The sequence below is a fragment of the Lolium perenne genome, chromosome 5 (genome assembly GCF_019359855.2).
Source record: "Lolium perenne isolate Kyuss_39 chromosome 5, Kyuss_2.0, whole genome shotgun sequence".
Classification (NCBI taxonomy): Eukaryota; Viridiplantae; Streptophyta; class Magnoliopsida; order Poales; family Poaceae; genus Lolium; species Lolium perenne.
In genome coordinates this window covers 71,008,000-71,080,088 of record NC_067248.2, presented here as the reverse complement: position 1 = coordinate 71,080,088, position 72,089 = coordinate 71,008,000, and the positions used below count along the sequence as shown (strand labels likewise).

General features: G+C 43.0%; 2 protein-coding genes across 4 annotated transcripts; both read right to left on the bottom strand.

Annotated features, from left to right (window-relative positions):
* Positions 1 to 32,313: 32,313 nt before the first annotated feature.
* On the bottom strand, positions 32,314 to 35,419 carry LOC127321458 (probable inactive poly [ADP-ribose] polymerase SRO1). The gene is made up of 4 exons (XM_051350497.2): positions 34,783 to 35,419; positions 33,715 to 33,965; positions 33,495 to 33,613; positions 32,314 to 32,722 (listed from the first exon to the last, which is right to left on the bottom strand). The coding sequence occupies exons 1-4, from the start codon at positions 35,388 to 35,390 to the stop codon at positions 32,633 to 32,635; spliced, it is 1,068 nt and encodes a 355-aa protein (XP_051206457.2). The 5' UTR covers positions 35,391 to 35,419; the 3' UTR covers positions 32,314 to 32,632.
* Positions 35,420 to 47,560: 12,141 nt separating this feature from the next.
* Positions 47,561 to 50,537, bottom strand: LOC127321464 (F-box/LRR-repeat protein 14). 3 transcript variants are annotated; one of them, XM_051350503.2, is made up of 2 exons: positions 50,358 to 50,537; positions 47,561 to 49,242 (listed from the first exon to the last, which is right to left on the bottom strand). In XM_051350503.2, the coding sequence occupies exon 2, from the start codon at positions 49,173 to 49,175 to the stop codon at positions 47,709 to 47,711; it is 1,467 nt and encodes a 488-aa protein (XP_051206463.1). In that variant the 5' UTR covers positions 49,176 to 49,242; positions 50,358 to 50,537; the 3' UTR covers positions 47,561 to 47,708. The 3 variants fall into 3 exon arrangements, with proteins under 3 accessions (XP_051206463.1, XP_051206464.1, XP_051206462.1); XM_051350504.2 differs by having other exon boundaries at positions 47,561 to 49,231; XM_051350502.2 differs by having other exon boundaries at positions 47,561 to 49,236; positions 50,358 to 50,536.
* Positions 50,538 to 72,089: the final 21,552 nt, after the last annotated feature.

Here is a 72,089-nt window from a genome sequence, read left to right as displayed (position 1 = left end):
ATAAAATCTAATATGAAAGCTTTGCTTAGAAGTACAATCCGTTAGTAGTTCTCTGACCAAGAACGAAGTTTGCCATCACCAACTATGATTTCTTATGCACCTTTACTTGTGATTTCTCTTTACCTATTTCGAGATGAGTTGTATGAGGAAGTTGTTTACTAGAATGTCTTGTGTGAATGAATATGATGCTTCTTGTCCGTATTTTATTTATCGACTCTTCACTCCATCAACATGTGGTCTTGTTTATCGAGCTCAGTTTCGCTTGGGGACAAGCGAGGTCTAAGCTTGGGGGGAGTTGATACGTCCAATTTGCATCACTATTTTGTATCATAATTTGCTGTTATTCATTGATATATTTCATATTGGGACACAATACTTATGTTATTTCATCTATTTTGCATGTTTCATCATCATTGGAGGATCAAGCACCGGAGCCAGGATTCTGCTGGAAAAAGCACCGTCAGAACGCAATATTTCGGAAGATCAACTGTGGAAGGGAATTTCACGTAAATTCCTATTTTTCCAGATGACGGAGGGAGCCAGAAGGGGAAGAAGAGAGGAGCCACTGTGGGCCCAGACCACAGGGCGGCGCGGCCCAAGGCCTGGCCGCGCCACCCTGTGCTCTGGGGGCCCCACAGCCCTTTTCGCCTCCTTTTCTTCGCGTACTCCTTCGTCCCGAAAACCTAAGCCACAGAGAGGACCTCACAAAGGGTTACAGCCGCCTCTGCGGGGCGGAGAACACCAGAGAGAAAAGAGCTCTCCGGCGGGCAGGAATCCGCCGGGGAAATTCCCTCCCGGAGGGGGAAATCGGCGCCATCGCCATCGTCATCGAGCGGGACATCATCTCCATCATCATCATCATCATCTCCACCATCTACACCGCCATCACCACCGCTGCACCTCGTCATCGCTGTAGCAATTCGGGTTAAATCTTGATTGTTTGATAGGGGAAACTCTCCCGGTGTTATTCTATACTTGTTGTAGATGCTATTGAGTGAAACCATTGAACCAAGGTTATGTTCAGATTGTTATTCATCATCATATCACCTCTGATTGTATTCCATATGATGTCTCGTGAGTAGTTCGTTTAGTTCTTGAGGACATGGGTGAAGTCTAAATGCTAGTAGTGAATTATGGTTGAGTAATATTCAATGTTATGATATTTAAGTTGTGGTGTCATTCTTCTAGTGGTGTCGTGTGAACGTCGACTACACGACACTTCACCATTTATGGGCCTAGGGGAGTGCATCTTGTATTCGGTTGCTAATTGCGGGGTTGCCGGAGTGACGTAAACCGAGCCCCGTTAGTATATCGATGCAGGAGGGATCGCAGGATCTCAGAGTTTAAGGCTGTGGTTAGATTTATCTTAATTACTTTCTTGTAGTTGCGGATGCTTGCAAGGGGTATAATCACAAGTATGTATTAGTCCTAGGAAGGGCGGTGCATTAGCATAGGTTCACCCACACAACACTTATCAAAACAATGAAGATTATTAAACCACATGAAGCGAAAGTACTAGACTAAAATCCCCGTGTGTCCTCAGGAACGTTTGGTCATTATAAGTAATCAAACCGGCTTGTCCTTTGTGCTAAAAAGGATTGGGCCACTCGCTGCAATTATTTCTCTCGCATTTTATTTACTTGTACTTCATTTATCTGCAATATCAAAACCCCCTGAATACTTGTCTGTGAGCATTTACAGTGAATCCTTCATCGAAACTGCTGCCAACACCTTCTGCTCCTCGTTGGGATCGACATTCTTACTTATCGAAGATACTACGATACACCCCCTATACTTGTGGGTCATCACTCATACACATAGTTCGATATATATTGAAGATGATTTATAAAAAGACACATAGTTATCTAAATGTTGAGATGATCAACATGGCTATGGCTATTGTAGCCAACTAGCTCCCAATAACTCCTGGCCATCTCGAAGCCCAGACGAGCGTCCAGAGCGTAATAGCGCACTTGCTCGTAGCTCAATGGAACATTGGCCCACCCAAATATCAGTTCATCTTCTTTTTCTTCCGCGGTGTCCTTCTTCTTGTACTTCTTCCTCTTGTTCTTCTCAAGATTTGTCCCAATGATAGAATTCGCCAGATCATATAGACTCGGAATGGGATTATTGGTGGGATTCGGGAGTATCTTCTGGAGGTCGAACGCAGAAGTAATATGAATACCATAGGGACTCCGCATTTCCACATCCTTGCCGATAGCTGATATGTCTCAAACGTATCTATAATTTCTTATGTTCCATGGTAGTCTTATGACAATACTCACATGTTTTATATACACTTTACATCATTTTGATGCATTTTCCGGCACTAACCTATTAACAAGATGCCGAAGCGCCAGTACCTGTTTTCTGATGTTTTTGGTTTAAGAAATCCTACACAGGAAATATTCTCGGAATTGGATGAAACAAAAGCCCATGGTCTTATTTTCCACGGAGCCTTCCAGAAGTCCGAAGAGGAGACGAAGAGGGGCGACGAGGCGGCCACACAATAGGGGGGCGCGGCCCCACCCCTGGCCGCGCCGCCCTATGGGGTGGGCCCCTCGGGTGCCCCCCTGCGCTGCCCCTTCGCCTACTTAATCCCTCCGTCGCGAAAACCCTAGTACCGAGAGCCACGATACGGAAAAAGTTCTAGAGACGCCGGCGCCGTCAATCCCATCTCGGGGGATTCAGGAGATCGCCTCCGGCACCCTGCCGGAGAGGGGAATCATCACCGGAGGGCTCTACATCACCATGCCCGCCTCCGAACTGATGCGTGAGTAGTTCATTCTTGGACTATGGGTCCATAGCAGTAGCTAGATGGTTGTCTTCTCCTCTTGTGCTATGATGTTTAGATCTTGTGAGCTGCCTATCATGATCAGGATCATCTATTTGTAATGCTACATGTTGTGTTTGGTGGGATCCGATGAATATTGAATACTATGTCAAGTTGATTAATTGATCAATCATATATGTGTTGTTTATGTTCTTGCATGCTCTCCGTTGCTAGTAGAGGCTCTGGCCAAGTTGATACTTGTGACTCCAAGAGGGAGTATTTATGCTCGATAGTGGGTTCATGCCTCCATTGAATGCAGGATGGATGAAAAGTTCTAAGGTTGTGGATGTGCTGTTGCCACTAGGGATAAAACATCAATGCTTTGTCTAAGGATATTTGTGTTGATTACATTACGCACCATACTTAGTGCAATTGTCTGTTGTTTGCAACTTAATACTGGAAGGGGTGCGGATGCTAACCTGAAGGTGGACTTTTTAGGCATAGATGCATGTTGGATGGCGGTCTATGTTCTTTGTCGTAATGCCCTAATTAAATCTCATAATAGTCATCATGATATGTATGTGCATCTCTATTCTGTCAATTGCCCAACTGTAATTTATTCACCCAACATGCTATTTATCTTATTGGAGAGACACCACTAGTGAACTGTGGATCCCGGTCCATTCTTTTACATCTGAAATACAATCTACTGCAATCTCTGTTCTCTGTTGTTCTTCGCAAACAAACATCATTCTCCACACCATACGTTTAATCCTTTGTTTTGAGCAAGCCGGTGAGATTGACAACCTCACTGTTAAGTTGGGGCAAAGTATTTTGATTGTGTTGTGCAGGTTCCACGTTAGCGCCGGAATCCCTGGTGTTGCGTCGCACTACACTCCTCCACCAACAACCTTCACGTGGCCTTCATCTCCTACTGGTTCGATAACCTTGATTTCTTTCTGAGGGAAAACTTACTGCTGTGCGCATCACACCTTCCTCTTGGGGTTCCCAACGGACGTGTGCATCACGCGCCATCAAGACTGTTTTCTGGCGCCGTTGCCGGGGAGATCAAGACATGCTGCAAGGGGAGTCTCTCACATCCAATCTCTTTACTTTGTTTATTGTTTTTCTTTACTTTATTTTATTTTCTGTCTTGTTTGCTTTCTTATATCAAAAACACAAAAAAAATTAGTTACTTGTTTTTACTTTATTTAATTCGGTTTGCTTAGTTTATTTTTATTATTGCTAAAATGAGTAATCCTGAAGTTGAAGTTCGTTCGTTTAAGCAACAAGGGGGAGAAAGTTTTAAAGATGCTTGGTACAGAATTAGTGATGCTCATCATAGGTGCATTAAGAACCATTCCACTATTATCCTCCTTAGGAACTTTTATGTTGGTATCTCTAGCTGGAATAGGTATCTTCTTGATACTCTTGCAGGGGGTAATTTCCTAGGTACTCCTGCTTTAGAAGCTAGTTGCATCATTGAGAGTCTAGTTGGAATACCACCTGTTAATGAAGTTAAAATTGAAATCTCTCTTGAGGATGTCATGAAAAAGTTGGAAGCCATAGAGAAAAATCTTCCAAGTATTGAGACTAAATTGGGAATATTACTTGATAATACTGATAAACTTGATAAATCCCTAGGAGGAATTAACGAAAGAATTGCTGTCTTAGAAACTTGTGCTATCCATGATAATCAAACTCATAGGATTGGTGAACTTGAAGAAGCTATGGGAACCTTGGGTTCAACTTTTTCTTCTCTTAAGTTTAAGGAGAAAGCTTATGTGGGTAAATAGCAAAAATTCATGTATGTCTCTAAGGTGCCTAAACCCAAGAATTATTATAAGCCTAAAATTGATAAAACCATTAGTACCACCATGGGAAATTTAGATAATGGAGCATCTAAGGTACCCTCTGCGACAAGTTGTGTTTGTAAGGAAAATTATGATGTTGATGCTTGTTCTCTTGATAATACTTGATTTGCACTTTCTGCGCCTAGCTGAAAGAAGTTAAAGAAAAGCACTTCTTGGGAGATAACCCATGTTGTTTTTATTTTTACTACTGTTTTGTTGAGTCTTGGAAGTTGTTACTACTGTAGCAACCTCTCCTTATCATGTTATTGTGCCAAGTAAAGTCTCTAATAGAAGGTTGATACTAGATTTGGATTTCTGCGCAGAAACAGATTTCTTGTCTGTCACGAATTTGCGTTTTTCTCTCTGTAGAAGAATCAAAAAAATCAGCGAATATTCATGCATGATCCTCAGATATGCACGCAACTTTCATTAGTTTTGAGTTTTTCCATCTGAGCAAGTTAAGTGCCTCAGAAAAATTCGTCTTTACAGACTGTTCTGTTTTGAAAGATTCTGCCTTTTTATTTCGCATTGCCTCTTTTACTGTGTTGAGTGGATTTCTTTGTTCCATTAACTTTCAGTAGCCTTGGGTAATGTCCAGAAGTGTTAATAATGATTTTGTCCTCTCTGAACATGTGAATTTTTATTATGCACTAACCCTCTAATGAGTTTGCTTTAAGTTTGGTGTGGAAGAAGTTTTCAAGGGTCAAGAGAGGAGGATGATATAATATGATCAAGAAGAGTGAAATGTCTAAGCTTGGGGATGCCCCCGTGGTTCATCCATGCATATTTGAATAAGACTCAAGCATCTAAGCTTGGGGATGCCCAAGGCATCCCCTTCTTCATCGACAACTTATCAGGTCACTTCTAGTGAAACTATATTTTTATTCCGTCACATCTTATGTTCTTTATTTGGAGCATCTGTTTGTTTTTATTTTTGTTTATGTTTGAATAAATTAGGATCCCAACAATCCTTGTATTGGAGAGAGACACGCTCCGCTTTTTCATATTGAACACTTGTGTTCTTCGTTTTGCTTTAATGTTCATGGCGAAGTTGAAAACTGCTTCGTTGATTGCTATTTAGTTGGAAACAGAAAATGCTTCATGTGGTAAATGGTATATTGTCTTGAATAATTTGATACTTGGCAATTGTTTTGAGCTCTCATAGATCGTGTTTAGCGGAGAACTACCGTAGAGCTTGTTGAAATTTGGTTTGCATGATTGATCTCTCTAAGGTCTAGATATTTTCTGGTAAAAGTGTTTGAGCAATAAGGAGACAGTGTAGAGTCTTATAATGTTTGCAATATGTTTTTATGTAAGTTTTGCTGTACCGGTTCATACTTGTGTTTGCTTCAAACAACCTTGCTAGCCAAAGCCTTGTACTGAGAGGGAATGCTTCTCGTGCATCCAAAAACCTTGAGCCAAAACCCATGCCATTTGTGTCCACCATAACTACCTATATGTGGTATTTTTCTGCCATTCCAAAGTAAATTGCTTGCGTGCTACCTTTAAAAATTTCATTCCTTGTCTTTACAATACATAGCTCATCGGAAAATAGCTTAAAAACTATTGTGGTGATGAATATGTTGCTATGTATCTTGATTCTTATAAGTTGCTTGTTGAGCGGTAACCATGTTTCTAGGGACGCCATCAACTGTTACACCTTTGTTGAATATCATGTGAGTTGCTATGCATGTTTGTCTTGTCTGAAGTAAGGGTGATTTATCATGATTAAATGGTTTGAGTATGCACATTGTTAGAGAAGAACATTGGGCAGCCAACCAAAGCCATGTATCATGGTGGAAGTTTCAGCTTGGACATTAATCCTCAAAATCTCTTATGAGAATATTATCTGTTGTTGAATGCTTAAGCATTAAAGAGGAGTCCATTATCTGTTTTCTATGTTTCCCGGTATGGATGTCCTCAAGTTGAGATCTATCAAAACTGAGAAATCAAATGCGATCTATCTCCTTGGACCTTTGTACAGGTGGCATAGAGGTACCCCTTTGTGACACTTGGTTGAAACATATGTAATGCAATGATAATCCATGAAAATCCGAGCTAATTAGGACAAGGTGCGAACACTATTGGTATTCGATGCATGAGGCTTGCAACTTATAAGAGGTTTTATGCATAACACATATGAATTATTACTACCGTTGACAAAATTGTTTCCATGTTTTCAAAATAAAAAGCTCTAGCACATGAGTAATCCCTGCTTCCCTCTGCGAAGGGCCTTCCTTTTACTTTATGTTGAGTCAGTTTACCTACTTCTTTCTATCTTAGAAGCAAACACTTGTGTCAACTGTGTGCATTGATTCTTACATACTTGCTTATTTGTATTCATCATATTACTTTATGTTGACAAATATCCATGAGATATACATGTTACAAGTTGAAAGCAATTGCTGAAACTTAATCATCCTTTGTGTTGCTTCAAAACCTTCTATTAATAATCTATTGCTTTATGAGTTAGCTCTTATGCAAGTCTTTTTGATGCTTGTCTTGAAAGTACTATTCATGAAAAGTTTTTGCTATATGATTCAGTTGTTTAGTCATTATCTTTTTGTTAGCAAACTATTGGTTCAAATCACTTCATTCATCTCATATGCTTTACTATAGTATTGATCAAGATTATGATAGTAGCATGTCACTTCAGAAATTATCCTTGTTATCGTTTACCTACTCGAGGGCGAGTAGGAACTAAGCTTGGGGATGCTTGATACGTCTCAAACGTATCTATAATTTCTTATGTTCCATGCTAGTTTTATGACAATACTCACATGTTTTATATACACTTTACATCATTTTGATGCATTTTCCGGCACTAACCTATTAACAAGATGCCGAAGCGCCAGTTCCTGTTTTCTGCTATTTTTGGTTTCAGAAATCCTACACAAGAAATATTCTCGGAATTGGACAAAACAAAAGCCCACGGTCTTATTTTCCACGGAGCCTTCCAGAAGTCCGAAGAGGAGACGAAGAGGGGCGACGAGGCGGCCACACCCTAGGGGGCGCGGCCCCACCCCTGGCCGCGCCGCCCTATGGGGTGGGCCCCTCGGGTGCCCCCCTGCGCTGCCCCTTCGCCTACTTAATCCCTCCGTCGCGAAAACCCTAGTACCGAGAGCCACGATACGAAAGAAGTTCCAGAGACACCGTCGTCGTCAATCCCATCTCGGGGGATTCAGGAGATCGCCTCCGGCACCCTGCCGGACAGGGGAATCATCACCGGAGGGCTCTACATCACCATGCCCGCCTCCGGACTGATGCGTGAGTAGTTCATCCTTGGACTATGGGTCCATAGCAGTAGCTAGATGGTTGTCTTCTCCTCTTGTGCTATCATGTTTAGATCTTGTGAGATGCCTATCATGATCAGGATCATCTATTTGTAATGCTACATGTTGTGTTTGGTGGGATCCGATGAATATTGAATACTATGTCAAGTTGATTAATTGATCTATCATATATGTGTTGTTTATGTTCTTGCATGCACTCCGTTGCTAGTAGAGGTTCTGGCCAAGTTGATACTTGTGACTCCAAGAGGGAGTATTTATGCTCGATAGTGGGTTCATGTCTCCATTGAATGCAGGACGATGACAAAGTTCTAAGGTTGTGGATGTGCTGTTGCCACTAGGGATAAAACATCAATGCTTTGTCTAAGGATATTTGTGTTGATTACATTACGCACCATACTTAATGCAATTGTCTGTTGTTTGCAACTTAATACTGGAAGGGGTGCGGATGCTAACCTGAAGGTGGACTTTTTAGGCATAGATGCATGCTGGATGGCGGTCTATGTTCTTTGTCGTAATGCCCTAATTAAATCTCATAATAGTCATCATGATATGTATGTGCATCTCTATTCTGTCAATTGCCCAACTGTAATTTGTTCACCCAACATGCTATTTATCTTATTGGAGAGACACCACTAGTGAACTGTGGACCCCGGTCCATTCTTTTACATCTGAAATACAATCTATTGCAATCTCTGTTCTCTGTTGTTCTTCGCAAACAAATATCATTCTCCACAACATACGTTTAATCCTTTGTTTTCAGCAAGCCGGTGAGATTGACAACCTCACTGTTAAGTTGGGGCAAAGTATTTTGATTGTGTTGTGCAGGTTCCACGTTGGCGCCGGAATCCCTGGTGTTGCGCCGCATGATACGTCTCCAACGTATCGATAATTTCTTATGTTCCATGCCACTTTATTGATGATACCTACATGTTTTATGCACATTATATGTCATATTTATGCATTTTCTGGAACTAACCTATTAACAAGATGCCGAAGAGCCGATTCTTTGTCATTGTTTTTGGTTTCAGAAATCCTAGTAAGGAAATATTCTCGGAATTGGACGAAATCTTCGCCCAGGGTCCTATTTTTGCACGGAGCTTCCAGAAGACCGAAGAGGGATGGAAGTGGGGCCACGAGGCGCCGACACCATAGGGCGGCGCGGCCCAGGCCCTGGCCGCGTCGACCTAGGGTGTGGGGCCCTCGTGTGGCCCCCCGCGTTGCCCTTCCGCCTACTTAAAGCCTCCGTCGCGAAAACCCCAGTACCGAGAGCCTCGATACGGAAAACCTTCCAGAGACGCCGCCGCCGCGAATCCCATCTCGGGGGATTCAGGAGATCGCCTCCGGCACCCTGCCGGAGAGGGGATTCATCTCCCGGAGGACTCTTCACCGCCATGATCGCCTCCGGAGTGATGAGTGAGTAGTTCACCCCTGGACCATGGGTCCATAGCAGTAGCTAGATGGTCGTCTTCTCCTTGTTGTGCTTCATTGTTGGATCTTGTGAGCTGCCTAACATGATCAAGATCATCTATATGTAATTCTATATGTTGTGTTTGTCGGGATCCGATGGATAGAGAATACTATGTTATGGTGATTATCAATCTATTGTTTATGTGTTGTTTATGATCTTGCATGCTCTCCGTTATTAGTAGAGGCTCTGGCCAAGTTTTTGCTCTTAACTCCAAGAGGGAGTATTTATGCTCGATAGTGGGTTCATGCCTTCATTGACACCTGGGACAAAGTGATGTAAAGTTCTAAGGTTGTGATGTGCTGTTGCCACTAGGGATAAAACATTGATTCTATGTCTAAGGATGTAGTTGTCGATTACATTACGCACCATACTTAATGCAATTGTCTGTTGCTTTGCAACTTAATACTGAATGGGGTTCGGATGATAACCTGAAGGTGGACTTTTTAGGCATAGATGCAGTTGGATGGCGGTCTATGTACTTTGTCGTAATGCCCAATTAAATCTCACTATATTTATCATATCATGTATATGCATTGTTATGCCTTTCTCTATTTGTCAATTGCCCGACTGTAATTTGTTCACCCAACATGCTTTTATCTTATGGGAGAGACACCTCTAGTGAACTGTGGACCCCGGTCCTATTCTTTACATAGCATACAATCTACTGCAATACTTGTTTTTACTGTTTTCTTGCAAACAATCATCTTCCACTCGATACGTTTAATCCTTTGTTACAGCAAGCCGGTGAGATTGACAACCTCACTGTTTCGTTGGGGCAAAGTACTTTGGTTTTGTTGTGCAGATTCCACGTTGGCGCCGGAATCCCTGTTGTTGCGCCGCATCACATTTCGCCACCATCAACCTTCAACGTGCTTCTTGGCTCCTCCTGGTTCGATTAAACCTTGGTTTCTTTCTGAGGGAAAACTTGCTACTGTGCGCATCATACCTTCCTCTTGGGGTTCCCAACGAACGTGTGAGTTACACGCCATCAAGCTCTTTTTCTGGCGCCGTTGCCGGGGAGATCAAGACACACTGCAAGGGGAGTCTCCACTTCTCAATCTCTTTACTTTGTTTTTGTCTTGCTTTATTTTATTTACTACTTTGTTTGCTGCACTAAATCAAAATACAAAAAAATTAGTTGCTAGTTTTACTTTATTTATTGTCTTGCTCTCTATATCAAAAACACAAAAAAATTAGTTACTTGTCTTTACTTTATTCGCCTAGTTTACTTTTTGCTTATTGCATCATGTTTCCTTTTAATTTTACCACAAAAGACATACCGGTAGGACGTGGGTCCATAGTTGGGAGAAATAATATAGAAGAATTTTTCAATCATGTTAGTATTACTGAAGATTTTGAAGATAGACACCTGGTAGAACTTGCACCTACCTATTAAATTGCTGTTGCTTCTTTAGTACACATGCTGGAAATTAAATTTGTTAATCTCAATCCTATAATCCAACACATGTTTCTTACACTTGGTGATATGGAAGAGGGGGAAAAGAAAGATTTTGTTTTAGAAACCCTTCCTAGAGAATTTGGTGGTCTAGCAAGAGAGGCTAGAAAGGTTTTTGCTAAATTTAATATGCTAGGCTCTCATACCAATTTTATTGGTCTCCTTGAAAAAATGGACATGGATAGAATAAGGTACACTAATAATATTAATGATGGTGGGGAGATCAAAGCACCAATACCATGTAAACTCCTAGCTATGAATGATGCACTAGAAAATAACTATGCTTGGCTTGTTTCTGAAAATTTGTTCGATGAGAGTAGCAAGCCTAAGACTAATGAAAAGGGAGACGCTAAAACTTATATATCAAATATACTATGCTTGGTTGAGAAAACTCCCAACACCCCTGGTAATGATGTTGATGCTTCTACTCTCGATGTTACTTGATTTGCACTTTCTGCGCCTAGCTGAAAGGCGTTAAAGAAAAGCGCTTATGGGAGACAACCCATGTTTTTACTAAAGCAATTTTTTTGTTTTGTTGAGTCTTGGAAGTTTTTTACTACTGTAGCAACCTCTCCTTATCATGTTTTTGTGCCAAGTAAAGTTTCTATGTCAAAATTGATGTTATATTTGGGATCGCTGCGCAGAAACAGCATTGCTGTCTGTCACGAATCTGGGCACAGTTCTCTGTAGAAAATTCTAAAAAATCTGCCAATTTACGAGCGTGATCCTCAGATATGTACGCAACTTTCATTAGTTTTGAGTTTTTCCATTTGAGCAAGTCTAGTGCCAGCTTTAAATTCGTCTTTACGGACTGTTCTGTTTTTGACAGATTCTGCCTTTTATTTCGCATTGCCTCTTTTGCTATGTTGGATTCATTTCTTTGATCCATTAATGTCCAGTAGCTTTATGCAATGTCCAGAAGTGTAAAGAATGTTTGTGTCACCTCTGAATGTGTGAATTATTAATTGTGCACTAACCCTCTAATGAGTTTGCTTGAAGTTTGGTGTGAAGGAAGTTTTCAAGGGTCAAGAGAGGAGAATGATATACTATGATCAAGAGGAGTGAAAGCTCTAAGCTTGGGGATGCCCCCGTGGTTCACCCCTGCATATTTTAAGAAGACTCAAGCGTCTAAGCTTGGGGATGCCCAAGGCATCCCCTTCTTCATCGACAACATCATCAGGTTCCTCTCCTGAAACTATATTTTTATTCAATCACATCTTGTGTTCTTTACTTGGAGCGTCGGTTTGTTTTTGTTTTTGTCTTTGTTTGAATAAAATGGATCCTAGCATTCACTTTGTGGGAGAGAGACACGCTCCGCTGTTGCATATGGACAAATATGTCCTTAGGCTTTACTCATAATGTTCAAGGCGAAGTTTCTTCTTCGTTAAATTGTTATATGGTTGGAATTGGAAAATGCTACATGTAGTAATTCTAAAATGTCTTGGATAATGTGATACTTGGCAATTGTTGTGCTCATGTTTAAGCTCTTGCATCATATGCTTTGCACCCATTAATGAAGAAATACATAGAGCTTGCTAAAATTTGATTTGCATATTTGGTCTCTCTAAGGTCTAGATAATATCTAGTATTGAGTTTTGAACAACAAGGAAGACGGTGTAGAGTCTTATAATGTTTACAATATGTCTTTTATGTGAGTTTTGCTGCACCGGTTCATCCTTGAGTTTGCTTCAAATAACCTTGCTAGCCTAAACCTTGTATCGAGAGGGAATACTTCTCATGCATCCAAAATCCTTGAGCCAACTACTATGCCATTTGTGTCCACCATACCTACCTACTACATGGTATTTCTCCGTCATTCCAAAGTAAATTGCTTGAGTGCTACCTTTAAAATTCCATCATTCACCTTTGCAATATATAGCTCATGGGACAAAATAGCCTTAAAAACTATCGTAGTATTGAATATGTACTTATGCACTTTATATTTTATTAAGTTGCTTGTTGTGCGATAACCATGCTTCTGGGGAACGCCATCAACTATTGTTGAATATCATGTGAGTTGCTATGCATGTCCGTCTTGTCTGAAGGATCTATCATTTTAGTGGTTGGAGCATGCAAAATTGTTAGAGAAGAACATTGGGCCGCTAACTAAAGCCATGAATCATGGTTGAAGTTTCAGTTTTGGACATATATCCTCAATCTCATATGAGAATAATAATTGTTGCTACATGCTTATGCATTTAAGAGGAGTCCATTATCTGTTGTCCATGTTGTCCCGGTATGGATGTCTAAGTTGAGAATAATGAAAAGCGAGAAATCCAAAATGCGAGCTTTCTCCTTAGACCTTTGTACAGGCGGCATGGAGGTACCCCTTGGTGACACTTGGTTGAAACATGGCATGCAAAGATCCGGTAGTCCAAGCTAAGTAGGACGAGGTGCGGACACTATTAGTATACTATGCATGAGGCTTGCAACTTGTAAGATATAATTTACATAACTCATATGCTTTATTACTACCGTTGACAAAATTGTTTCATGTTTTCAAAATAAAAAGCTCTAGCACAAATACAGCAATCGATGCTTTCCTCTTTGAAGGACCATTCTTTTACTTTTATTGTTGAGTCAGTTTACCTATCTCCTTCCACCTAAGAAGCAAACACTTGTGTGAACTGTGCATTGATTCCTACATACTTGCATATTGCACTTGTTATATTACTTTATGTTGACAATATCCATGAGATATACATGTTATAAGTTGAAAACAACCGCTGAAACTTAATCTTCCTTTGTGTTGCTTCAATACCTTTACTTTGATTTATTGCTTTATGAGTTAACTCTTATGCAAGACTTATTGATGCTTGTCTTGAAGTACTATTCATGAAAAGTCTTTGTCATATGATTCACTTGTTTACTCATGTCATTACCTTTGTTTTGATCGCTGCATTCATTACATATGTTTACAAATAGTATGATCAAGATTATGATGGCATGTCACTTCAGAAATTATCTTTGTTATCGTTTTACCTGCTCGGGACGAGCAGAACTAAGCTTGGGGATGCTGATACGTCTCCAACGTATCGATAATTTCTTATGTTCCATGCCACTTTATTGATGATACCTACATGTTTTATGCACATTATATGTCATATTTATGCATTTTCTAGAACTAACCTATTAACAAGATGCCGAAGAGCCGATTCTTTGTTTCTGCTGTTTTTGGTTTCAGAAATCCTAGTAAGGAAATATTCTCGGAATTGGACGAAATCTTCGCCCAGGGTCCTATTTTTGCACGGAGCTTCCAGAAGACCGAAGAGGGAAGGAAGTGGGGCCACGAGGCGCCGACACCATAGGGCGGCGCGGCCCAGGCCCTGGCCGCGCCGACCTAGGGTGTGGGGCCCTCGTGGGGCCCTCATGTGTTGTTTATGATCTTGCATGCTCTCCGTTATTAGTAGAGGCTCTGGCCAAGTTTTTGCTCTTAACTCCAAGAGGGAGTATTTATGCTCGATAGTGGGTTCATGCCTTCATTGACACCTGGGACAAAGGATGAGAAAGTTCTAAGGTTGTGATGTGCTGTTGCCACTAGGGATAAAACATTGATTCTATGTCTAAGGATGTAGTTGTCGATTACATTACGCACCATACTTAATGCAATTGTCTGTTGCTTTGCAACTTAATACTGAATGGGGTTCGGATGATAACCTGAAGGTGGACTTTTTAGGCATAGATGCAGTTGGATGGCGGTCTATGTACTTTGTCGTAATGCCCAATTAAATCTCACTATATTTATCATATCATGTATATGCATTGTTATGCCTTTCTCTATTTGTCAATTGCCCGACTGTAATTTGTTCACCCAACATGCTTTTATCTTATGGGAGAGACACCTCTAGTGAACTGTGGACCCCGGTCCTATTCTTTACATAGCATACAATCTACTGCAATACTTGTTTTTACTGTTTTCTTGCAAACAATCATCTTCCACTCGATACGTTTAATCCTTTGTTACAGCAAGCCGGTGAGATTGACAACCTCACTGTTTCGTTGGGGCAAAGTACTTTGGTTTTGTTGTGCAGATTCCACGTTGGCGCTGGAATCTCTGTTGTTGCGCCGCATCACATTTCGCCACCATCAACCTTCAACGTGCTTCTTGGCTCCTCCTGGTTCGATTAAACCTTGGTTTCTTTCTGAGGGAAAACTTGCTACTGTGCGCATCATACCTTCCTCTTGGGGTTCCCAACGAACGTGTGAGTTACACGCCATCACCACACTACACTCCTCCACCAACAACCTTCACGTGGCCTTCATCTCCTACTGGTTCGATAACCTTGGTTTCTTTCAGAGGGAAAACTTACTGCTGTGCGCATCACACCTTCCTCTTGGGGTTCCCAACGTACGTGTGCATCACGCGCCATCAATAGCCGCGCCGCAGAATCTGATGGTCTCGTCCTGCAAGAATTCCTTGAGAACTTGTGGCACTTCATGAGCCTGAAAAATCTGGAATACCAAATTATCGGATGCCACCAAGAGTTGAAGGATGGCGGCGCGCTGATCACCCTCGCGAGGGTTGGTGAACTCGCAGTCAAAGCTGACGCACTTGATTGGTGCGTTGTCGAGATAGTCTCTCTCCACGGCGGAGATCCACTTATCCACCCTTCTTGCACGGAGAGCGATGATACGTCTCAAACGTATCTATAATTTCTTATGATCCATGCTACTTTTATAACAATACTTGCATGTTTTATACACACTTTACATCATTATTATACATTTTCCGGCACTAATCTATTAACAAGATGCCGAAGTGCCAGTTGCTGTTTTCTGCTGTTTTTGGTTTCAGAAATCCTACAAAGGAAATATTCTCGGGATTTGACGAAATCAACGCCCAGGGTCTTATTGTTCCACGAAGCTTCCAGAAGACCGAGGGAGAAACGAAGTGGGGCCACGGGGCGCCGCCACACTAGGGCGGCGTGGCCTAGGGGGGCCCGCGCGGCCCTAGCGTGTGGGGCCCCCGTGACTCCTCCGACTCCGCCCTTCCGCCTACTTAAAGCCTTCGTCGCGAAACCCTCTGTATCGAGAGCCACGATACGGAAAACCTTCTAGAGACGCCGCCGCCGCCAATCCCATCTCGGAGGATTCAGGAGATCGCCTCCGGCACCCTGCCGGAGAGGGGAATCATCACCGGAGGGCTCTACATCATCATGCCCGCCTCCGGATTGATGCGTGAGTAGTTCATCCTTGGACTATGGGTCCATAGCAGTAGCTAGATGGTTGTCTTCTCCGCTTGTGCTATCATTGTTTAGATCTTGTGAGCTGCCTAACATGATCAAGATCATCTATTTGTAATGCCACATGTTGTGTTTGGTGGGATCCGATGAATCTAAAATATTATGTCAAGTTGATTATCAATCTATCATATATGTGTTGTTTATGTTCTTGCATGCTCTCCGTTGCTAGTAGAGGCTCTGGCCAAGTTGATACTTGTAACTCCAAGAGGGAGTATTTATGCTCGATAGTGGGTTCATGCCTCCATTTAATGCAGGACATGTGACAGAAAGTTCTAAGGTTGTGGATGTGCTGTTGCTACTAGGGATAAAACATCAATGCTTTGTCTAAGGATATTTGTGTTGATTACATTACGCACCATACTTAATGCAATTATCTGTTGTTTACAACTTAAGTAGAATGCATTGAAGCAACACAAAGGATGATTAAGTTTCAGCAATTGCTTTCAACTTGTAACATGTATATCTCATGGATATTTGTCAACATAGAGTAGTATAACAGGTGCAATAAGTAAACATGTAAGAATAAATGCACACAGTTAACACAAGTGTTTGCTTCTAAGATAGAAAGAAGTAGGTAAACTGACTCAACATAAAGTAAAAGAAAGGCCCTTCGCAGAGGGAAGCATGGATTACTATTTTTGTGCTAGAGCTTTTATTTTGAAAGCATAGAAACAATTTTGTCAACGGTAGTAATAATTCATATGTGCTATGCATAATACTTCCTACAAGTTGCAAGCCTCATGCACAGAGTACTAATAGTGCTCGCACCTTGTCCTAATCAGCTCGGATAACACGGATTATCATTGCATGACATATGTTTCAACCAAGTGTCACAAAGGGGTACCTCTATGCCGTCTGTACAAAGGTCTAAGGAGAAAGCACGCATTGGATTTCTCGCTTTTGATTATTCTCAACTTAGACATCCATACCGGGACAACATAGACAACAGATAATGGACTCCTCTTTTAACGCTTAAGCATTCAACAACAGATAATATTCTCATAAGAGATTGAGGTTGTATGTCCAAACTGAAACTTCCACCATGATACATGGCTTTAGTTAGTGGCCCAATGTTCTTCTCTAACAATATGCATACTCAAACCATTTGATCATGAAATCGCACTTACTTCAGACAATACGAACATGCATATCATCTCACATAATATCCAACAAAGGTAAAAAGTTGATGGCGTTCCCAGAAACATGGTTACCGCTCAACAAGCAACTTATAAGAACTAAGACACATAACTACATATTCATCACCACAATAGTTTTTAAGCTATTTGTCCCATGAGCTATATATTGCAAAGATAAAGGAATGAAATTTTAAAGGTAGCACTCAAGTAATTTACTTTGGAATGGCAGAAAAATACCACATAGTAGGTAGATATGGTGGACACAAATGGCATGGGTTTTGGCTCAAGGTGTTTGGATGCACGAGAAGCATTTTCTCTCAGTACAAGGTTTGGGCTAGCAAGGTTGTTTGAATCAAACACAAGTATGAACAGGTACAGCAAAACTTACACAAGAGCATATTGCAAGCATTATAAGACTCTACACTATCTTCCTTGTTGTTCAAACACTTTACCAGAAAATATCTATACTTAGAGAGACCAATCATACAAACCAAATTTTAACAAGCTCTACGGTAGTTCTTCATTAATAGATTAAACTACATGATGCAAGAGCTTAAACATGATCTATGAGAGCTCAAAACAATTGTCAAATTTCAAGTTATTCCAAACCATATGAAGCATTTTTTGATTCCAACCAAATAGCAATTTAACGAAGCAATTTCAGCCTTCGCCATGAACATTAAAGCACAATTAAGAACACAAGTGTTCCATATGAAAAAGCGGAGTGTAATATCTCCAATATAAGGATGGTGGGATCCAACTTTATTCAAACCAAAACAAAAATAAAAGCAAAAAGACGCTCCAAGTAAAGAACATAAGATGTGATGGAATAAAAATATAGTTTCACTAGAAGTGACCTGATAAGTTGTCGATGAAGAAGGGGATGCCTTAGGCATCCCCAAGCTTAGATGCTTGAGTCTTCTTAAAATATGCAGGGATTAACCACCGGGGCATCCCCAAGCTTAGACCTTTTACTCTTCTTGATCATAGTATATCATCCTCTTCTCTTGACCCTTGGAAACTTCCTCCACACCAAACTTCAAGCAAACTCATTAGAGGGTTAGTGCATAATCAAAAATTCATATATTCAGGGGTGACATAATCATTCTTAACACTTCTGGAAATTGTACAAAACTTCTGAAAGTTAATGGAACAAAGAAACTCATTCAACATAGCAAAAGCGGCAATACGAAATAAAAAGCAGAATCTGTCAAAACAGAACAGTCCGTAAAGACGAATTTTGCAGGGGCACTTAACTTGCTCAAACGGAAAAACTCAAAACTAATGAAAGTTGCGAACATATCTGAGGATCACGCACGTAAATTTGCAGATTTTTTTGACTCTTCTACAGAGAGTTCTGCGCGAATTCGTGACAGACAGCAATGCTGTTTCTGCGCAGCAATCCAAATCTAGCATCAACTTTACCATAGATACTTTACTTGGCACAAAAACATGATAAGGAGAGGTTGCTACAGTAGTAAACAACTTCCAAGACTCAACAATACAGTAAATAAAATGAAACTTGGGTTATCTCCCAAGAAGTGCTTTTCTTTAACGCCTTTCAGCTCGGCGCAGAAAGTGCAAATCAAGTATTTTCAAGAGATGAAGCATCAACATCATTACCCCGGGAGTTGGGAGTTTTCTCAACTATGCATTGTATCTTATTTATGTATGGAACTCCCTTTTCAATACCCTTAAGCTTACTATCCTCCTCAAATAAATTTGCAGGGACAATCCAATCAAAATTCTTTTCTAATGCCTTGTGCATTCCTATGAGTTTATGAGGTATTGGTATTTTAATATCTCCCTCATAATTGAATTTATTAGTGTATCTTAGCCTATCTTTTCCCCTTTTTTCAAGGATATTTGCAAAATTGGTACACAATCCTAGCATCTTATATTGAATAAAGACTTTCCTAGCTTCTCTAGCTACATCACCAAATTCTCTAAGAAGAGTTTCTAAAATAAAATCGTTCTTTTCTCCTTCTTCCATATCACCGAGTGTAAGAAACATATGTTGCATCATGGGATTAAGATTAACAAATCTAGCTTCCAACATGTGCACTAAAGAGGCAGTAGCAATTTCATAATCAGGGGCAAGTTCTACCAAGGATCAATCTTCAAAATCTTCAGTCTTACTAACATGAGTGAAAAATTCTTCTATATTATCTTTTCCAATGATAGACCCACTACCTACCGGTATATCTTTCAAAGTAAACTTAGGATGAAGCATGATGAAATAAACAAAAGTAAACTTGATGAATTAAATGCAAGTAACTAATTTTTTTGTGTTTTGATATAGAACAAGTAAATAAAGCAGAAAGTAAAGTAACTATTTTTTGTGTGTTTTTTAATATGAAGCAAACAAGACAGTAAATAAAATAAAGTAAAGCAAGACAAAAACAAAGTAAAGAGATTGGATGTGGAGACTCCCCTTGCAGCGTGTCTTGATCTCACCGGCAACGGCGCCAGAAAAAGAGCTTGATGTGCGTAATGTACACGTCCGTTGGGAACCCCAAGAGGAAGGTGTGATGCGCACAGCAGCAAGTTTTCCCTCAGAAAGAAACCAAGGTTATCGAACCAGTAGGAGCCAAGAAGCACGTGAAGGTTGTTGGTGGAGGAGTGTAGTGCGGCGCAACACCAGTGAAACCGGCGCCAACGTGGAACCTGCACAACACAATCAAGATACTTTGCCCCAACGTAACAGTGAGGTTGTCAATCTCACAGGCTTGCTGAAAACAAAGGATTAAGCGTATCGAGTGGAAGATGGTGTTTGTTTGCAAAGAACAGTAAAGAACAATGATTGCAGTAGATTGTATTCAGATGTAAAAGAATGGACCGGGGTCCACAGTTCACTAGTGGTGTCTCTCCAATAAGATAACTAGCATGCTGGGTGAACAAATTACAGGTGGGCAATTGACAAATAAAGATTCAATACATATCAATGATGATTACTATGAGATTTAATCAGGGCATTACGACAAAGTACATAGACCGCTATCCAGCATGCATCTATGCCTAAATAATCCACCTTCGGGTTAGCATCCGCACCCCCTCCAGTATTAAGTTGTAAACAACAGAAAATTGCATTAAGTATGGTGCGTAATGTAATCAACACAAATATCCTTAGACAAAGCATCGATGTTTTATCCCTAGTAGTAACAGCACATCCACAACCTTAGAACTTTCTGTCACTGTCCCAGATTAAATGGAGGCATGAACCCACTATCGAGCATAAATACTCCCTCTTGGAGTTACAAGTATCAACTTGGCCAGAGCTTCTACTAGCAACGGAGAGCATGCAAGAACATAAACAACACATATATGATAGATTGATAATCAACTTGACATAGCATTATAGATTCATCGGATCCCACCAAACACAACATGTAGCATTACAAATAGGTGATCTTGATCATGTTAGGCAGCTCACAAGATCTAAACATGATAGCACAAGCGGAGAAGACAACCATCTAGCTACTGCTATGGACCCATAGTCCAAGGATGAACTACTCACGCATCAATCCGGAGGCGGGCATGATGATGTAGAGCCCCTCCGGTGATGATTCCCCTCTCCGGCAGGGTGCCAGAGGCGATCTCCTGAATCCCCCGAGATGGGATTGGCGGCGGCGGCGTCTCTGGAAGGTTTTCCGTATCGTGGCTCTCGGTACAGGGGTATTCGCGACGAAGGTTTTAAGTAGGCGGAAGGGTAGGTCAGGAGGCGGCGCGAGGGGCCCACACCATAGGGCGGCGCGGGCCCCCTCTGGCCGCACGGCCCTATGGTGGCGGCGCCTCGTCGCCCCACTTCGTTATCCCTTCGGTTTTCCGGAAGCTTCATGGAAAAATAGGACCCTGGGCGTTGATTTCGTCCATTTCCGAGAATATTTCCTTACTAGGATTTCTGAAACCAAAAACAGCAGAAAATAGCAACTGGCGCTTCGGCATCTTGTTAATAGGTTAGTGCCGGAAAATGTATAATAATGATGTAAAGTATGTATAAAACATTCAAGTATTGTCATAAAAGTAGCTTGGAACATAAGAAATTATAGATACGTTTGAGACGTATCACCCAGCATGCTAGTTATCTTATTGGAGAGACACCACTAGTGAACTGTGGACCCCGGTCCATTCTTTTATATCTGAATACAATCTACTGCAATCATTGTTCTTTACTGTTCTTTGCAAACAAACACCATCTTCCACTCTATACGCTTAATCCTTTGTTTTCAGCAGGCCGGTGAGATTGACAACCTCACTGTTACGTTGGGGCAAAGTATCTTGATTGTGTTGTGCAGGTTCCACGTTGGCGCCGGTTTCACTGGTGTTACGCCGCACTACACTCCTCCGCCAACAACCTTCACGTGCTTCTTGGCTCCTACTGGTTCGATAACCTTGGTTTATTTCTGAGGGAAAACTTGCTGCTGTACGCATCACACCTTCCTCTTGGGGTTCCCAACGGACGTGTGCTTCACGCGTAATCAAGCTCTTTTTCTGGCGCCGTTACCGGGGAGATCAAGACACGCTGCAAGGGGAGTCTCCACATACAATCTCTTTACTTTGTTTTTGTCTTGCTTTAATTTATTTTATTTACTGTCTTGTTTGCTTCATATTAAAAACACAAAAAAATAGTTACTTTATTTACTGTCTTGTTTAGTTGCTCTATATCAAAAACACAAAAAAAAATTAGTTACTTGCATTTAGTTTACTTTTGTTATTATGTCTAGCTCTGTACCTGTTACTTCTTCACCTGAGGAATTAGTCTTTACTTTTAAACAAGGGGATGAGGAGAGTTTTAAAAATGCTTGGTCTAGAATTTTTGATTCTTATCGTAAAGCTGAACCTCAAATGACTCTAAGTCTGCTCCTTAGTAATTTTTATTTTGGGCTTATGATTCGCTATAGATATGTCTTGGATGCTATAGTGGGAGGAGATTTCCTTCATTGCAATGGTGATCAAGCTTTTAATGCCATGAAAAAATTGGTTGCATCACATAGTTCAGCTAATAACTTTGATTCAGCTCTTATTAGCATTTATAATAGATTAAACACTCTTGAGAGAAGTGCATCTTGCTTGAAAGAAAATTATAGTTATGTTTGTAACCGTCTTGATCAAGTTTTAGTGAACTCTGAACCTTCAATGTGGGACCCTACTATTAAAGTTATTATTGGTGGTGAAACTCTTCATGCCCATTGTGATATTATGTCTGAATTTTGCCTTATGCCTAAGAGTATTTATGAATCTTTGACACTTTGGGGACTCGTTGAAGGGGGAGAAGGAATAACTCTTATTGATAACTCTGTTATAATTCCTAAGGGAATAGCCGAGGGTGTGCATACAACCATTCTTGGAAGAAAAGTATCCACTGATTATCTTGTTATTGAATGTGCAGGAACAGGACAAATCACACTTGGAAGATCCCTGCTGAAACTATTGGGAGCAATCATAGATGTGGGAGAAGGCACCCTAAAATTCACCTCTACACCGGGAGGTAGACATGTATTCCCTAAACCAAAGAGTAAGAAAAAGAGTAAGAAAGGTAGGCGTAAAGTCCGAGGTAATGTTGATGCTTCTTCTCTTGATAATACTTGATTTGCACTTTCTGCGCCTAGCTGAAAGGCGTTAAAGAAAAGCACTTCTTGAGAGATAACCCATGTTTTTATTTTACTACTGTATTGTTGAGTCTTGGAAGTTGTTACTACTGTAGCAACCTCTCCTTATCATGTTTTTGTGCCAAGTAAAGTCTCTATGGTAAAGTTGATGCTAGATTTGGATTGCTGCGCAGAAACAGAATTGCTGTCTGTCACGAATTTGCGTAGTACTCTCTGTAAAAAATCAAAAAAATCTGCCAATTTACGTGCGTGATCCTCAGATATGTACGCAAATTTCATTAGTTTTGAGTTTTTCCGTTTGAGCAAGTTAAGTGCCTCTGTAAAATTCGTCTTTACGGACTGTTCTGTTTTGACAGACTCTGCCTTTTATTTCGCATTGCCGCTTTTGCTATGTTGAATGGGTTTCTTTGTTCCATTAACTTTCAGAAGCTTTGTGCAATGTCCAGAGGTGTTAAGAATGATTATGTCACCTCTGAATGTATGAATTTTTGATTATGCACAAACCCTCTAATGAGTTTGCTTGAAGTTTGGTGTGGAGGAAGTTTTCAAGGGTCAAGAGAAGAGGATGATACAATATGATCAAGAAGAGTGAAAGGTCTAAGCTTGGGGATGCCCCGGTGGTTCATCCCTGCATATTTTAAGAAGACTCAAGCATCTAAGCTTGGGGATGCCCAAGGCATCCCCTTCTTCATCGACAACTTATCAGGTCACTTCTAGTGAAACTATATTTTTATTCCATCACATCTTATGTTCTTTACTTGGAGCGTCTGTTTGCTTTTATTTTTCTTTTGGTTTGAATAAAGTTGGATCCCACCATCCTTATATTGGAGATATTACGCTCCGCTTTTTCATTTTGAACACTTGTGTTCTTAGTTGTGCTTTAATGTTCATGGCGAAGGCTGAAATTGCTTCGTTGATTGCTATTTGGTTGGAATCAGAAAATGCTTCATATAGTTTGGAATAACTGGGCAATTGTTTTGAGCTCTCATAGATCATGTTTAAGCTCTTGCATCATGTAGTTTAATCTATTAATGAAGAACTACCGTAGAGCTTGTTAAAATTTGGTTTGCATGATTGGTCTCTCTAAGTCTAGATATTTTCTGGTAAAGTGTTTGAACAACAAGGAAGACAGTGTAGAGTCTTATAATGCTTGCAATAAGTTCTTGTGTAAGTTTTGCTGTACCTGTTCATACTTGTGTTTGCTTCAAACAACCTTGCTAGCCCAAACCTTGTACTGAGAGGAAATGCTTCTCGTGCATCCAAACACCTTGAGCCAAAACCCATGCCAGTTGTGTCCACCATATCTACCTACTATGTGGTATTTTTCTGCCATTCCAAAGTAAATTACTTGAGTGCTACCTTTAAAATTTCATTCCTTTATCTTTGCAATATATAGCTCATGGGAAAAATAGCTTAAAAACTATTGTGGTGATGCATATGTAGTTATGTGTCTTAGTTCATATAAGTTGCTTGTTGAGCGGTAACCATGTTTCTGGGGACGCCATAAACTTTTTACCTTTGTTGGATATCATGTGAGATGCTATGCATGTTCGTCTTGTCTGAAGTAAGCGTGATTTTCATGATCAAATGGTTTGAGTATGCATATTGTTAGAGAAGAACATTGGGCCGCTAACCAAAGCCATGTATCATGGTGGAAGTTTTCAGTTTGGACATACAACCTCACTCTCTTATGAGAATATTATCTGTTGTTGAATGCTTATGCATTAAAAGAGGAGTCCATTATCTGTTGTCTATGTTGTCCCGGTATGGATGTCCTAAGTTGAGATCTGTTAAAAACGAGAAATCAAATGCAATTGATCTCCTAGGACCTTTGTACAGGCGGCATAGAGGTACCCCTTTGTGACACTTGGTTGAAACATATGTCATGCAATGATAATCCGTGTTAATCCAAGCTAATTAGGACAAGGTGCGAGCACTATTAGTACTCTATGCATGAGGCTTGCAACTTGTAGGAAGTATTATGCATAGCACATATGAATTATTACTACCGTTGACAAAATTGTTTCTATGCTTTCAAAATAAAAGCTCTAGCACAAAAATAGTAATCCATGCTTCCCTCTGCGAAGGGCCTTTCTTTTACTTTATGTTGAGTCAGTTTACCTACTTCTTTCTATCTTAGAATCAAACACTTGTGTTAACTGTGTGCATTGATTCTTACATGTTTACTTATTGCACCTGTTATACTACTCTATGTTGACAAATATCCATGAGATATACATGTTACAAGTTGAAAGCAATTGCTGAAACTTTATCATCCTTTGTGTTGCTTCAATGCATTCTACTTTGAATTTATTGCTTATGAGTTAGCTCTTATGCAAGTCTTGTTGATGCTTGTCTTGAAAGTACTATTCATGAAAAGTTTTGCTATATGATTCATTTGTTTAGTCATTATCTTTTGTTAGCAATCTTTTGCTTCAGATCACTCCATCCATCTCATATGCTTTACAATAATGTTGATCAAGGTTATGTTGGTAGCATGTCACTTCAGAAATTATTTGTGTTATCGTTTACCTACTCGAGGGCGAGTAGGAACTAAGCTTGGGGATGCTTGATACGTCTCAAACGTATCTATAATTTCTTATGTTCCATGCTACTTTTATAACAATACTTGCATGTTTTGTACACACTTTACATCGTTATTATACATTTTCCGGCACTAACCTATTAACAAGATGCCGAAGTGCCAGTTGCTGTTTTCTGCTGTTTTTGGTTTCAGAAATCCTACAAAGGAAATATTCTCGGAATTGGACGAAATCAACGCCCAGGGTCTTATTTTTCCACGAAGCTTCCAGAAGACCGAGGGAGAAACGAAGTGGGGCCACGGGGCGCCGCCACACTAGGGCGGCGCGGCCTAGGGGGGGCCGCGCGGCCCTAGCTTGTGGGGCCCCCGTGACTCCTCCGACTCCGCCCTTCCGCCTACTTAAAGCCTTCGTCGCGAAACGCTCTGTACCGAGAGCCACGATACGGAAAACCTTCCAGAGACGCCACCGCCGCCAATCCCATCTCGGGGGATTCAGGAGATCGCCTCCGGCACCCTGCCGGAGAGGGGAATCATCACCGGAGGGCTCTACATCATCATGCCCGCCTCCGAATTGATGCGTGAGTAGTTCATCCTTGGACTATGGGTCCATAGCAGTAGCTAGATGGTTGTCTTCTCCGCTTGTGCTATCATTGTTTAGATCTTGTGAGCTGCCTAACATGATCAAGATCATCTATTTGTACTGCTACATGTTGTGTTTGGTGGGATCCGATGAATCTAGAATATTATGTCAAGTTGATTATCTATCTATCATATATGTGTTGTTTATGTTCTTGCATGCTCTCCGTTGCTAGTAGAGGCTCTGGCCAAGTTGATACTTGTAACTCCAAGAGGGAGTATTTATGCTCGATAGTGGGTTCATGCCTCCATTTAATCTGGGATAGTGACAGAAAGTTCTAAGGTTGTGGATGTGCTATTGCTACTAGGGATAAAACATCAATGCTTTGTCTAAGGATATTTGTGTTGATTACATTACGCACCATACTTAATGCAATTATCTATTGTTTACAACTTAATACTGGAGGGGGTGCGGATGCTAACCCGAAGGTGGATTATTTAGGCGTAGATGCATGCTGGATAGCGGTCTATGTACTTTGTCGTAATGCCCTGATTAAATCTCATAGTAATCATCATTGATATGTATTGAATCTTTATTTGTCAATTGCCCACCTATAATTTGTTCACCCAGCATGCTAGTTATCTTATTGGAGAGACACTGCTAGTGAACTGTGGACCCCGGTCCATTCTTTTACATCTGAATACAATCTACTGCAATCATTGTTATTTACTGTTCTTTGCAAACAAACACCATCTTCCACTCGATACGTTTAATCCTTTGTTTTCAGCAAGCCGGTGAGATTAACAACCTCACTGTTACGTTGGGGCAAAGTATCTTGATTGTGTTGTGCAGGTTCCACGTTGGCGCCGGTTTCACTGGTGTTGCGCCGCACTACACTCCTCCACCAACAACCTTCACGTGCTTCTTGGCTCCTACTGGTTCGATAACCTTGGTTTCTTTCTGAGGGAAAACTTGCTGCTGTACGCATCACACCTTCCTCTTGGGGTTCCCAACAGACGTGTGCTTCACGCGTAATCAAGCGACTATGATCTTGAAAGACAGCCCTTCGGCCATGAGGTGGTATACCCGAGTTCGAGGAGTTGGGTCACGCGCGAGGTGCTCCATTGAGTTCGAAACATCGACGGAGAGGAGAGCTTGTTGGTAGAGGAGATGAGATGGAGATGTGAAGAATGTGTGTGGCAATGGTGGAGAAGATGTGACGCATATAAAGGAAATGAAGATGAAGATGAAGATGAACATGCCAGCCGGGTGATCAATTCCCGTGGCTGGCCGCCGGCGCCGGCAACCCAAATTCCCGTGGCCGCGCGGCGCGTGACGATCGATTTTCGCACCAGTAATGGCGAGGACGATTGTCTTCCGCGGGAATGAACCGTTCGACTTTATGTCCCGGCCCGTGTCACCAGCCATGACTAAAGGGGTGCCGGCAGGCGCAGCAAGCCGCAAAACCCTTTATTCTCGGTTTGGTATACAAACCGAGACAAATGGGTCCTAATGAACCAGGACCTATGGGTGCCATAAGATTGGGCGGATTAGGCGCGACGTGGCCAGACCTTTAGTCCCGACCCAGGACACGGCTGGGACTAAAGGGGCCTGACGAAAGGCCTGTTTTCCACTAGTGAGTCACGATAAGCATCATTGTGATGAAACTGGTCATCATCCGGTTCCTCCACCACTCCTTCATCTCTCCCGCTAGATAGCGCGCATATCTGTCTTCTGCCTCTGCCCTAGTGGCTTATAAAAATAGTAGGAACTTGGAAATGAACACTTACAAATTGGATATGTTGACAGAAGGCTCATGATTTGATGGCGTCTTGCATTTGTTTCTCCTTGCCAAAATAGATGTTTCCGTGAAAATAATCTAGCTTATCCTTAGAATATCCAAAACCAATTCTTAACAGCAGTCTCAGTACATCCTAGGCCAACTTGATGTTTGAATGAAGGTATTTACATGATTACATAGATGTAAGAATGAACCATTTTTCTTACTAAATGGCTAAGGTCGTTTTCCGGCGTAAAAGGGGAAAATTATAAGCTAAGCTGATGGGTTTGCATCTACTCAAACCCCTAAACTTGTTCCTCCATGCATCTCCATCTCTTTAAATTGCAAGTATGAATGGAACAAATCGAACTATTGTATTTTTTTATTTGTTCAAAAAGATACTAATCCAATTGGTTCGCTTTTTCTAGGAGGGAAATCTAAGTGGTTCTTTGACAAACAAAAAAACTTATATGTTTACAGTTTAATACTAAATACAAGTGTCTCAAGAAAGTTCAACCTAACTGAAAGATAAACCGTGAAGGAAAAATACGGTAGAACAAGTTGTTTCATGGAACATTTCCTTCTGAAATGGGAGGTGCTCTAATTAGCTAGTATATAAATAAATATACTGTTTGTAAAGATCAAATGACAACTACTGTTTGTAAAGTATATATAAATATAAATACAGTTTGTTCATAGCAACTAAAAAGTGTGAAAAACACCCCAAATCAATCTTTAAAGCCGATTCGCAGACAGATTATTGGATCGTGTCAGACGCAATGCGGCTATGGGGGTGTGGTTGGGAATATTTTTACGTCCACCACCCCCAATATCCCTACGGGAAGGGCTATTGGAGACATAACTAGGGATGCTTTTAGTGATCTCCAGCTGCGGCCCCAATACATTTTTCGGCAATAGTTATTCAAAGTGATGGCACAACCGCAGGAATGCCTTACTATTAGGAGCGCGTCTTGATAGCGGCGCTCCTAGCAGGTTTCTTTGAAAAGGGGTACATTTATTTAAAGAAACATGACAAATTTCAATTGTAATTTTAGGATAATTTACATATTTGAACAAGAAAGTGAAAAAAAAAACATAAATCTAAACCTAATCTAGCCGCGACGGTGGCGGACAAACGTGTTGTAATCCTCCGAGCAGCCATCGTTGCTGCATGTGCCTTCATCCGGTGAGAGAAACGTGACACTAACGAGGTATGGATTTGTTGTCACGTACACATTGCGCCAGCCCGAGTCCCCTCGTCTCATACCTCCCACCTATCCGGTGTTGTCCTTCATGATGTGCCGCTCATCTGCATCTGCAATGCCAAGTGGTCCCCTACTCATCTATGTCTGTCGAGTCCTCTTCCTCGCGCATCCCTCCCTCCTATTCGATTTTGGTACATGTACAAAATAGAGAGTGATTAGAGGTGGAAGGCAAATGTGACATGTGGGCCAACCAATGTTGAGGAAATCGCTTATCGGTGTCAACTCGATCGGATGACATTAGTGATTAATAGGCAAATATGCCGATTAATCGGGCGATCAATAAGCTAATCAGGTGATAAATAAGTTTATCGGCTAATCGGTGACCATCAAGTAGCGATTATTCAACCGATTAATCGCTGAATCGGATGATTTTTTGAACAGTGCCAGCCAACTTGTATTCAACTTGTACCGGAGTCGACTGTAGATGCTAATTCTTTCTCCATCTACGGGTGAAGAAACTTCACATGTTAAATAAGACTTGAGAAAACGCAATCATGAATAAACATGAGGTCTCAACAAATAAATCGAAGTTCAAACTTAGAGGATAATTTTCCGCTGGTCTCTTTGGTCAAAGGCACGGCAAAGGTACTCACCAACTGCAACCACGATGAGGTCTGGGTTGAAGAAGACAACCAAGGGTATCCTACCACGGACGGAAGGAATGGAAGCAAAATATATCGGGATTATACCTGGGCATGTGTCGGGCCGGGCCGGGCCGGCCCGAGGTAGGCCCGACGCAAAAAAAACCCGGCCCAAGCCCGGCCCGGCCCGACCAAATTCCCACCAAGCCCGTCGGGCCGTCGGGCCGGGCCGTAGTGTTAAAGTGCTTTTTCGGGCTGCCCAGGCCCGGCCCGGCAGTCGGGCCAACATTTCTGGCCCTGGCCCGAGTTTTTCGGGCCAGGCCCGGGCCGGGCTGCCCATGGCCAGATATAATCGGGATGCACCACCACATCCGATCCGCGAAAAAAATGGAGCAATTGATTGAATATCTTCTTCCGTGAAATAAAGAAGTGCCAAGACATAATGGATATGGTAGAAACCTCCCAAATATCCCTCTTTGAATGTTAGTTATTTCAGGCAATTTGAAAGCTAGAAAGGGCACATTACCAGATCTATTGACCCAAACTTGTAATCAGGAGATTCAAGAACCTCACACAATCTAGCTTCATCTGGCAGCCAGATTTACATGGTATCCTTGAGAGAATCTCTTGTTTTTCTCCCTTCAACCAACAGATACTGTCCTGACACTATGGCCTGTGATAGACAATATTCTTTCTTTTTCTGAAAAAATGAATGAATTGAGAGATGAATCGTCACGAGTGGGTCCATTTACAGGCAATCATCATACCGAGAGGAGATCAATATATGGGAGAGCAAGGCTCTCGATCCAAAGGGACTCACCAGACGCAGCCCCTAATCAGTATGACATACATCACGGACACGTACGGAGTCACCTCACCATCGCTCGCTCCAGCTGCCATGACGATTGAACGGGATTCCGCTATGTTTGCTAGCAGACCAGCGTCCCCATGGACTTCCAGACCACGAGAGGTCCAACAGTCTCTCGTAATGGAGAGAGTAGGGTCTATGGAGGCCACCGAAGGCAAGGTTATACGAATGTGAGACGGGAGGCCGATTACACACGGAGTTTATGGATGAACGAGGAGGAAAACGAGGTGAACGGGGTGTAAGGGCACATACAATACGTGATGTCAGTCTTCCCTTAGAGATGCCACATCAGATTTTTTGCTTAGTTGGAGGAGAGAGAATGTTGTCTTCCCTTAGCTAAGAGATCATCTCTTAGAAAATAAGGGAAGATTATTTTCTCCATTGTATCACATATGTTTTCCCTTAGCAACAAATTTCCTACCAAAATTTAATTATTCGTATTAATTGCTAGAGATGGCTGTCAGAGATAATATATTGTATGACTTATATCTAATCCCTTCTCTAGCTGATGTGGGGGAGTAAGGGAAGGCATGCCTTCTCTACCATTGTACATGCCCTAACGCACCTCCACTACAAGCAACAATAATGGAGGCGACGGTCGAGATCCAACGCCATCAATCCTCTAGACTTAACGAACAAAGAAGGTAGAGAGACAACGCTGGCCTGGATCAGATTATTTGGGCCGATAGATTGCCCAACCAGCTCGTAGGCCCCGTTAATGAGAACGCGCCCATTACAGTTTGTGGAGTAGCAGCCCTACCACGATGGGCTGACCCAGACTTGGCGGGCTGGCGGGGTGAAAAAGCCTTGCCGATGGTGGATGCTGCCACGGGAAGACCTATGACGTCCAACACTATGATCAGACGGTTTAGAGTGCTAAATCGCTGTGAGAAGGCCCTAGTGGTTCCATTTTACTGTTACTCAATGGGCTGACCCAGACTTGGCGGGCTGGCGGGGTGAAAAAGCCTTGCCGATGGTGGATGCTGCCACGGGAAGACCTGTGACGTCCAACACTATGATCAGACGGTTTAGAGTGCTAAATCGCTGTGAGAAGGCCCTAGTGATTCCATTTTACTGTTACTCAATTATGGACTAGGAATGAGAGGTGATACCTGTTTTGTCCATGATGGACTGGTCCACATATATCCTGATGTCACCTTAGGCTTCTTTCACTTGAACTTTCATCGTTGACTTTGTCTTTGGTAAGTCAACCTGATCTATCATTTTTGTGAAAAACTATAGGGGAAAACCATGTTTTGCCGTCATATCTAGATCCGTAGATTGTAATCTATCAGATATATATTGCTCATCCTAGATTCAAATCTATCTGATATATATTGCTACCTCCATTCTCTTTGAGATGTTAGTTTCATTTACATGTCACTAAAAGTTACTGAAAACAGCAAGATGAAAGTATTTTAATTGCAGCAATAACAGTGGAACATGATAAATCCAAATAATTGTGTCTATGTTAGCAGTCAAAGTATTATAGGATGACCACTAACATCTTAAAATGGCATCTCAGAAAGAAAGGAAGCAGTATAGGCTCATAGCCAACTATATCGAATATGTTGTGTTAAACCTCATCTCTTTCATGAATTTTATAGGAGAAGAGTAAGAAACACTATATGGATAACAAAACTTCTTTTGGCCTATACACATAGCACATTATGAAAAGGTTGCAAGCGGTGCGGGATGTCCAGAAAATAAGAGATGAGAAACCATTTGAACAGAAAAAATGTAGTCAAGTGAATCTGCGTCTAGTAAGGACGTCCAGAACTCAGGGACCAAAACAATACAATTTGCTAATCAGAATTTCACGAAAAAAACAACTGGCTTGATAAAGGAAGCAACAATAATTCAGGCCAAACTTAGTGAATCTCATTCAGCATTCTCAGTTCATATCCATGCATACTAGTCCAAAATCAAATCTCGTGACTGCAAAAATGGTCCCTAGGCTAGAACTCGAAGGGTTTAAACTGTTGAACATTTTATACAAATAGCAGTATGATGTAGGTAGCTACTGTTTTTTGTGCGACAGCACCTTCCACTTTGTAAAGGACCGTACAGACTATGAATCTCCTAAAGCATCAACGTTTGCCCGAGTAAGATCTGAGCCCAATTGTGATGGTTAACAGAGTAATCAGATAGGAACTCCCCAAATCATCCATCAGCGCTCCTTGGGGAATCAGAGCTCCAAGGTCTTGAGGACAGCACCACAGAACATATCGAGACCAATAAGGTCACTCACGCACTTGGAGAAATTGTATTGATTTCCCTGCAGTAACCCCGACAAGAATCAGGACTCACAGGAATAGCTAAGATACTAAGATTCCCACACTGCATACAGTATTGAAGAATAAATAAATTATCAAGAATCAAAAGAACCTACGATAATCTAGTAAGAATTACAAACAGATAAACCCAACACAGGTTCCTGTACTATTTAGGTTTTCTACTGAAGCTGTGCCAAGTGCTTCTGATATAAGAGAAGACAGAAGGCGATGTGGCTATTTGTTCCTTCTTCATAGTCAAATCTACAATTCTATATGGTAAACGTAGCAGGACTGTTATGCAGTACATCAAAAATGGACAGAGAATTTTGTTCTACAGATAATGCCCATTACTATAACAGAAATTTGGCAAATTGGCACTAAAGCCTAATAACTAGAGAGGAAAACAATTATAATGATATAAAAGTACAAAAGAGCTCTCATGACACCGAAATTGTTCCAACAGAAGACAAACTAGCAGTTAAGTATACAACTTGCTAGTGCACAACGAAGAAAATCCACTAAAATTCTTATCAAGATTAATACATTATTTTTTGGATTGGTCTCTTGGCTACTCTTTGCAAACATTACAATCACTCCCAAGTCCCAACCAAGTGGTAAATAGTTGCATGCCATGGCTCCTATCCTTCTGGGGAATTTCTCCAGCCTCCAGTCTTAGTCATAATAAGAAATGTGGAAACCAAAAGACATCCAGAAGCATAATCCAATAATCCAAAAGAAATGCTTGCAGAAAACAACTTAGCAGCTGCACATTACCGTGTCACTGTCGAAGTATCTGTCCAAATCCTGTAACTGGGAAGACGGCAGGATTCTCTTGATCTCCCTGCGCAACTTATTGATGTTGAGGAACACTGGGCTACAGGTTATCATTGGTCCTAACACCAAAAATTCCAGAGGCAGGAACAAACCAAAAGATATTAGACGATCATTGTGAACTGCAGTTACATATATCACAACATTTCAGGCAAGTACATACCTAAGACAAGCGCTGGGCGTTTCATGAATCTCACCAAACATAATGGGACAACACACACGTTCATGTGTTCGGTCCATACAACGTACCAGCTTGGATTGGGCAGGCAGTCAACAGCACCAGAAGATTTCACTTCAGGTCTTGTGTTGATGGACTGGTCTGATCCGGCGTGAATGGCCTCTGGCAGGCCCTGGACGATGCGGCACAGTAGCACACAGGCTTCACCAGTGTGATCTGCATCAGCTATGCCCATGCTAATTGAAATGAAAATTTCAAGTTAGCTTATCGGGTTTCTCCGCTTAAATTTCGCATGGTACACACTTCCAAAACTGACTGACATTCATTTCAGATCAATATCTCAGATTGTTTGGCCAATTCACTGTATTTATCTGACATGTCCAAATATTGGTAATCATGAACCGACTCAAATTTTGGACATAAAGAACTTCATCCAAACAGAAACTAGCAACAAGTCCTTGATTGTCGTGGACAAACTCATCAGGTCAATTTGTGAGAAGATGCAGAAAAAAAGTGCAGTTCTCGTGTAAACTATCACTACCTGCCTTGCTCAAATCAAGGAGTCATTTGCTTCGGCATTACTGCAGATTTGCTAAACATCGAAACTGAAGATGTTTCAGCGAAACTTGAGAAAAGCAACTCCAGTTTCCCATACTAGCACAGAAAAGGAAACACACTTTATTTGTATCAACCAGCTTTACCAGATTTCCCAGCCTTCGCCAGAATCTTCTTCCAAATTCGAAATTCTAGTACTGGTTGGCATTTTGTCAAATCATCAAGGCCGCAGTCACGATTTATCACCATATCGTCTGTACTAAGGACAAAACCATAAATCACAACCAAATTTGGAATCAACCTATCAATTCCATGCTTAGCTAGATGATCAGAACATTTTGCGGTTCTTGAACATACCACCACGAGTACGTAGGCTGCATTCTCAAACCAAGAACCGCTGTGCAACCCAAGAAAATCAAGAAGTCCATGTTGCAAGAAGAAACGCCCCCAATTCTTGCACTGACCAAGGAGCTAGGATCCCAGAGCGAAAAGGCTCACCTAAGATGCGGGAACCTGAGCGGCGAGAGGTGCAAGCCGTGGCCGTGCGCGCGACGCCTCCCGATCAGATTCCAGTTGGGACACCGGAACAAGGTCTTGCCGGCAATCTGCACGTCCTCTGGCGGGGCGCCGTACCACGCGAGCTTGACGTTCCCCCCGAACTCCTGCTCCGTGTCCCGGTAGATCCGCATCGCTACGTCGCCCTTCACGCAGCGCTCCGCTCCAGTAACCACCGCCGTGCCCATGGTCCACGTGCGGACGATCTCGACGGCCTGGTGCTCGTCGACCGTGAAGGCCTCGCTGGGCTGAACCTGGAGGTGGGCCTTGCCGGGCGGGAAGAAGGCGCGGCCGGCCTCGTCGTACCAGGCGAGCGCGGCAGCGGTGGACACCCCGGGACCGTGCTCGTCGTAGCGGATCATACGGGCGAAGTCGAAGACGTGCCAGCGGCCGTCAGCGAGGGGCGTCCGGAAGAGGTGCTCCCCGAGGGCGGCGATGTGCTGGAGGTGGGCGAGCACGGAGGGGGGGACGTCGACCCACAGGTCGGCGCCTGGCTCCAGGCAGAGCACGCGCGCCGGCACGCCGCTGCCGAAAAGGTCGATCGCCGCCATCTCGTTGAGCGGAGGAAGGTGGAGGTCGGCTGTTGCTCTCGTCAGAGGAGAGAGGTTTTGGCAATGGGACTTGCTTAGTTTTGACCCACATCCGCCAAGTTTCGCCTATTTATAAAGGCCCACACTTTAGAAACACGAATACCAACGGAAATCCATTTTAGCTCATAGGTGTAGATGCAACTATTACCAAAAAAACATATTTAAAAATATCTAAAAATTTCGAAAATAGACCTGTGTAAAAAAGACAATTCCGGGTGCTCCAAAAGAGTTTTTTACGAGATATTTATTTATCTTTTTTACATAGGTCATATAAAATATTTTTTTCAAACTTTTATGAGGTGACATCTTTGGATGCACAATGAAGAATTTTATTTGAACTTTTTAACATTTTAAATAAATTTAAAATTTACTTTTTCTAATAGGTGTATCTACACCTATGAGCCAAAATGCGGTGTCTGAATACCAAAATTCTCTTTTGTTGCACATGTTCGTTCAAATAAAGTTTTGGGGGCGTACTGAGGAGTGAGGATCCTTCGGAGGATAATTCCCTCCAAACCTCAAGTCCGTTGAATGACACGTGTCCCAGGACCGTCCCCCACCTGCACTGTACAATTCATCTCTTCTCCCGCACGGAAAAAAAAACAAAGCAAAAACACCACGCGCGGAGACAACGCACCCTCCTCCCAGCACCATCCTCCCCCAAAAATTCCAGCGAGTGACCTTGTTGGTAACGCGTCAGCCTCGGTTGAAAGCATCGTCACCCCTCCTTGCAGCATCTGCGCGTCCTCCTTGCAGCACTGCCTCCCACAGTTGGAAGCGCCGTCGTACGCCTATGGCAGCAGCGCCGTCCGCCAATAACAGCACCGTCGCCTGGATTTTGTAGCACATGCGTCCAGCCTTTGCAGCTTCAGTGACGGCTTGACGGCGGTTGCAGCACCGACGGTCGGCTTCGCAGCATCGGGGCCGACCTTTGCAGCTCTAGAGGTGGGCCTTTGCAGGTTTGACGGCGCTGGCCTTTGCAGCACCAGCGGCCTGAATTTGCAGCTTTGACGGCTGGCATTTGCAACTCCGGCGGTGGGCCTTTGTAGCTCCGGTGACGGGGACGCAACACCGGCAACTGCCCTTTGCAGCCCCGGTGACAGAGGGTTGCAGCACGGGTGGATGTGTTGGGATTCGTAGCATAGAAAACAAAAAATTTCCTACCGCAAGAACGAATAACAAGCCAAGATCTAATCTAGTAGATGGTAGCAACGAGGTGAAGATCAACATACCCTCGAAGATCGCTAAGCGTTAACGAGATAAATCTCGTGGTGGATGTAGTCGATCACTTGCCGCTTTCAAAAGCGCGTAGAAGATCTTGACGGTGCCACAAACGGGCAGCACCTCCGTACTCGGTCACACGTTCGGTGTTGATGACGACGTCCTTCTCCCCGTTCCAGCGGGCAGCGGATGTAGTAGATCCTCCTTGGAATATCGCCAGCACGACGGCGTGGTGACAGTGGTGGTGGAGATCTCCGGCAGGGCTTCGCCGTAAGCGTTGCGGGAGAAGAAGGAGGAGGGAGTAGCTAGGGTTTGGGAGAGAGGGGGCTTGGGGTGCCGGCCAGGGAGCCCCTTGGTGGTGCGGCCAAGTAGTAGGCCGACCCCCTCCCTCTCCTCCTCATTATATGGGTGGAACCCCAAGAGTTAGCCCAAAGATTCGAATAAGAGTCCAACTCCAAAACTTACCAAAGGGTGAAACCTAGGGGGAGTGGGACTCCCCCCTTTCCTTTCTTCCTTGGCCGGCCAAGGTGGCGGAGTCCACCATGGACTCCACCTTCCCTCTTGGTTGGCTGGTTAGGGTTGGTGGAGTCCATCCGGGACTCCACCTTCCATGGTGATTTCTTCCGGAAGATTCTAGAACATTCTAGCGCCTGCCATAAATGCACCGGATCATTTTCAAACTTGGAAAGTGACTTCCTATATATGAATCTTATTCTCCGGACCATTCCGGAACACCTCGTGATGTCCTGGATCCCATCCGAGACTCCGAACAACATTCGAACTCCATTCCATATTTCATATCTACTTAAAACGACATCAAACCTTAAGTGTGTCACCCTACGATTCGTGAACTATGCAGACATGGTCGAGACTCCTCTCCGACCAATAACCAATAGCGGGATCTGGAGATCCATAATTGCTCCCACACATTCAACGATAACTTAGTGATCGATTGAACCATTTTCATACGATACTGATTCCCTTTGTCACACGATACTTTACTTGTCCGAGGTTCGATCATCGGTATCTCCATACCTTGTTCAACCTCGTTACCGACAAGTACTCTTTACTAATACCGTGGTATGTCATCTCTTGTGACCTAGTCACATGCTTGCAAGCTAATTAGACGACATTCCACCGAGAGGGCTCAGAGTATATCTATCCGTCATCGGGATGGACAAATCCCACTCTTGATCCATATGCCTCAACTCATACTTTCCGAATACTTAATCCCATCTTTATAACCACCCCTTTATGCAATGGCGTTTGATGTAATCAAAGTACCCTTCCGATGTAAGTGATTTACATGATCTCATGGTCGAAGGACTAGGTAACTATGTATCGAAATCTTATAGCAAGTTGAACTTAATGACTTGATCTCATGCTACGCTTATTTGGGTGTATGTCCATTATATCATTCATCCAATGACATAACCTTGTTATTAACAACATCCAATGTTCATGATCACGAAACCATGATCATCTATTAATCAACAAGCTAGTTATACAAGAGACTTACTAGGGACTCCTTGTTGTTTACATAACACACATGTATCAATGTTTCGGTTAATACAATTATAGCATGGGATGTAAACATTTATCATGAACACTAAGATATAACAATAACTAATTTATTATTGCCTCTTGGGCATATCTCCAACAGGATGGCCTTTGCAGCTCCGGCGAGGCGATGGAGGATTGCACCGCCACCATCTTGATGTCGCATGGATAACCGCCTCCGACGGCCGCCTCCTTGCTCCTTGCTGCAACTGCATCATAGCGTTGCCGCGGCACCGATGGGCTCGGACTCTGCATTCGCATGGTGGCCCCTCGCAGCAAAGCCACTACCCTTCATGTCGTCGTCACAGACACTCGCCTCACGATGCCATGGCTTCGCTTGTTAGCAGTACATCGGAGTTGTGCGAGAAACGAAGGCTACGCACTGGGATCTCGCCGACGGTAGCGCGGGCTCGGATCTCGCTGGTGGCACGCATTTTGGCCCAACCGGTACTACCGATGCGGTAACGGGCCGCTGTCGATCAAAGCCCATATGGCGCCAGTAGCTTGCGCGCTGGTAGCCGGTACCGGGGAATCTAGGCCGGCCGCTTGCCCCTGGTCGCTCGCCCTCTTGCGCGCTTGCTCGCTGACTGGCCGTGCTGCTTGCTCGCTCCGCCGCTGGCCTGGCTCGCTCGTGTGCTTCGCTCCCTGGCTGCCTAGCTCGCTCCGCCAATGGCTTGGCTCACTCGTGTGCTTCGCTCCCTGGCTGCCTAACTCGCCCATCTGCCCGCTCACTCCCCTCTTCACTCCCTGGCGGTATCGTCGTCCGAGCGCGTCGACATCGACCTCTCTGGCTTCGAGTTTGGCATGACCATCCACCATGGCATGAGCTGGGACAGGCTGCACCTGTCCCCGAGGTTCGCCTCGATCGTCGATGGGCAAGAGCCCTACCATGTCCTCCTGCGCGTGTCCGGCGGCGCGACCGTCCTGTGGCCCGCGGAGGTGATGTTCGACGGCGAGGGGCAGATGTTCCTCCATAACGGTTGGAGGCGCTTCGCCTGCTCGCACGCCATCGACGTCGGGCACTTTATCGTCTTCAAGTACGATGGCCACGACGACTTCAGTGTCAAGGTCTTCGACGAAACCATATGCTGCCGCCACTACCACTCCGACCAGAACGACTAGGAGACGCCAAGATGAAGACGATGTATTCTTCTACTATGTTTTTCTTATATTTTTACTTAAGTTATATTAATTTGCTTCAAGCAAATCTGCCATATGTATGCAACATCAACATGTGAGAAATAAGATGAAATGTAGGATGATTTAGCCAGCTTCGAACCGAATAGTGTCCGGACCGGTCCTACACGAGAAGCATTCTGTAAGTGGGTCACCTAAACGGACATAAATGAATTGTTTGAGTCATTAATTTGAATCGGGCCGCTGAAGATGTCATAAGACCAAGTTAAGCGGGCTGCTGGAGATTTAGACTACTCATAGTGGGAGTAACTTGGGTAGTAACATAGAGCTACATGCAATGCCAACTAACCATTTTGATGACATGACACATCATTAATTAAGGAAAGAGAGCATTGTGGTAACTAGCTATGTTACCATAACATCACATTTCCCAAGATTAGATGAGTCTACAACCTAATTAATATGGTTTTGCATGACACTACACATATGTTACTTCCCACTATGGAGGTAATAACATAGAGTAGTAACATGTGAATGTTACTACTCTATGTTACTCCCCACTATGACTAGTCTTAGACAAAACTGGGAAGGACGCGCGAGTTGCGAGAACGCGAGAGGAGCATGGGGAGGACGCGCGAGGTTGCTGCTTGCACAAGCCTCGATCTCCTGCTGACGGGGAGGCCACCCCTGCAGTGGGACGCGTGATTGCGTGTGTTAGACTGTATATTATGTATATGTAATCTGTAACCTGTACGTACCCCTTGGTACCCATATATATATTGAGGTAGGCCACGCCCCAGAGCGTCGAGCCAATCCCACCCAAAACATCCTGTGTCTCTACGTCTAACATGGTATCAGACTAGGTCAACGAATCCTACCCTAGCCGCCGCCCCCTCTCATCTGCCGCCGCCGCCGCTCACCTTCTCCGGCCGCCGACCTTGTCATGTCCACGGTAGGGCTCCTGCGAGTTGAGCTTGGCCATCTCACTAGTCATGTGATCCGTGGCACCAAACACAAATCAGGCGCATCTCTCCTTTCTAGCACCTCCCGTAGACTCCATCTTCGTAATGTTCTTTGTGTTCCACATGTTACTCGCAATTTATTATCTGTTCGTAAGTTTACTTATGATAATGATGTTTTTTGTGAGTTTCATCCGTTTCATCTTCTCATTAAGGACCGAGTCACACGGGAGGTTCTGCTTAGAGGTCGGGTTCATCAGGGCCTCTATGCACTGGAGGCGCCGGCGTCTGGATCGCCTGACCCGGAGGTCTTCAGTGGTGTGCGCGTGTCGCCGGCTCATTGGCATGCGCGGCTTGGTCATCCTGCATCCCCCATAGTCAGCCATGTACTCAGTCGTCATGAGCTTCCTACATCATCTAGTAATAAAAAACTTAGCAGTCTGTGATGCTTGTCAGCAGGGAAAGAGTCATCAACAACCTTTTGTTTCTTCTACTCGTATTGTTAAGTCCCCACTTGAACTTGTTTATTCGGATGTATGGGGCCCTGCCCAAACCTCTGTTAGTGGTCATAAGTATTATGTCAGTTTCATTGATGCCTACAGTCGATTTACTTGGCTGTATTTACTTAAGAGCAAAGCTGATGTGTTTAATGTTTTCTTGCAATTTCAATTGCATGTAGAACGCCTTCTCAAGCATAAGATCATTCATGTTCAGTCGGATTGGGGGGGCGAATATCGCAACCTCAACACCTTCTTTAACAAACTTGGGATTTCACATCGTGTTTCTTGTCCTCATACACATCAGCAGAACGGTGCGGTTGAACGCAAGCACCGTCACATAGTTGAAACTGGTCTAACTCTTCTTGCCCATGCATCTGTACCTTTTCGGTTTTGGAGTGATGCTTTTTCCACTGCTTGCTTCTTGATCAACAGAACTCCCTCTAGAGTTCTCCACATGAAGACACCTCTTGAACTATTGTTTAAGGAAATCCCTGATTATACGTTCTTTAAAGTCTTTGGTTGTGCTTGTTGGCCTCATCTTAGGCCCTACAATAACCATAATCTTGAATTTCGTTCCAAAAAGTGTGTTTTTCTTGGGTACAGTGCGCTTCACAAAGGCTACAAGTTCCTACACGTTCCTAGTAATCGTGTTTATATCTCTCGTGACGTTGTCTTCGATGAGAATCTGTTTCCCTTCTCAAATATGCCATCATCTCATTCTGTGCCACCCACAAACTCCACTCTTGTTAGTCCTGGCCAATTTGATGATGCTGCATATTCTCCTGCATTATTGCCTAACCATGGTGCAGGTACTGCTCGCGGCGCTCGCTTGGAGGTCCTGGACGCCCCAGTCGACGTTCACGTCGATCGGTGCATGGCGCATGCACCCGCGCCACGCCCCGAGGCGCCTCCGGCGCCGCCTCTGGCGACCAGGCCGCTATCGCCTGCGTGGCCTCCCTCGCCTACTGCGGGTGGGCCGCCACCTGCGTCGCCTCGGCCTGGCTCGCCACCTCCAGCTGGGCCTGAGCCGCCCTGTGCGTCGCCTTGCGCGTCGCCCACGCCCTCCGCCCAAGCTGGGATGCCTCCACCTGGGCCGCCACCGGCGTCGCCCGCGTGCTCTGCACCGTCGCCTGACGCTGGCTCCCAGGCCTCAGCTGCGTCGTCGTCTGCCTCAAGCGACGCTCCTCCACCGCCTCCTGCCACTGCCTCGCTGCGTCCCCACACTCGCAGTCGCAGTGGAATTCATCGGCCCAAGACACGTACTGACGGCACTGTAGCATGGATTGCTGCCTGCTTGGCTCAAGCATAGTCTGATCCAACTGCTGAGCCCCGTCACTACCAAGCTGCGATGAGCATCCCGCACTGGCGTGCTGCCATGGATCTTGAGTTTCAGGCTCTTCGTCAGAATGGTACCTGGCAGCTGGTTCCTCCTCGTCCTGGTGTCAACGTCATTGACTCCAAGTGGATATTTAAAGTCAAGAAGCATGCTGATGGCTCTATTGAGCGATACAAGGCTAGACTGGTTGCAAAAGGCTTCAAGCAACGGTATGGGCTAGATTATGAGGATACATTCAGTCCTGTAGTCAAACCCACCACTATTCGGCTGCTTCTCTCACTTGCTGTCACTCGTGGTTGGGATCTTCGTCAGATGGATGTTCAGAATGCTTTCCTCCATGGCGTATTGGAGGAAGAGGTATACATGCGCCAGCCTCCTGGTTTTGTTGATTCTGCTCGTCCACAGCACCTCTGTCGCTTGGTCAAGGCACTCTATGGCCTGAAGCAGGCTCCTCGTGCATGGCATGCACGGCTTGGTACTGCCCTGCGCTCCCACGGTTTTGTGCCCTCTACAGCTGACACTTCACTGTTTCTTCTTCAGCGTCCAGAGGTTACCATGTATCTCCTGGTTTATGTTGATGACATTATTCTGGTTAGCTCCTCTGCTGCAGCTACGGATCGTCTCATTGTGGCTCTTGGTTCTGATTTTGCTATCAAGGATCTTGGCAAGCTACACTATTTTCTTGGGCTCGAGGTCACTTATCCTGGTGATGGCCTTGCTCTGTCACAGCAGAAGTACTCGCAGGATCTGTTACGGCGTGCTAGCATGCTTGAGTGTAAGGCTGCTACTACGCCTATGTCTTCTACTGACACTCTGTCTGCTACTGATGGTACTCTGCTGTCTGCTGATGATGCTACTGAGTATCAGAGTGTTGTTGGAGATCTCCAGTACCTCACCATCACTCGGCCTGATGTCTCCTATGCAGTTAACCGTGTCTGCCAGTATCTTCATTCTCCACGGGATACTCATTGGTCTGCTGTTAAGCGCATCCTGCGCTATGTTCGTTCTACTCTCACATTTGGACTTCATCTGAGGCCGGCACCTTCAGCTGTGCTCTCAGCTTTCAGTGATGCAGATTGGGCTGGTAACCCAGATGACCGGCAATCAACGGGGGGACATGCAGTATTCTTTGGTCCTAACTTGATCGCCTGGAGTGCACGTAAGCAAGCTACAGTGTCTCGGAGTAGTACTGAAGCTGAATACAAGGCTGTTGCCAATGCCACCGCAGAGCTCATTTGGGTTCAGTCACTGCTGCGAGAGTTGAGGATTGCCCAGAGACAGCCACCTGTTCTTTGGTGTGACAACATCGGTGCTACATACTTGTCCTCAAACCCAGTATTTCATGCCCGAACGAAACACATCGAAGTCGACTATCACTTTGTGAGAGAACGAGTTGCAAAGAAGCTCCTTCAGATCAGGTTTATCTCATCTAAAGATCAACTTGCTGATATCTTCACCAAACCGTTGTCGCTTCCGCTGTTCACAGGATGTAGACGCAATCTTAACTTACTGAACACTTCAGGTCACAGAAGATTGAGGGCGGGTGTTAGACTGTATATTCTGTATATGTAATCTGTAACCTGTACGTACCCCTTGGTACCCATATATATATATATATATTGAGGTAGGCCACGCCCCAGAGCGTCGAGCCAATCCCACCCAAAACATCTTGTGTCTCTACGTCTAACAGCGTGAAGCTTCGCTGCGTGCTGGATTGGTTCTTGGAACTAATTTGGTGTTGCTGCTCCCATTGAAAGAAAGATAAATGCAGAGAGAGGTAGCGTGCGGTGGACCGGTGGTGAGGGGATAAGAACAAGATATATGTGGAAACAAAACTCTGTATTTTCAGACGGTGTACTACAATGTTAACTTACCTTGAGAAATCAATTGGAAGCACGACACAAGCTTAATATATTTTCTCCTTCATTTTTTTTGCAATTGATAATTTGGGGCATTGATGTACAATTCATTTTCTACTAATTTGCTAGAAATAATAAAACATAAAAATAGAATAAAATATGAGAGGGAGAGAAATTCGACAGCCGAGGTAAAAGAAGAGAGGTGTTGGCGATATGCTAACGTCTTACCTACGGCAATGAATGAAATTTTAAAAATATTTGTAAATATCATGAATATACTTGAAGCCGTCTAAAGGATAGGACCAATCTGAATGTTTGGTCATGGTGCGATGTTTAGTTATAGTTTCTTTATCAAAATTAAAATTTAGGCAAGGTAGAATCTCATTTCTCGAATGTGGCTATCGTTTTTATATACACACAAATTTGATGTGTATTATGTTGCCACGCGCAAATCTGGCTATCTTTTTTATATGCACACGAATTTCATGTGTATTATGTTGCCACACGTGACAACAAAAACTTGAGACGGTATGCTCTCTTTTTCTGATGGAAATGCACATCATATTATATGATTCATATATGGTTGCTTGGTGTTGTTATCAATTTATTTTTTCAGAACTATCACGACTTTAGGTGTGAGTTCCCTCGTGTTTTACCGTCATATATGACCGTTTTACTCGCGGTAACAATGCAGGGGTGGGCATAAAAACCGATGACCGAATACCAAACCTGAAAAGACCGAGACCGAACCCGAAAAGACCGATCAAAAATGGGTAGTAAAATTTCTAGACCGAATTTAGTCCGGTCAATTCGGTCACTTTGTTCGTGGTAACCGAAAAGACCGAACTGGACGAATTTTATGTTTGAGAGGCCCAATTCTTGACTGGACAGGTTCCCTTAACGTTTTGTTGTCGAAAAATATACTTTATGTTGCCATTTGTTAGTCCGTCACTATGAGCTTGTGGCTATTGTATGGTTGTATTCTTTTGTTGTTGGCTGAAATTTTGTAAATATGTGACCTATGGAGTATGAACAGTATAATGTGAATGTTGATCATTTTAATGTTTGTTCTTGCAAATTGAAACGAATAAATGCATTGAAAAAAATATTCAAGTTACTACGGAAATGTTGCCAAAACTTTTACCAAATACTGCCGAAGTATTGTATTGACAACAACTATCACAGAGTTCGGCCATGACCAAAACCGAACCCGAATTATCGTGTACCCAAATTTATCGGGTAGTAAAATAGACAATTAATTTTCGGTCTTCATTTCTAGAGGACTGAATTTAAAATAGACCGAAATAAAAAGACCGAATTTTCGGTCATGACCGACCGCCCACCCCTAGCGAGGGCAGATAAAGATAATGGAGAGATGGAGTGGAAGAAGAGGCAGAGAATGAGACATGACACCACAAAGGAGGAAAGAAGAGGGTGATATAGTCAATATTCATCACTATATGAGTGGAAAACACATGCCCGCACATATTCAAATAATTATTTATTCTCTAATTTTTTTATTATTTCGTTGCACGAGCATCTAACTAGTAAAGAAAAGATGAGAAACAAAAGGTAAGCCGATATTTGATTGTAATTTTTTGGCAAAATTCCACCAAAATATTAACAAAGAGGCCCGAAAGCAATAAAAATTACAAAGAGGTCACTGAATCACCTAGCGACAACTACAAACACTAGCAATAGCCGAAGGAGCACCGTCATCATCGTCCCTCCATCACTGGAGTCAGGCAAAGCTTGTCGTAATAGACCTCGTTGTAGTAGATATACGGAAATTGTCGTGCTTAGGCCCCAAAGGACCAACACACCATAGCATCAACCATCGCCAATAATGATAACCGTAGAACGAAAAAAGACTAACCCAAAACCACAACAACGGACACGGAGATCGACCGGAACCTAAAAGATTGGATGAACACATGACTCCACACGCCCTCCACCGATGCTAGACGCACCATCGAAGCGAGGATAGAGAGGAGAGGACCTTATTCTAACTTCATGTTGTAGTCCTCATCTCACAATCCCAAATAAAACACTGAAAATATGCTAAACAAAAAAAAAAACCTTCTCACTGGCGAGATGCCGCCGTCCGCCACACCTTCAAGGCCCTAAGGTCACTGGAAGCGGAGCCGCAGGAAGCATCCCGGCGAGAGGGAGGAAAACCTAGAATGTACCAATATAGTGTATGACACTATTGACTAGCTAATCGCATGGACTAGGCAAACTCCCATCGTCCCGTACCTGCCTAGGCCCACACGGCTCCAGACTATGTGGAAAACGCACTGCGACGTCGTAAATTTGCACGCCGCGCCGTACATCCGCGGCGAGGCTGTCCTGCACTGACGCCGGCAAGCGCACCCCGATACCGTACGCCAGGAGACGCTGCTCCTTGTGTGTCCGCGGCTCGGCGCACAGCTGCTTCGCAGGCACGCTGGTGGCTAGCAGGACGCCGCGGTAGCTCACCTCCACCTCCATGTCAGGGTAGACGCACTGGGTGCCCATGAGGAAGGCCCGCGAGGCAATACCCAGGGTAAGCTCGAACTCCGGGTCCAGAGTCCGGCGGCCGCCGGGATCGTCTAAGCCGGCGACGGAGTTTATCGCGATGGAGTAGTGCGGCGTGTCCGAGATCTCGTGCATGAAGAAGCAGATGAGGCCGAACACCAGGACGCCGACGGTGGCAACGGTGCACCAGAAGCCGCATCCCGGGTAACACCGCCGCCCTTCCATATTGCTAGTATCTTCGTGGATGTCGGAAAACGTCTGTTGATTTGTTTCGCCTCTCTTGCCGGTCTGGCCAAGTAGTACGTACGCGGTTCTATATATAGAGATTGAGAGAATCCGACGTCCTTTGGGTCAACCAGCAAGTTTCCTTTTCGGAAACGTGCTGTTAGCGAGAAATTATACAGATCCCTCTACGAACAGGTTACCCGGCCGGAAGTGTCCGACTGCGCCCCCCGGTGTTCCAGTTCACAAACACTCAGATTGCCAACTCAAACACATACAGACCAACAAAAGTCTCAGACAGCCACTTCCGTAACTATCAGCTTCGGCAAACTTACTGATTGAACAATAAAACATAACAGACAATTGTACTAGGTAATATACAAAGGCAAACTGCTTGCTGACGAAAAATAAGCTGTGAGAGCAAGAAAACTGCTCCCTCCGTCCATAAAAGGATGTCAGAGTTTTATTCTAAATTCGTAATTAATCTCCATCAACGTATCATTTGATTTACACGTACGCAATTAACGAATGAGCACATCAATTCATACTAATACCAATTCATACAGAATCACTCTGGTGGTCGCCCGGCCGCCCGGTGTCCCATTCAGAGACACTCCATTGTTGTTATTGCCAACAGAAACACATGCAGGCCAACAAACTTTGACAATGATGTACAGTACTTGTAATTTGTAAGCATAATAAAAGTGCATAGACATACACACGTCTTGGTGGCAAATTCCATAATCATCAGTTTCATAAAATTTGCTAATTGGGCAGCAAAACTTAACAGACAATTGTAGTAGGTAATAGACAATGGAAATAGCAGCCTGAGGAAAAATAAGCTTATAGAGCAAGAAAAGTACAACGATGGTGCGAGATGTTAAGTTATACATTCATCAAATGGTGTCCAAGATCCACCACGTACCGATACTCTCATACTCTGTCCAGTGTGCAACAACTTGCTAACTTCAGAGAAGGTCTAGAACAGAAGAGTTTTTGTGGAACTTTCTGTTTAGATGGCCAGAGCTTGCACACTTGACAGAGTATTGAACTGATTTGGCAATCCCCTTCACAGCTTGCAGAGAGACCCTAGGGCAGCCTTCAATGATCAGAGACTCTAACTTCTGTGCTTGTACTAGCTCGGCCACTCCAACATCAGTCACATCTCCGCATAACCTGATTGTAAGATTAATCAAGCATGGAGTACGTGCGATGAAACACATCCCAGCATCGGTTACTTCCTCGCAATCCACAAGCTCGAGTGTCTCCAGGTATGGCGCACATGAGACAGCCTCCATCCCCTCAGCATCAAAGAAGTTGGCGCCATTTAGCACAAGAACACGAATCGGACAGGACTGAATGAGAACCACAAGGCCCTTCTGTGTGAAGCCTATTTCTGATGGATATTCGGGAGCACAACCTGCAAATGTGAGCTCAACAGTCTCAAGCATAGGACAGCTGAGAGCTAGAGCCTTAAGGCTCTTATCAGTAAATGCTGTCCGATAAGAACCAGCATAGAACTGAGGATCCAGCCAAAGTGAGATGCTTTTAAGGTTGTTGCAGCTCTGGGATAAAGCAATCACATCATTGTCGTTTAGGCCCCGGACATACTCCAAGCACAGCTTCTCCAGTGCTTTGCACCTCCCCAGGAGAAAACGAAATCCTTTTCCAGTTGCAATTTCCATACACGCCAAACTCAAATCCTTCAAACTCTCACAGCAGATATCATACAAATTTAGGCTATGAGCGTTGTATGAGGGATCATAGCCCTCATAACCCAGATAAGAATTAACAAAGAATCTTTCGTTGATTTCAAACACAAACTTCTGGAGCTTCATCCATCCTGGACCAAACTTCAGGAAGTCATCCTGGCTGATTCCGTCGCAATTCTTTACTATAAGTTCTTCCAATGATCCATCATAGCCAAGGTACTCCAGCCAATCTTTGCTGCATATACTCTGGCAGTCAATAAGGTGGAGAGCAGATAGACTCTTGCAACCAACAGCCACAGCGAGAAGCCCTCTTGAAGTTATATTTGGTGCGGACTCCAACCTGAGGGATGCTAACTTCTTGAAATTGGCTAGATAACCAAGACCGGAGTCATCGATGTGTGAGCAGAAGCTTAAAGTGAGACTAGTCAACAAGAGGCAGTGAGATGAAAACACAAAGAGGCCTTTGTTGTCCAACTGATTCCCATGGTTTGCCACCGAACCAGAGTAGTCGATTTCCACTTTATGCAAATTACGGAATCGGGTGCACAAAGATACCAAGGCTTCTGTAGCAGGGCAAAGGCCACAGCCAACACGGATAGCGCTCCTTTGATCTGCCTCAGTTTTGTAGAGCTGCTTTGACACAAGGGAAAGAGAATTCAGATCACTTGTCCGGGTGATCCTCTTGATGACCTCTGCAAACAGTGCCTCCGGGAGATCCTCCATCGAGCAATTCCGTGTGCTAGGGCAGTAATCTGAAGATTCAACAGGCACAAAGAGCACTGGACTGAAACTGAAGAGATCAGAAATAAGCACACCAATATAACCAGATAACTTCAGCAATATTAGTTAGCGAAGAAAACTATGTATAGTGATAAAAAAATAAGTTTTATTCAGAAGGAATAACAGCAAATTATACTATCGGACAAGTATCTGAAAATGCTGAAACAATTTAAAATAAAAATTGGGAACAACAAAGAACCGATCAGAAATATGAGTCTACAAGATTACATTGATCTGACTGATCGCATGAAAACCACATCATCTAAACAATGTGGAGTGGTGGTATCTAGGCACTCCTGGGCAAGTTGCATCAGCAGAACCAAAACAATTTCCTCCTAACGTACGAGTCTGACATCAAGTCATTAACAGAACCAAGTAAAATAATCCAATTTCTGAAGCATATATATAACCAAAGCATCAATAGACGAAAACTGAAACTTTTTCAGTTTTCGTATCAAAGATCCACACATTCATTTTAAATACAAACATGAACTGTGGTACAACCCAAAGTAATCTCTAAATCTCTACAGCACATGTGCAACAAGATAAGGTCGACCCATCTTGAAACATGCATATAACCAACCAAATCTTACATCGAGTCATTAACAGAAAAAAAAATCCAATTTCTGAAGCATATATATAACAAAAGCATCAATTGAAAAAAAAAATCGGTGTTCTCCCATTTCTATACAACAATTCCTGTGTTCATCTTCGCATAGAACATCAACTAAGGTACCAGCCTATTAATTTCGCCAAATCCCTGTTCTGACCGCACACAAGCAACAAGATCATGCAGACGAAACCCTAGGCATCTGGAATTGCTTGCAAAATGAAAGAAAAGAAGGATCCACGGACATATGACCCGAAATCAATGTAAGTGTACCAGATAATATCCATCTATTAGACTGACAAGTTTAGGCTCGATTTATTGCCTTCTGCAGAGGCGCACAAAGAAATTGCCTTTTTGCTCAGAGAACATACTGTACTAAATTTAAGGATAATCACGGAATTGGAGGTAAATTTACCCGCTCCAACATAGTAAGTTCACTTCAGGTTCGTCTCAATCGATGATGCAAAGCAAAAAAGAACAAGGATATGTACTTCCAGACAACGAACCGAGGCTACCTGGAGGTGTTCTCTTGAGTCGGGCTGCAGAACAGGGAGGCGCCGTAGATCTGCTATGCCGCAGGAGGAGGGCGCGGCTTCTGCCCAGTCTCGAAGGGATGCCTGACGCGCGCCGCGGCCTCGTCTCTCTCTATCTCTCTCCCTGTCTTGGAGTTGGAGCCCTGGAGGGGAATGCTAAAACCTGTTAGAAATAGGATAGCTTCGATACTAAGCTAACTAGGCAGTTATTAAGATTAGCTTAGGTCCTAAGCTAAGTAGGCAGTTAGTTTTATTCAAACATTATAATACCGAAGAAGTGCCTTTGGACGTGTTTGGTAGGCTGTGAGCCTTTGGCTCGCATCGGCTCAGCAAAAACCCCGTTTGGTTGCATGTAAGTGGTTCGTGTTGTGGCCGCAGCCGGTTCTCAAAACACCACTAGGACAGGTCTGGAGGAACGCCCGAATCGGCAGTTTCCAGCGGGCATGTCCTGTTATCGTGTCATTTGCATGCCTGCGTGCAACAGTTGCACGCGTCCTCGCTCCCCATTTTCCCTCACCGGTTCGCTCCTTCTCTCTCCCCATTCACTCCTGGCACAGACAACACCGCCATGTCCCATCAACCACCGCCATGGCCTCCTCGCTCCTCCTCCGCCATCATCGACGGATCCAGCCGTCCGGCCGACGGCCACCAGGTCCAACGAGGCGCTCCTGCGCCTCGTCCGCGAGTACGAGGCCGGAGGCCGTGGCTCGGTGGCGCAGATCGATGCTGGCCACGTGCCGGTGTTGAATCAGCCGTCGTCGTTCGCGAGCACGAGGCCGGCCAGCGTGGCAACCCGGAGCGCCCCGTCCTGGCTCTTCAAGTCGCCGGGATTCGACCGGCGGATCGGTCGGGGCGGGGGTTTTTGCCCCCTCCCCACGAGGATTTCCGACGGCGAGGGCGGCCGCAATGGCGGCCGGTGCACCGGGCTCCAGCAGGGAGATGGAGCCCCCGCCGGTGTTCACGTCGACCTCGATGGACGCGTCGATGCCATGGGGCATGCCGCGTCCGCCTGCACCCAATGGCGCGCCTCCCGTCACGCCGCCGCCGGGTTCAGCCGGCCTCGTGCTCGCCGACAGACGACATCACCATCGGCGCCCCGCTTCCCGGCCGCTGGACCGCCGCCGTCGCTGAGGACCTACGCTCCGGGTCCGCCTCCTCCCCCACCCGGATTTGGAGTTTGACCTCCTCGAGGACCAACCGGCGCCTGCGCGCGTCCTGTTCCTCCTCAGACTGGGCCGCTGTCACTCCACCCAATCGTAAGTACCTTCAATCGACTACTTCTCGCTTGTTTACATCGACTAGATGTCATTGTACATGAAATGTAGATAGGAATGTGGATAGGACTCATGGCAATATGCATGCGTGTTCTTGACAATGCTTATGCTTGTCATGCCAAGCTCAAGCACCATCATGGACTTCACAGTTGAGATTAGCATTGCCATTGTTCATGACATTGCTTGGGCTTGGCATGATTGGTTTGACTGTGCTTGTGCTTGGCATTGGCACAATGTCAAATCCATGACATTGCTTGCGCTTGAGCTTGGCATTGTTTCCTTGTGCTTGTGCTTGTCCATGGCATTGCTTGCTTGTGCTTGTGCATGCTTGTCCATGGCATTGCTTGCTTGTGCTTGTGCATGCTTGTCCATGGCATTGCTTACTTGTTCTTGTGCATGCATGTCCATGGCATTGCTTGCTTGTGCTTCTGCATGCTTGTCCATGACATTTTTGCTTGCGCTTGAGCTTGACATTGCTTGCTTGTGCTTGTGCAGAACTGGCCCTTCCTGGAATTGTTCTCGGAAGGGCCCGTACTGGACGCTATCGACATGGCCGTCCGTGTCCAGCTGCGTGATTCCAACGTAACGTTCATGGAAGGCCACCACCAAATCACAGCGCCGAAGCTTCACGCCGGCCGTCCTGCTGACCTGGGGCACGCTTCCAGGCAGCGTCTGCCGGGGTTCTTCGTGCAGGTGGAGAGCCCGATCTCCGTGTCCTCGCCGTCCCGCCGTACATGGAGCAGCTCCTGATCACCAAGTACAAGCTCAAGAACAATGCCCCCCCCGGTGAAGGTCTGCTTGTACTTGGGCCAGCGTTGCGAGTGGAAGGTGCAGCTGCAGTGGACAGGCTAGCGCGTCGGGTTCATCAAGTCCTAGAGCGAGTTCGCCGCCAGGCTTCTGCTGCACGTTGACGACACGATCGTCTTCACCCCTCAGGACGACGGCTTCAAGGTCGACGTCTTCAGGAAGGAGACAGCCTGCTCCATCGTCTTCGGCTGCAAGAGGCACCGCGAGGCCCATTTGCTGATCCTCGCCATTAAGGTGCTGCTGCTCCATCGTTGCCTCTGTTTATGTCTGATCTTGTAGTTGTGCTGGCCTCTAAGAGGCTGTTAAACACTTCTTTTGTGCATATCTCACTATTGTGCTGGCCTCTAGGAGGTTGTTGAACACTGCTTTTGGACCTAGGTAGTCTGCCCCTAGGTTTAGGCAAGCGTCTTACCACTCTGACGCTAGATTAGAAATTGTTAAGTACTATGTTCGTTGTGTATAGGTGTTTGTTGTGCTTATGATCGTGTTTGAGCTGTTTGTGTGTCGTTATGTGATAGTAAGGTCATCATATTTGAATGTGGTGAGGAGAAGTTGTTATCAGGGTGCACAAAATGGCAACCAAACACATGTGATGTGGCTGAACAGAGATGAATCGTTGTATCCAGGCATCCAAACAATGTGCACTTCTGTTCGGGTCGATGCAGCACAGACTAACAAACGATGGGCCAAAAGTGGTCCATAGCCCGTCCGCGACGCGCAGGGGCGTCCATCTCGCTGCGCCAATCATGCAAGATTCCGGCCTAGCTACCAAACGTGCCATTTGTAACCGCCTTATTGACGTCTATTCGGTATATATATCCCAACAATCAGCTGATTCTCTAAATCATTAGTTCTCAAACACTGCCTCTGCCAAGAGCAGTATAGATTGAGAAAAGAGGAACGGAAAGGTAAGGCAACGATGTCCGCATCAGCCCCGTCGCCATTGTCGATACCCTCGTTGTTGGCCCCTCGGCCAGCCGATGCGCGGTCCTCACGGCGTTCTGGCGACCGCAGCTATGGTCCTCGGCCTTGCCTCCATGAACGCAGACGCGACATCGGCCCCGGCGCTGCTCCGCCCGAGACGACCGGATTCCTCGGCCCACTCCTCGCGGTGGTGCCCTCCGGCGGCGAACACCGTAGACTTCGGCTCGGGCCTCAGGCGCTCAGGCCGACGAGCGATTGCAGCGGGTCAACAACCGGTGCGGTGGTGCCCTCCGGGCACGCGGCACGTTAACACCCCCGCAGCTGTGCTCTTCGGCATTGCACGACCTCCCCGGCAATGTTCGTTTTGCAGAATAGAAACGAATGGATTGATTCGTAGCACATGAAGATGGCGATAAGAAACCTTATCTCTTAGGCAACGTTTCAACTTGGCCCTTCCCTTTTTCTGTTTATTAAGGGAAGCATCATTCTCTGATTCAGTCCTCAAACTTATTATGTGCACAGTAAAGCACACAACTTGTTATATGTTCTGATATCAGTCTTTCCTAATTATAGTTTAGTCTCAGACTCATTATAATGGAGCAGAGATTAGATTATCAGATCTAATTTACATACAATTTAACTCTGGTTTTGACCTCGGGTCTTCATATATGCATAAGTATTATTTTACATTTACACGTATTACCACCGTAATACTATTGACAATGAATACAATTTTATATGATAATATATTTGCCTACAGAATTTTCTATAACATGTAATTCGATACGACAATTGCATGGCAATTGAAAATAAGTTTTCTTGCAAACTTCTCATTTAAAAAGATTGATATTATGTGAATATATGAAATTTAATTTGCGAATCGCAAGGTAATGGTATCTAATTCTTAAATTGGAGATTATCCATTACTAAGAGATGTATTGTGTCTTTTATGACATCAAATTATCTCCAATTAAAGTGCTCTTCACAAATATATTTATGTCAAAGTATAACACAAGATACTAGGATAATGGGTCTAGTGACACTATGCTTCCTACTACCGAGAGATCTACTCCATAAATATGGAGTTTGACTATGTGTCAACTTAGAATTTGAGATCGACACACACACACACATGTGGCATAAAAGCATCAGCTTAATATTCAAATTGTCCCTCTAGAGCAAATTTTACCAAAAATATTTTACTATCATAGTAAAATGAATCCATGCATGGTTATTTCATGCTTCTATTACATTGGTGCAACATAAATTATGGAGCCCATCATGAAATACTATTGTAGTGTCTTATGTATATCAAGACAAAATCCATCATACATGACACTGATTGAGTTTCTCACAAAACTACTATAGGTTCTACATTATACTGTGATAATTATATTCACCATAAATAACCAATGTCAAAATACATATCTATGTTTTGGCAATAAATTTAACATCTCCCATCTCTTTGGGTAAGAAGTCCAAATAATTGATAGAAGTATCATTTAATATCTCAATATTGAATGTCTACTCCATATGGTCATTAAGGAATTACCTTGACCATTAATATATGCTCATTCAGATCATTTTTCATCACTTTAAATTTACTATCACAGTAAATGAGTAGCATGATCATCTCTTGGACATGCCTAGCATTTCCATTAGTGGAGTTCACTAAACTCACATTACATGAGAGAAATTGGATACATATATACCGATTTCTCCATAAATCTCCAGCAAGGAGATATATGACGCATAAACACAATATTGTTAGTTTCTCAAACACTTTTGAGTACTTCTAGTATATTGTAGTTTTTTTTCTGGTGTCTACAGAATCAACTCCAAGTTGATTGTTTGTGATATAAAAATTTGATTCAAACCTCAAAATCACTTTACTAATTCTTTTGATGATAATGCAATAAATTATCGTATTTATTTTAGGTTAATAACATATCTTATCTTCTTATGAAGACTCATGTGATACACCCTGCAGGTGATATACATGAGAAATCAATGTAAAGTGAAGGTAAAATGACAAGCAAAATCACAGTAGATATGGTAATAGGGATAAGATAACTACCAAGTTTATCAAAAATGTTATTGTATGAATCATTGTACATATAAGTGTTCCCTAGCATCTGGATGAATTATAGTACAGATTCATTAAGTAATGTGAGTGTAATGTGATAATTTGAAAGCTCACTTTGATAAACATAGAAAATTACCTGGATGCGGATTGGACTTATAATCTTCATCAGAAAGATAACATAAGTCCACTCTGGTAGGAGATATACTCCTTCACAATATCAATTTTCTTGTGGAATAAAATTCCTAATAATATTTTGGGACTTCGTTTTGTGTCATGACTATCCCAATATGTCATTTAGCCAATAATCATTACTACTAAATGTGGTATGATGTCCATTGATATCATGTTTCTCACACATGACATTTCAATGTATGAACTAAATTCATACTAAACTTTGTTGAGTACAAACTATTTTTTCAGATTTTGATGAATCTAAGATTTTCATAGGCATGGATAATGCGAAAAACTAGTGAAATTCTGTTGGTCACAATTTACAAGTTGCAAAATTCTCAAATCGTTAGATTTTATGAGCACCTAATGTGCCATGAGAATTTATTTTCTAAGTCTTTCACACTCCCCTCAAATTACTTAAACTTACTCAAGAAGATACTTGTTGACTATTCAACAACTATCTGGGCCATATAAGTATTTCATGGTATTGATAGACACACCTAGTGGATGGTCTTATGTGGGTCTTTAATCTCCACAAATCCATGATTTTACTAAATTAATTGCTCAAATTATCAAATTAAGAACAAAATATTATAACTTATTGGTTAAACCAATACTAATATTGTTTTCACGAGCATTTGTGATTTTACTAAGTACCTGCGTGTACATACCCAAAATAGTGCAACTAAATTCTTTGTCAAAAGAATTAAACTAATTAAATGAACACTGCAGCAAAATTTTGATATACCAACATATTGTTGGAGACATGTTGTCTTACACGCCGTAGATCTAATCTAGATCAGTACAGTTGCTTATCATACTGCTTCCCTTTGAAGTAAGTACGTGGAAATCAAACAAGTATTTTCCATCTGCGATAATTCGATTATATACCGGTATCACCACCCCAACGTACATCATGAGCCCTCACATCAATTTGGGATCTATGTGATAAATAACTGAGGTATAATTGTTTATCCGTCAAATACCTCAAGACCCTAACAAGGGAGTTATTGATAGCCCGTACGCTGATTGCATTTGCAATAAGGACATTTTTCGGCATTAGGGGAAGATTAGTACCACAAAGAATGCCGATAAGTAAATAATAAATGTCATAGACTTTCAGTCCTTATATTCACGTACTTGAAAATCTAAACGATAAGTTCAGTCATAAATTTGCAACACATAGCAAATCTGCCACATACATTTACTCGTGAAAAATATGTCACAAAATCATGTTATGCATGCAACCAATGTGCCAAAAGAGGGAAGGTACCTAATGTAACCACTTTCCTCTGAAATGAGAGAAAAAGGGGGAGAAAATTGGCCACATGAGATATAAATTCTCACATGCTTTCGCGGAACAGAGGAAATTATATCCTCAACAAGTAAATGTAGTTCAAGCTCAAGTTGAATAACACACAGGGGATGTTCATCATCCAAACCCAACACAATGTGCACAAATTTAAGTGTTAGGACATCGAAACACCTGACTTCATTGTTATGATAAATCATGAGGAGTTCAAATATTTTAATCACATTTGCACAAATCTTATTGATTCAACAGAATCATACAACAAAGACTACATTTTGTCGACAAATATATTTATTCTTAAAATTTATAAAACCTTTAGGGACTTGAACCGAAGTCCATGGAAGAGTGCCTAATGCACTCATATATTGGTTCAGCTAGAAGGATGCAATTGAATAATAATAGCACTCACTCAACAAGGGAGGTATTTACCATCGTAATACCTATTCCTCATAAGAACCTTCCCTCTGAAAGACAAATGACTTTTTGTTAACAACAAAAAAACAATGAGGTGGTGAAAAAGTGAGGCTTGTAGCGCAAGGGTTCACGCAGAGACTCGTCATCAATTATATATGATGTAACATACCCTATTGTTATAAGTGGAATTACGCTTCAATACTGATATTATTGGCAGTTATAAATAAACTATCCATACAGTTGATGGATGTAGTGATTACATAATCATATGGGTCACTCAATTCAGATATCTATATTAAAGTACTTAAGACTTATAAATCCAAATCCAAAATTAAATCGCAACATATGTGTAATAATACAAAAGTCACTCTATGACTTAAAATAGTCAAACACAAATTGTGTGGTACAAAATTGACTATAAGAGCTCCTTATTATAAAGGACTACTTGTACAATGATGATTGCTTATATGTAGTCATAAACAAAATCTCTAATTGGATTCTACATGACCTTTGTATATATTAATGCTTTTATCATCAAAGTTTATAATATACATGCAATGTCCTTGCAATCATATCAAGACGGAGATTTGAATTGAACCAAGTATTAACCAAGTTTATAACTTGAGTATATTCCTTCGGAATACATATCTGTCGGTATTTACATGTCCATAAAATTTTAGAGAGATTAAATATGGATAAATCAAATCAAAGATACATATGGTCACACTATCTCTAACAGGGATACAAATTCATTCATACATTGGTAGCAGTGATGAAGTGATATTGGACCTCTTGTTCCATATCTCAATACAAACTACATCATGAATATGAATATTTTGTTGTCAACTTCTTTAAACTGCAAGCCCCAACTAAAAGATTGGTCTAAGTAATATCCTCCGATATATTTAAGGCTCAAACAATCTTGATTAATTCTCTTAGGAATATCAAGATTTGACCATCGTGTACTCTACATTGGCTATAATTGCCGATCCCGAAAATGCCTGATCATAGACTGAATTTAATGAAAGAGCCTTCTAACTAAGAGAACAAAAGGCTCTAATGGCTTCATATAATGATTTACCACATTCAAGATCATGTGGTTGAGATTCAACAGAATCACCCACCATTATTTATCAGATAATACCACTTGTATTGCTCAAATGCATAATAGTTAAATTAATATTTTCCAAACTAGCGAGATAAACACTTTGCAAACATATCATGTGAAATCTAACAGATTTATTCACAGCGCTTTACATATTCCATATTCCTGAATTTAAGTTCATGGATTGGCGTGAGACAACTCTTAGAGTTGCAAAGTCCAGGGGGAGTAAAACTCCCAAATTATAACCTGTTGATGATCATTAGATCATATATTGTACTCTTTTTCCCTTAATGAGTTTTTCCTAATGGTTTCTCATAAGGTTTTTAACGAGACAATATAAATACAAGTGTTTAGATATGCCGTATCGTTTTCTCCTTACTTTTCCCCATTTTGGGTTTTAAAGGAGTTTTCAGTGGCACATCATATTGCACTCTTTGCAATATTTACACAAGATATATGTGGCACCTCCTATTTTTCCCAATGGGGTTTTTAAAGGAAGTACAGAAGGCATATTTATTGTTCTCCAAACTCATTCGTGAGGTTTTTCCCTTCTCTAAGGTTTTCCCATATGAGTTCTCAAGGAGACAACAATCTTTACATGTTGTACTATTTTCTCCTTATTTTTCCCAAAGGTTTAAAGGAGTTTTAACAAATATCAAATACAACTCTCCTCATATTTTTCCCACAGGGTTTTTGGGGGAGAGATTTTAAAGATGATGACTTTCAAGATGATAGGATATTTACAAAGAGCACCATTGTTTACAAGGACATCCTCATATATAAGCAAGACGAGTTTCAAGACTATGCGAGAAGATCTTGAAGATTACACAAGAGATTTTCAAAAAACAGTTGAAAGAACATTTCCCGCCCTTTTGGGTTTTGTGTGTTTGATGTCAACAATAGGTATCTATTTATGTGTGTTGATGTAGACATGTACATGGTCTAATTATATATACATGGCTGGTGGAATTGATTGACAAAACTGAAGCCAATGCTGCTTTTTCTCTTCAGGCGGAAGTTCCGGCCCCTGCTGGCGGAACTTCCGCCCAGATGCTTCTCTCAGCAGGTTCTCAGCGCCCCTCACGTTGAGGCTCGGCGTAAGCAGACCGGAAGTTCCGTTGAAGTTGGCCGGAAGTTCCGGCCAGCGGAACTTCCGCCCTACTTCCGGGCAAGTTCCGGAAATGGACGTTTTGTGCCACAGAATGTCCAGTATGGTTTTCTCGGAATTCCGGAAGTTGTCCGGAACTTCCGGTCACCGGAAGTTCCGCCCTAGTTCCGCCCGCTCTCAGCCTGCCGGCTCCTCTGATGCGAAAGCATCCAGCCGGAACTTCCGGCCCTCCTGGCCCGAACTTCCGGTGTTACACGAAAACTTTCACAACGGTCAAATTTGAAGCCCCACTCATATAAATAGCCTTCTTCTCCATTGGTATAAGTTGCTCAATCATTGCACAAGGTCATCCACCATTAGAGCCACTTCAAGAAACACAAGATTCACAAGATCTTCTCCTCCAACCATCCAAAGCTCTTGATCTTTGGAGATCCGAAGGAGAAGACCCCGATCTACATTCTCACCGAAGCGATTCTCATTTCCCCCTCATATGATTGAGGGCCCCTTTGCTAGTGTTCCTCTTTGGATCCCGAGTTGTTTGTTGTTGATGTATTCTTGTTGATTGTTGTGTTGTTACATATTTGGGAGCCTCCAATTTGGTTGTGGATGTGTGCCCCAAGAACTTTGTAAAGGCCCGGTTTCCGCCTCGAGGAAATCCCTTTGTGAAAGTGGGCTAGGCCTTTGTGGCGTTGCTCACAGGAGACCTGAGTGAAGCGTTCGTGGCGTTGGTCTGGCTTTCATAGCGAACACACTCCTCCGAACGTAGACGTACCTTCTTGCAAAGGAAGGGAACTACGGGAATCAACTCCGTGTCTCCGTGTGCTCCACTCTCGGTTACCTCTATCCTTTATCTCCCCTATATATTGCGTAGCTATATCTTGCTTAGTCATTGACCTTGTCATATAGGTAAATTCACATAGTTGCATATTGATGTCTACGGGTGCTTCTATTCTTGTAGACAGTGTTGGGCCTCCAAGAGCAGAGGTTTGTAGAACAGCAGCAAGTTTTCCCTTAAGTGGATTACCCAAGGTTTATCGAACTCAGGGAGGAAGAGGTCAAAGATATCCCTCTCATGCAACCCTGCAACCACAAAGCAAGAAGTCTCTTGTGTCCCCAACACACCTAATAGGTGTACTAGTTCGGCGAAGAGATAGTGAAATACAAGTGGTATGAATGAATATGAGCAGTAGTATGGCGCCAGAAAATAGCTCGCTGGCGTGCAGTTGATGGTAGTAATATTGTAGGAAGTAAACAAGCAATAGTAACGCAGCAGTAGTAACGCAGTAAAACAGTAACAAGCAGTGATAGCAGTATTTAGGAACAAGGCCTAGGGATTAGACTTTCACTAGTGGACACTCTCAACTTTGATCACATAACAGAATAGATAAATGCATACTCTACACTCTCTTGTTGGATGATGAACACATTGCGTAAGATTACACGAACCCTCAATGCCGGAGTTAACAAGCTCCACAATTAAATGTTCATATTTAAATAACCTTAGAGTGCAAGAAAGATCGACATGACTAAACCAAGTACTAACATAGCATGCACACTGTCACCTTCATGCTTATGTAGGAGGAATAATACACATCAATACTATCATAGCAATAGTAAACTTCGCAATCTACAAGAGATCATGATCATAGCATAAACCAAGTACTAACACGAGTGCACACACTGTCACCATTACACCGTGCAGGAGGAATAAAACTACTTTAATAACATCACTAGAGTAGCACATAGATAAATTGTGATACAAAACACATTGCAATCATAAAGAGATATAAACTAAGCACTTCACTATGCCATTCATAACAGTGAATAAGTATTCTGTGAAATATAGCCTAAGAGACCCACACGGTGCACACACTGTCACCTTTACACACGTGGGACAAGGAGTCTCCGGAGATCACATAAGTAAAACTCACTTGACTAGCATAATGACATCTAGATTACAAGCATCATCATATGAATCTCAATCATGTAAGGCAGCTCATGAGATTATTGTATTGAAGTACATAGAGAGAGATGAACCACATAGCTACCGGTACAGCCCCGAGCCTCGATGGAGAACTACTCCCTCTTCATGGGAGCAGCAGCGTTGATGAAGATGGCGGTGGAGATGGCAGCGGTGTCGATGGAGAAGCCTTTCGGGGGCACTTCCCCATCCGGCAGGGTGCCGGAACAGAGACTCCTGTCCCCCAGATCTTGGCTTCGCGATGGCGGCGGCTCTGGAAGGTTTCGCGTACCGTGGCTTATTCCCTCGGGGTTTTTAGGTCAGGGACCTTATATAGGCGAAAGGGCAGCCTCGGAGGGTCGAAGGGGCGACGACACCATAGGCTGGCGCGGCCAGGGCCCAGGCCGCGCCACCCTATCATCTGGGGCCCACAGGGCCCTCCTCTGGTGGCTCTCGGGTGTTCTGGATGCTTCCGGGAAAAATAGGAACCTGGGCGTTGATTTCGTCCAATTCCGAGAATATTTCGTTACTAGGATTTCTGAAATCAAAAACAGCAGAAAACAGGAACTGGCACTTCGGCATCTCGTCAATAGGTTAGTTCCGGAAAACGCATAAATATGACATATAATGTGTATAAAACATGTAGGTATCATCAATAAAGTAGCATGGAACATAAGAAATTATCGATACGTTGGAGACGTATCAGCATCCCCAAGCTTAGTTCTGCTCGTCCCGAGCAGGTAAAACGATAACAAAGATAATTTCTGAAGTGACATGCCATCATAAACTTGATCATACTGTAAACATATGTAATGAATGCAGCGATCAAAAACAATGGTAATGACATGAGTAAACAAATGAATCATAAAGCAAAGACTTTTCATGAATAGTACTTCAAGACAAGCATCAATAAGTCTTGCATAAGAGTTAACTCATAAAGCAATAAATCAAAGTAAAGGTATTGAAGCAACACAAAGGAAGATTAAGTTTCAGCGGTTGCTTTCAACTTATAACATGTATATCTCATGGATATTGTCAATGTAAAGTAATATAACAAGTGCAATATGCAAGTATGTAGGAATCAATGCACAATTCACACAAGTGTTTGCTTCTTAAGGTGGAGGGAGATAGGTAAACTGACTCAACATAAAAGTAAAAGAATGGTCCTTCAAAGAGGAAAGCATCGATTGCTGTATTTGTGCTAGAGCTTTTATTTTGAAAACATGAAACAATTTTGTCAACGGTAGTAATAAAGCATATGAGTTATGTAAATTATATCTTACAAGTTGCAAGCCTCATGCATAGTATACTAATAGTGCCCGCACCTTGTCCTACTTAGCTTGGACTACCGGATCTTTGCAATGCCATGTTTCAACCAAGTGTCACAATGGGGTACCTCCATGCCGCCTGTACAAAGGTCTAAGGAGAATGCTCGCATTTTGGATTTCTCGCTTTTGATTATTCTCAACTTAGACATCCATACCGGGACAACATGGACAACAGATAATGGACTCCTCTTAAATGCATAAGCATGTAGCAACAATTATTATTCTCATATGAGATTGGGGATATATGTCCAAAACTGAAACTTCAACCATGATTCATGGCTTTAGTTAGCGGCCCAATGTTCTTCTCTAACAATTTGCATGCTCCAATCATTAAGGTGGCAGATCCTTCAGACAAGACGGACATGCATAGCAACTCACATGATATTCAATAAAGAGTAATTGATGGCGTTCCCCAGAAGCATGGTTATCGCACAACAAGCAACTTAATAAGAGATAAAGTGCATAAGTACATATTCAATACTACGATAGTTTTTAAGGCTATTTTGTCCCATGAGCTATATATTGCAAAGGTGAATGATGGAATTTTAAAGGTAGCACTCAAGCAATTTACTTTGGAATGGCGGAGAAATACCATGTAGTAGGTAGGTATGGTGGACACAAATGGCATAGTGGTTGGCTCAAGGATTTTGGATGCATGAGAAGTATTCCCTCTCGATACAAGGTTTAGGCTAGCAAGGTTTATTTGAAACAAACACAAGGATGAACCGGTGTAGCAAACTCACATAAAAGACATATTGTAAACATTATAAGACTCCACACCGTCTTCCTTGTTGTTCAAAACTCAATACTAGAAATTATCTAGACCTTAGAGAGACCAAATATGCAAACCAAATTTTAGCAAGCTCTATGTATTTCTTCATTAATAGGTGCAAAGTATATGATGCAAGATCTTAAACATGAGCACAAGAATTGCCAAGTATCACATTATCCAAGACATTTTAGCAATTACTACATGTAGCATTTCCCAATTCCAACCATATAACAATTTAACGAAGAAGAAACTTCGCCATGAATATTATGAGCTAAGAACACATGTGTTCATACGAACCAGCGGAGCGTGTCTCTCTCCCACACAAGGATGAACTTATTCAGAGAACTAAGATAACAAAACAAAAATAAAAGCACACACAGACGCTCCAAGTAAAGTACATAAGATGTGACCGAATAAAAATATAGTTTCAAGAGAAGGAACCTGATACTTTGTCGATGAAGAAGGGGATGCCTTGGGCATCCCCAAGCTTAGACGCTTGAGTCTTCTTAAAATATGCAGGGATGAACCACGGGGGCATCCCCAAGCTTAGAGCTTTCACTCCTCTTGATCATAGTATATCATACTCCTCTCTTGACCCTTGAAAACTTCCTTCACACCAAACTTCAAGCAAACTCATTAGAGGGTTAGTGCATAATCAAAAATTCACATGTTCAGAGGTGACACAATCATTCTTAACACTTCTGGACATTGCACAAAACTTCTGAAAGTTAATGGAACAAAGAAACTCATTCAACTTAACAAAAGCTGCAATGCGAAATAAAAGGCAGAATCTGTCAAAAACAGAACAGTCCGTAAAGACGAATTTTAAAATGGCACCAGACTTGCTCAAACGGAAAAACTCAAAACTAATGAAAGTTGCGTACATATCTGAGAATCACGCTCGTAAATTGGCAGATTTTTTCGAATTTTCTACAGAGACTTGTGCCAGAATTCGTGACAGACAGCAATCCCAAATATAACATCAACTTTAACATAGAAACTTTACTTGGCACAAAAACATGATAAGGAGAGGTTGCTACAGTAGTAAACAACTTCCAATACACAAATATAAAACAAAGTAATGTAGTAAAAAAAAACACATGGGTTATCTCCCAAGAAGTTCTTTCTTTATAGCCATTAAGATGGGCTCAGCAGTTTTAATGACGCACTCGCAAGAAATAGTATTTGAAGCAAAAGAGAGCATCAAGAGGCAAATTCAAAACACATTTAAGTCTAACATGCTTCCTATTCATAGGAATCTTGTAAATAAACAAGTTCATGAAGAGCAAAGTAACAAGCATAGGAAGATAAAACAAGTGTAGCTTCAAAAATTTCAGCACATAGAGAGGTGTTTTAGTAACATGAAAATTTCTACAACCATATTTTCCTCTCTCATAATAACTTTCAGTAGCATCATGAGCAAACTCAACAATATAACTATCACATAAAGCATTCTTATCATGAGTCTCATGCATAAAATAATTACTACTCCCAACATAAGCATAATCAATTTTATTAGTTGTAGTGGGAGCAAATTTAACAAAGTAGCTATCATTATTATTCTCATCATCAAATATAGGAGGCATAGTATCATCAAAGTAAATTTTATCCTCAATGCTTGGGGGACTAAAAATATCATGCTCATCAAAGCCAGCTTCCCCAAGCTTAGAATTTTCCATAGCATTAGCAATAATAGTGTTCAAAGCATTCATATTAATATGTTCCATGGGTTTTTTAATTTTCGCATCAAACCATCCATGTCTTAAATCAGGAAATAGAATAAGAAGCTCATTGTTGTCCATTATGCCTAACTAGTGTAAACAAGAAACCAAATGTCGCAATTGCAGAGTCTAAAGGAAATATCTTCGAGTACTTACAACGGCGCCGGAAAATAGCTTGGTAGCCGAGATCCGGAGTGTGAGTACCTTTTACCTTTCCTCCCCGGCAACGGCGCCAGAAAAGTGCTTGATGTCTACGGGTGCTTCTATTCTTGTAGACAGTGTTGGGCCTCCAAGAGCAGAGGTTTGTAGAACAGCAGCAAGTTTTCCCTTAAGTGGATTACCCAAGGTTTATCGAACTCAGGGAGGAAGAGGTCAAAGATATCCCTCTCATGCAACCCTGCAACCACAAAGCAAGAATTCTCTTGTGTCCCCAACACACCTAATAGGTGTACTAGTTCGGCGAAGAGATAGTGAAATACAAGTGGTATGAATGAATATGAGCAGTAGTATGGCGCCAGAAAATAGCTCGCTGGCGTGCAGTTGATGGTAGTAATATTGTAGGAAGTAAACAAGCAATAGTAACGCAGCAGTAGCAACGCAGTAAAACAGTAACAAGCAGTGATAGCAGTATTTAGGAACAAGGCCTAGGGATTAGACTTTCACTAGTGGACACTCTCAACTTTGATCACATAACAGAATAGATAAATGCATACTCTACACTCTCTTGTTGGATGATGAACACATTGCGTAAGATTACACGAACCCTCAATGCCGGAGTTAACAAGCTCCACAATTAAATGTTCATATTTAAATAACCTTAGAGTGCAAGAAAGATCGACATGACTAAACCAAGTACTAACATAGCATGCACAGTGTCACCTTCATGCTTATGTAGGAGGAATAATACACATCAATACTATCATAGCAATAGTTAACTTCGCAATCTACAAGAGATCATGATCATAGCATAAACCAAGTACTAACACGAGTGCACACACTGTCACCATTACACCGTGCAGGAGGAATAAAACTACTTTAATAACATCACTAGAGTAGCACATAGATAAATTGTGATACAAAACACATTGCAATCATAAAGAGATATAAATAAGCACTTCACTATGCCATTCATAACAGTGAATAAGTATTCTGTGAAATATAGCCTAAGAGACCCACACGGTGCACACACTGTCACCTTTACACACGTGGGACAAGGAGTCTCCGGAGATCACATAAGTAAAACTCACTTGACTAGCATAATGACATCTAGATTACAAGCATCATCATATGAATCTCAATCATGTAAGGCAGCTCATGAGATTATTGTATTGAAGTACATAGAGAGAGATGAACCACATAGCTACCGGTACAGCCCCGAGCCTCGATGGAGAACTACTCCCTCTTCATGGGAGCAGCAGCGTTGATGAAGATGGCGGTGGAGATGGCAGCGGTGTCGATGGAGAAGCCTTCCGGGGGCACTTCCCCATCCGGCAGGGTGCCGGAACAGAGACTCATGTCCCCCAGATCTTGGCTTCGCGATGGTGGCGGCTCTGGAAGGTTTCGCGTACCGTGGCTTATTCCCTCGGGGTTTTTAGGTCAGGGACCTTATATAGGCGAAAGGGCAGCCTCGGAGGGTCGAAGGGGCGACGACACCATAGGCTGGCGCGGCCAGGGCCCAGGCCGCGCCACCCTATCATCTGGGGCCCACAGGGCCCTCCTCTGGTGGCTCTCGGGTGTTCTGGATGCTTCCGGGCAAAATAGGAACCTGGGCGTTGATTTCGTCCAATTCCGAGAATATTTCGTTACTAGGATTTCTGAAACCAAAAACAGCAGAAAACAGGAACTGGCACTTCGGCATCTCGTCAATAGGTTAGTTCCGGAAAACGCATAAATATGACATATAATGTGTATAAAACATGTAGGTATCATCAATAAAGTAGCATGGAACATAAGAAATTATCGATACGTTGGAGACGTATCACATATCTAGAGAATTTACCTTTGTGTCAAGCCTAAATTGAAAAAGAACTAAAAATTGGTTAGCACCTATTCACCCCCCCCCTCTAGGTGCGTCATACGATCCTTTCAATTGGTATCAAAGCCTCGGCTCTTATTTCGGGCTTAACTGCCTAAGAGTATGTCGGATGATGCACCTGCGGAAGGGGCCGCAAAGCCGGTCTCCATGGACGATCTCAAGTCGATGGAAGCATCCTTGAGTTCCGCCATGGAAGCCCAAATGGAAAGCTTAATGAAATTTTTTTCCGAGCGCTTGCCCGCGGCTCTCTCCGTCATCCCCATCATAGAGGGAAAGGACAAGGGTGCGTTAGAAGAGGGAGGTGCTTCGGTATCCCCATCATAAAGATTTCGAATGTATTCCTTGTTTGGTCACACAATGAAATTCTTGGGTATTTGTACCATATTAGTTGGTATGAAGTGTCATACAAAACAACGCAATACAAGAATACAATGGCCTAAGTGACTGACAGGGAATATGATAGGAATGCACGTCTAGAACAAAAATAAAGTGTTATTATGTTCGTCGTTGGCATTCTATCTAGCCCTTGATACGTCTCCAACGTATCTATAATTTCTTATGTTCCATGCTAGTTTTATGACAATACCTACATGTTTTGTTCACACTTTATGATGTTTTGATGCATTTTCCGGCACTAACCTATTAACAAGATGCCGAAGCGCCAGTTCCTGTTTTCTGCTGTTTTTGGTTTCAGAAATCCTACACAGGAAATATTCTCGGAATTGGACGAAACAAAAGCCCACGGTCTTATTTTTCCACGGAGCTTCCAGAAGACCGAAGAGGAGACGGAGTGGGGCCACGAGGTGGGGACCCCATAGGGCGGCGCGGCCAAGGAGGGGCCCGCGCCGGCCTATGGTGTGGGGCCCTCGTGCCTCCTCCGACTCTGCCCTTCTGCCTACTTAAACTCTCCGTCGCGAAAACCCTAGTACCGAGAGCCACGATACGGAAAAAGTTCCAGAGACGCCACCACCGCCAATCCCTTCTCGGGGGATTCTGGAGATCGCCTCCGGCACCCTGCCGGAGAGGGGAATCATCACCGGAGGGCTCTACATCACCATGCCCGCCTCCGGACTGATGCGTGAGTAGTTCATCCTTGGACTATGGGTCCATAGCAGTAGCTAGATGGTTGTCTTCTCCTCTTGTGCTATCATGTTTAGATCTTGTGAGCTGCCTAACATGATCAAGATCATCTATTTGTAATGTCATGACCCACAAGTATAGGGGATCGCAACAGTCTTCGAGGGAAGTATTACCCAATTTATTGATTCGACACAAGGGGAGACAAAGAATACTTGTAAGCCTTAACAGCGGAGTTGTCAATTCAGCTGCACCTGGAAACAGACTTGCTCGCAAGAGTTTATCAGTAGCAACAGTTTTATAGCAGTAGGAATAGTGAAATAACAGCAGCGGTGAAATAAAGACAGCAGTAGTGATTATAGTAAATGATGACCCACAAGTATAGGGGGTGTATCGTAGTATCTTCGATAAGTAAGAATGTCGATCCCAACGAGGAGCAGAAGGTGTTGGCAGCAGCTTCGATGAAGGATTCACTGTAAATGCTCACAAACAAGTATTCAAGGGGTTTTGATGTAACAGATGAATAAAGTACGAGTAAGTAAAATGCGAGAGAAATAATTGCAGCGAGTGGCCCAATCCTTTTTAGCACAAAGGACAAGCCGGTTTGTTTACTTATAATGACCAAACATTCTTGATGACACACGGGGATTTTAGTCTAGTGCTTTCGCTTCATGTAGCTAAATAATCTTCATTGTTTTGATAAGTGTTGTGTGGGTGAACCTATGCTAATGCACCGCCCTTCCTAGGACTAATACATACTTGTGATTATACCCCTTGCAAGCATCCGCAACTACAAGAAAGTAATTAAGATAAATCTAACCACAGCCTTAAACTCTGAGATCCTGCGATCCCTCTTGCATCGATATACTAACAGGGGCTCAGGTTTCTGTCACTCCGGCAACCCCGCAATTAGCAACCGAATACAAGATGCACTCCCCTAGGCCCATAAATGGTGAAGTGTCGTGTAGTCGACGTTCACACGACACCACTAGAAGAATGACACCACAACTTAAATATCATAACATTGAATATTACTCAACCATAATTCACTACTAGCATTTAGACTTCACCCATGTCCTCAAGAACTAAACGAACTACTCACGAGACATCATATGGAATACAATCAGAGGTGATATGATGATGAATAACAATCTGAACATAAACCTTGGTTCAATGGTTTCACTCAATAGCATCTACAACAAGTAGAGAATAACACCGGGAGAGTTTCCCCTATCGAACAATCAAGATCAAACCCAAATTGTTACAGCGGTGACGAGGTGCTGCGGTGGTGATGACGGTGTAGATGGTGGAGATGATGATGATGATGATGGAGATGATGTCCAGCTCGATGACGATGGCGATGGTGTCGATTTCCCCCTCCGGGAGGGAATTTCCCCGGTGGATTCCTGCCCGCCGGAGAGCTCTTTTCTCTCTGGTGTTCTCCGCCCCGCAGAGGCGGCTGTAACTATTTTTGAGGTCCTCCCTCTGGCTTAGGTTTTCGGGACGAAGGAGTACGTGAAGAAAAGGAGGCGAAAGGGGCTGTGGGGCCCCCACACCACAGGGTGGCGCGGCCAGGCCATGGGCCGCGCCGGCCTGTGGTCTGGGCCCACCTTGGCTCCCCTCTTCTTCCCCTTCTGGCTCCCTCCATCATCTGGAAAAATAGGAATTTACGTGAAATTTCCTTCCACAGTTGATCTTCCGAAATATTGCGTTCTGACGGTGCTTTTTCCAGCAGAATCCTGGCTCCGGTGCTTGATCCTCCAATAATGATGAAATATGCAAAATAGATGAAATAACATAAGTATTGTGTCCCAATACGAGATATATCAATGAATAACAGCAAATTATGATACAAAATAGTGATGCAAATTGGACGTATCAACTCCCCCCAAGCTTAGACCTCGCTTGTCCCCAAGCGAAACTGAGCTCGATAAACAAGACCACATGTTTATGAAGTGAAGAGTCGATAAATAAAATACGGACAAGAAGCATCATATTCATTCACACAAGACATTCTAGTAAACAACTTCCTCATATAACTCATCTTGAGATAAGTAAAGAGAAATCACAAGTAAAGGTGCATGAGAAATCATAGTTGGTGATGGCAAACTTTGTTCTTGGTCAGAGAACTACTAACGGATTGTACTCCTAAGCAAAGCTTTTATATAAGAATTTTATAGCTAGGCTTTCATATTCAAGCATGACAATCTCCTCATAATCATTGATAACTTCGAAGTCATATTCATTCAGATAAAATTGGTACTAAACAAGAAAGTATAAAAGACATGATTAACTGAATCATAGCATAAATGATTGGTTCACAACAACTCAATTGCTTGCTTGAGATAGAGAGAAATAGGTTTACTGACTCAACATAAAAGTAAAAGATAGGCCCTTCGCAGAGGGAAGCAGGGATTAAATCATGTGCTAGAGCTTTTCAAGTTTTGAAATCATATAAAGGGCATAAAAGTAAGATTTTGAGCGGTGTTTGTTGTTGTCAACGAATGGTAGCGGGCACTCTAACCCCCTTGCCAAACGAACCTTCCAAGAGCGGCTCCCATGAGGGACGGCATCTCTACCAGCGAGGTAGATCATCCCCCTTCTCTTTTGTTTACACATGTATTTTAGTTTTATTAAGGATGACACTCCCCCCAACCTTGACTTTCTCAATCCATGGCTAACCGAATCCTCGGGTGCCTTCCAACATTCACATACCATGGAGGAGTGTCTATTGCAAAATTAAGTTGCTTACTGATAAATCAGAGCAAAACATGTGAAGAGAATTATTAATGAAAGTTATTAATTGGGGCTGGGAACCCCGTTGCCAGCTCTTATTGCAAAATTATTGGATAAGCGGATGTGCCACTAGTCCATTGGTGAAAGTCCTCCCAACAAGATTGAAAGATAAAACACCACATACTTCCTCATGAGCTATAAAACATTGACACAAATAAGGAGTAGTAGTTTGAATAATTTAAAGGTAGCACATGAAGTATTTACTTGGAATGGCAGAAAATACCATGTAGTAGGTAGGTATGGTGGACACAAATGGCATAGGTTTGGTCTAAGGTTATGGATGTATGAGAAGCATCTCCTCTCGATACAAGTCTTTGGCTAGCAAGGTTTGATAGCAAGCATAAAGGTTGAGGGAAACAAACAAATATACAAATGATAGAACAATCATGCATCTTTCTCATAAGCACAAGCAATTTTAACTTCAGAATACTAAACTCATTAACATAGAGATAATAGAGTAATGTATCTAAGTATATTTCTCTCTTCTAATTAAACATCAGGGTGTTGTTGCTATTGACCAATGCTAAGTTTGCCAAAACCAAATAGATTTACTTGATGCTCCCAAAGTGATATCAATACTCATGTCAAGAGTAATCATATAATGGAGATTGCAACTAAAATAAGGTGTGCAAAAAGTAAATGATAAGACTTCTCATTAATATTCCATAACGATAACTCACACCAACGGATACATAGATAACCAACTAAGAGAGATACTTCCACATTGCATACTATTCCATATGATAACTTCCCTACTCATGATATGACACTACTTGATAGTAAAAGATAAAGGTAGTGATAATGTGATACTGCGGCACTCCCCC

Excerpts from the sequence above, each read along its gene's own strand:
- LOC127321458 (XM_051350497.2), bottom strand. The coding sequence starts at position 35,390 with ATGGCGGCGATCGACCTTTTCGGCAGCGGCGTGCCGGCGCGCGTGCTC. Across the intron at positions 33,966-34,782 it reads CTCAGGTTCCCGCATCTTAG|CATGGGCATAGCTGATGCAG; the intron begins GTGAGCCTTTTC and ends CATTTCAATTAG. Across the intron at positions 32,723-33,494 it reads GATACTTCGACAGTGACACG|GGAAATCAATACAATTTCTC; the intron begins GTAATGTGCAGC and ends GGGTTACTGCAG.
- LOC127321464 (XM_051350503.2), bottom strand. The coding sequence starts at position 49,175 with ATGGAGGATCTCCCGGAGGCACTGTTTGCAGAGGTCATCAAGAGGATC.